The sequence below is a fragment of the Belonocnema kinseyi genome, chromosome 4 (genome assembly GCF_010883055.1).
Source record: "Belonocnema kinseyi isolate 2016_QV_RU_SX_M_011 chromosome 4, B_treatae_v1, whole genome shotgun sequence".
Taxonomy (NCBI): Eukaryota; Metazoa; Arthropoda; class Insecta; order Hymenoptera; family Cynipidae; genus Belonocnema; species Belonocnema kinseyi.
In genome coordinates, this window is record NC_046660.1 from 16,099,604 (window position 1) to 16,171,692 (window position 72,089).

Below are 72,089 nucleotides of genomic sequence, written 5' to 3' on the forward strand. Positions count from 1 at the left end.
ATATTGTTGTAAAACAAACATACAGAAAGTAAGTAATCATTAAAATGTTGATGACACTTTAGATTGATTTATGGTGCGCCACTTCTTTAAAGTTAACGTGGAGCCATGTCGTCATCAGGTAAATCTGTTAAATTTCCTACAACATGAATGTTACCTGAAGGCATATAATGAACGTGAGGAACATCATGTATGTGATGCTCAGTTATAGGAAGAAGTATAGCTCTAAAACCACGTAAAGGCGGTCTTCTTATATGACATTTGTATTCTGTAATTCCATTAGGAGGACGATTCGGATTAGTATTATTTCCAATATTATTGTTACTGTGATTGGGGAGATATCCACGGCCATCTGCAAGACGTGCATAGAAAGTATTGTCTTCATCGATTATTACAAAAACGTGCCCAAATGGTTCATTAGCATCTTCTGGACGAAAATTGTGTGGCACACGACGCAGACTTCCATATACCACATGCTCAGGTGCGTTGACGCCGTTTCTCATGCCCTTTATGACAATTACGTTTCCTGGCGGAATATAAAAATGATCGATAATGGTCACTCCGTGATCCAAAGCACCATCTAAAAAAAAAAGATTTATGAAATGTGTGTTCAATAGTAAAATTTACGCAAAAAATACTAAGGACTCTTTTCCGAGCTTAGCAGGCTATATAAAGGCTACAAATTTCATCTCTTTGTTTTCATAATCAGCCCCCTCAGAGAAATAAAATATTCATTTTTCAGCCACCTTAACAAAATATCAGCTTGCCAAACTCAAGCTTAATCTATAGGAAACCAGAAGAAAAAGGCTGCTATTCTGGGATTACTTAAGCAAGATCAGACTCCATGGAACAAGGTGCATTCCGCTAGCACCTCCGCCCAGGAGTTTGAATATTTTCTTTATGCCAGAACTCTGGGCTTTTCTTTTGCACCAATCTTGATTTTCGACCTATCTTATTTTTCCAAAAACATCGGATTTCGAAGTGGAGGTACTTTCTGCCAGTACCTCCATTGCAGAAAATTAAAATAATTTTAAAAGTCAACAGCGGCAGAATTTTTAGCTTTTCTTGGGCTATCAAAAACCGCACAAATTATTATTTTTCAAACAACCCCTATCTCCTAAAAATTAAACAGCCAAAACTAAGTCTCAACTAGACTAGCCAAAACAAAGTGTCCACTAGAGAAAATTTCAAAAAATAGAAAAATCAACAGCGCCAGAATTTTAGACTCCTTTGGGCTTTCAAAAAACACACAAATTAATTTTAAAAAAGCCTGTCTTCAAAAAATTACCCTTAAGAGAACTAAGGCACCCCGCCTTAATGTAAACATACCCGAATTTCTTGCTATTTTTGGTCTTCTCAAAACTCTCACACATTACTTCCAAAAACCAACCCTAACCCTGAAAATAGTCCCAGAGAAAAGATTTGTAATAAAATGAAAAAATAATAATTCTATTCACCTTAGAAAAACACTGAACCATACACAAAACCCTATAATGATAATTAAAAATATATTTTAAAAAACCCTGTCACATTTAACCAAACCCCATTTGGCTTGCAAAACAGTCTCAAATTAAAATAACTGCCTGAAACAACTTTCAAACACTCTAGGTAATAAATCTATCTCGAATATAAAATTCAACATCACCTGTGAAATACCCACCTTATGAAAGGCTCACCTTCTATCAATTAACACGAACAGAAATATTTCAGATTAAAAATAATTATCAATGGCAATTTTTCAAGAATCCAGTTAATATACCTATTCCCACAGTAATCTTACGAAACTCCTGGAAACTACCTTCATCACATTTAACGAACCAAATCTTACCTTACATCATTTAAAAGGGTAGAAAATATTTTACATTGAATACTATCACTTCACACAGCTCTCTAGGTCTCTAGTAGATATATTGACCCTCACAGTAATATTTTACATCCCCCTTGGAACTGCCTCTGTCATATTTAACAAATCTAATATTAGCTGTCTTTAACTTAAACCATTAAAACAATTAAAAGTTTTAAAAAGTATACTTAGACAATTTTCTAAGATTTTCTTCATATCTAATTCTACAGTAATTTACCACGAACCCTGAGAAATAAGCCTAACACGTTTAACGAAGCAAGTCACAACTGCCCTCAAATAAAATTTTTAAAAATCAATACAAAATAATTACTCCAAGCAGCTCTTAAGATCTCTAGATAATATATTTACAGCTAGAGTAATATTCCGCAGCCCCTAATGGTTGTGGAATATTACTGTGGCTTTGAGTATATTGACTCGATATTTCGAGACTTGCTAGTGGTAATTATTTTAAATTTGTATTATTTTATAGCGTTTGGATTGATATACAGTGAGAGTTGGTTCCTTAAATATGACAGCGGTAGTTCTTGAGATTCAACGAAAATATTACTGTTGAAACAAAACTATCAACCAGAGTCTTGGAAAGTATGTCTGAGGTGACTCTTTTTAATTACAATTTTTAGGGAAGTTTTATCTAAAGAAAGCTGAGACTGGATTCTTTTAATTGTTAGGTGTTCGTTGAATCGATTCGTTAAATGTGATAGAGGTAGTTTCTAGTGTTCTTAAAATATTTCAGTTATGGTGAATAATTCTTCTAAATCCTTGAGATGCTGCATGTGGTTATTCTTTATTTTTAAACTATTTTTTTACTGTTTTAATTGGTGGAAAACGTGACTTGGTTCCCTCAATAGGATAGGGGTAGTTTCTAGGGGTCCTATAATATTACTGTGAGGATGGATATATCTGCTAGAGTCTTTACGACAACTTTACGACGCTAGAAATTTATCGACTAAAAAAATATATAATCAAAACTTTTTAAAAAAATTTTAAGTTATAATTAAAACTAAAATTGTATGAGAGCCGCTGTGTCCATTTTAATATTCGCTTTAATTTTTAATAATAAATTGTATATTATTTTAGACTAAATATAAACTTATATTTTAAATTGATAAATATTTAGACAATCACAATAAGAAACGTTCAATAAGCGAACGTACATCTACAACATTCTGATCACCGTCACTTCTTCCATATGTTGCAGGACTTAATTTTGGAAACGTGACACTTAATCGAAATGTTAATGTAAATAAATTTTAAAACAATGTTATGTGTAAAGATCACATCGAATAATTTTAGACTACCATTACCTAATTTTTGACTAAACTCTGTGATAAAAGTCTAAGGTTATAGTGCAATACTAGAAATGCGTGAACTAATAATATTAAAAGATTGTAATATATTTCCATATATGAAATATATTGAAAAGTTGCCTTATAAACTCTTTTATTTCCATATGTTACAAGATTTCAATTCAGCAACGTGGCACTTAATACATATTTAAATTAGAAACCTTTTTCAAAAACATATTTTCTATTAAACATTCTACAATATATTTCAATAATATGGAATATTTCTTATTTACTAGTAATATTATATAATATTAGGATCACCCACTTGTAAAATTGAGCAGAGCCACGTAGGCAAATAATAGGATGACGATTTTCATTGTTTTAGACACGAGTAGAGATAGCGATACTGATGACTAAGTTTTGCAATGAAAAATTTCTTGAAAGGCGTCTCATTTTATGAAATATTTACAATTGATTAGTGGGGCGCAGAATGTTGGCCCAGCATTTATCATGTTTGATGGACTTATTATTCATAGCATCTTCAGAAATGTTTAAGTTTATTACATTTGGTTTTTCAAGCGAACTAAATTGTGGAGGAAATAAAGTTTCTTTTCTTTTTAATTAAAAAGATCATATCTCTACTGAAAAATTAATTTTTCAATAGAAAGTATGAGTTTTTAACAACAACGAATCAAATTATATCCCAAAAAGAAATAGTTAAGTATTAATCTACAAAAATCGTATAAAAATATTTTTTTGGTATTTATTTAAATTTTTTCCCAGAGAGATATTTTCGCGACAGTCGAAGGAGACGGCAATTTTGACACGGCAGATTTCTTACAATATTCATCTCTATTTCAATAAATTAGGCCGAAGTAAGATTGAATAACCCGACACTTGGGGAACACCAACGGTAAGTGAGAGCGAGTCTCGGCGTGCTCTGGGCAGTGATCCCAAATCTGAAACGAGATGTGGTCCAATACTATGACAGGGCTATGTCCGTGTGGATATAGTAGGAGACGCTGTAAATGACTTAGTTGCGCGCGCAACCCATTTCTCCTCTTCTGAATTTGAATGTATATTAATAATGATAATATTATAATTATGTTATATTATAATAGTCTTATTTATATCTTGATCCGCATTTGAAAGAAATTAAAGAAATTGGCCACTTTGGAATTCATCTCGTTTAGGATAAAAACTCATTTATTTAATTGAAAAATTAATTATTTTGTTGAAAATGTAACTATTTTGTAAAAAAGTCCTCTTTTCTATCAAAAGTTCAACTACTTTTCAAATTTTTATTTTTTTATTTGAAGATTCATCTCTATCGTTGAAAATACATTTTTGAAACTGACAATTAATCAATACCATTTTTGGTTATGAAATCATGTGTTTTGTTAAAAGGTCGACTTTCTTTGTAGAATATAAATTGTTTTATGGAAAATTTATACTTTTTGATTGAAAATTACATTTTTCGGTTGAATTATCAACTATAAATATTTTTTGGTTTAAGTCGTTCTGTTGTAAATGCAACTATATTGTTAAAAATGAAAACCATAATTTTTGGGTGGAAATACTCTTTTTGTTTTTAAAATTAAATAATTTCGTTGAAAGTTCATGTATTTTGTTGGAAATTGACCTTGTTTAGTAGAAATTTAATCTTTTTGGTTGAAAATGTATCATTTTTGGTCAAAAATGCAATTGTTTGGTTAAAATATCTACTGTACATCTCCTTGGCTTTAAAAGTCGAATATTTCACTAACAGTTAAACTACTTTGTAAAAAAAATACGTTTTTTTAACAAGGTTTTTAAATTATGGTTGAAAATTTAACTATTTGGTTAAAAGTTTAATTCTTTCATTGAAAACTCATATTTTTCGCTTAAAAAATTCAACTTTTTGTAGATAATTCTTCTTTTTTACTTTAAAATTAAATAATTTCTTTAAAAATTCATGTATTTTGTTTAGGATTTGTCATTTTTTGTAGATCATCAATTTTCTTGGTCGAAAATTCATCTGATTGGTTGAAAATTTAACAACTTTGTTTAAAATTAATTTTTTCTGTTAAAAGTTATTTATCTTTTTCTGAAAATGTGACTATTATATGATTGATTAAAAATTAATCGTATATATTGGTTAAGTTGGAAAATCGTTTTTTTTTATAGAACATTAATCTTTTTGGTCAAAAATTCACCTTTTCCCTTGAAAATTCAACAATTTTGTTGAAAATTCTTTTTTTTCTTGTTTAATTCAATTTTGTAGCACAGTTTTTATCTGGAAATCGTACTATTCCACTTTCGGTTAAAATTTTATCCTGTACATTGTACATTGTACATTGTACATTGTACATTGTACATTGTAAATAATTTCAAATAATTTCAAGTTATAAATTAATTTTGAATATCATTCTAAATTAAAAGTGTAGCCTATTCCAATTCAAATTTCAGGATGAAATTAAAAAATTCAAAATTTTAAATCTGTAAATGATTTTTTTGAGGTGGAAATCTTTTGAATTTTAAGCTTTTAAAACTGAAGCTTGACAAATTTTTAATTCAGAAATATTTCATTTAAACGCTCAATAATTCATACGTATAAAACACAAACTTTTAACACCTTTTAATTTTACAATTTTTTAAATCAAATTATTTTAAAATATGAAATTACCATTTTAAAATTTTTATGACTTTAACATTTTAGAGATTTCTGGTTAAAAAATACAAATTACGCTATTATTTTTAAGGTTCAAAATTATAATAATTCAAAAAAATTTCACTTCGTAACATTAAAAATTGAACGATTAAATTAATTTTTTAATTAAAAACTTTTTAAAATAAAAGTTACATTGTTTTTATTTTAAGTTGTTCCATATTAATATTTTTGTATTTTTATTTAGAGATAAAAATTTGAGTTTGCCAATTGAAAATCTTAGAAATTGACTTATTATCAGAATTATTGAATTCAACTAAAATGATAAATCTTCAACAAAAAAAGTTTAAATTTTTAAGTAAAAACTGTTGAACTCATCCCAAAAGTTATAAATTTTACACAAGATAACGTTTCAACCAAAAATAGAATAGTACAATTTCCAGATAAAAACTGTGCTAAAAAATTGAATTGAACAAGAAAAAAACGAGTTTTCAACAAAATTGTTAAATTTTTAAGGGAAAAGGTGAATTTTTTACCAAGAAGATTAATGTTCTATAAAAAAAAAGATTTTCCAACCTAACCAATATATACGATTAATTTTTAATCACTCATATAGTAGTTACATTTTCAGATAAAGATAAATAATTATTGTAATAAATAATTATTGTTAAACTTTTGATAGAAACGAGGACCTTTTTGAACGAAATAGTTACATTTCCAACAAAATAATTAATTTTTCAATCAAATAATTGAGTTTTTATCCAAACGAGATGAATTCCAAAATCGCCAATTGCTTTAATTTCTTTCAAATGCGGATCAAGATATAAATAAGACTATTATAATATAACATAATTTTAATATTATCATTAATAATATATGTATATATTTATATAAATATAATAGTATTAATATTTATACAATTTATATTTTATGCTTGAAATAACATAACCTCAAAATGTACGTATATAAAGAGGCGAGCGCAGTATTCAAATCATGAGTATCGCCATCCCAGCATCGAAATCTGAAAATATTAAAATCTCAATTTCTTGATTTTATTTTAAAGCAGATAGAGATATAAATAGAACCGCCGAAGAGTTCCGAGCGGCAATCGTGGACCTTCGAGTTTTCAAATTCAGAAGAGGAGAAATGGGTTGCGCGCGCAACCCAGTCATTTATATCGTCTCCTACTATATTCACACGGACGTAGCCCTGCCATAGTATTGGACCACGTCTCGTTTCAGATCTGGGATCACTAGCTCTGGGCTCTTTCCTCCTTTTGCCTTCTCCTTCCACTCGCTCGTGCGCTGATTGGTTGCAGTTAGCGGGACGGTGGACAGTGTGTTATAGCGGACTTCAGTGCCGACTACTAAGGGTACCAGCGGTCCCCGTAGTCTGTACTATCCTCCTCATGTTACGATTTTGACCAACCAATTCTACTTTATTCGATGGATAATCATTCTTCTTACCATTCGGTAAGACCTACTGGATACAGCCTGGAGCCAAAATTTATCCTGTCATCAGCAATACATCTCCTTTGGTACCAGTAGTCCCAATAGTAATTGTACGGTGCTGGGCTAAAGCGCAACATCACAAGCGTTACAGTGTTGACAGACTACAACGGCAAAAACGTAAACGACAAAAACGACGACAGCCAGAGACCGACGAAAAAACAATTTTTCTAACTCAGGGGCTCTCAAAACGTCGAAAAATCAGTGGAATCCGCGAAAGTAATTTTTCTCATCAATCAAATACTTTCTTATTAGAACGAGAATGTAAAAATTGGAAATTGGTTAACAATTGTAGTCTGTAGGTCAGGGCTCGCCACTTTAAGCCGGTTCTGACTGCCACGACAAATGTATGGGTGCCACCAAGTTTTTGTGGCAGCCAATGGAAGAATAATATCTTCCACACCCGGCGGAAGATATAATGACCGTGAAGGGCTAGGAACCAGTCGAACGACAAGGTTTCTTACGGTCAGTTTGAACCAGTCTCGTGGCTGCCACTGGCAGCCACTGCAGCCAATGACTGCCTTTTGGTGAGCCCTTTTATAGGTGATTTTGAGTAATAAATTTCCGATTTAGTTTACTGTGCGCTGGCAAACAAAATGGGATACGCTCGAAACGCCGTCGGTTTAGTTGACCCCTGGGACATCTTTTTTCAGGTCAAATTTTAATTTTTTAGTAACATATATTAACAGGTAATGCGAAGGTGGGAATCTAAAGTTGGATCGCCGAGAGGAAGGTAAAACACGAATAAAAGAAACGTGATTTAAAAAATATATAGGCTATTTATTGCCACTTACATTGGCAAAAGTTCAACAGCGCGTGGCGAGATACGGGCGATCGTGGGGACAATCGTTTCGGGTTGGAAGGTCAAGATTGGCAGGTCAAGCCGACCACTAAAATGGAGAACGCTAATAACTTAACCCAATCGTAAATTTTATTCCGAATATTCAAGTTTATCTGAATTAGTTGAAACTCAACATTTCTACTTACAATTAGCGACAGAATACGAGTAAAATATTATTTTGAAAATGTCATCTTCACAAGTTTGTAATTTAGGGACAAAAAAAGACATAAGTGAAAAAATATTTTTGCGAGTTTCTGGCGCTAATTACCATTACATTGGTGTAATTGGTTGATTTGCTTAATTCATTATAATTGTTCAAACATGTAAGATTGATTGATTGAGACGCAGATTGATGACCTCAGAGGAAACTTTTTCGGCTATCGAGATTCAAGAAGCGTTTCTCCGAATATTGAGAACTATTGGAAGAACAAAAACTGCTACTGCAATTGTGTCTCTTCTTACCAATACCAGTGGTGATTCAGATAATTTTTTTTATAATTCAGGTCAAAAAGCAGAATGTTGCTCTACAGATGAAGCTTTAGCTTGAGTGGAAGATGCCAAGTTATCTAAGTATCAATACAATGTCATTCAATTTCGGGCTAAAACGCGAAATGTGGATATCTATTCTTCGGATCATGAAGGTGCTTAAGTAAAAAAAGAATGTTATCCATCGCAGGCGCCAGTCCACATAACAGAAACAGAAGCTCGCATCAACCTTTAGTCTCTAATCGATCATTTAATAACACGAGTTTTTAAAGAACCTAATTTAAAACTTCCTCCTATAGAGAAGAGGGTGGAAACTTGTAATTTATATTTACTCATAAAATATAGCTGCGATAAAGCTTCAGATCATGGAACGTCTAATCAGATATTTGCGGACGAAAATCCGTCAGATACGACAGTGTTCCCGACATCGATAGTACCATTATGCCTGAAGGTAAGTGAAAGTTTAACAGTTGTTTGGAGCAATCATCACCCTGACTCTCCTAGACGCTGCATATCAATAGCATTTATATTCGCCAAGGAGACAAAGGAAATAACAAAAAAAGAAATTAAAAAAAATTCCATGTTTTTTAACAAGTTCGCATTTGAAACTGCAAAATTGTACGTCAGTCTTTACTAATGGCATTTTATGCCTTCCACAGTACACAAAATGTGGCTACATGGAGTAACGGTTATGCAGCATTGTTTACTTCGAATCGGACAGTATTCAGAAGAAGCTGCAGAAGCACGTAATAAAGATTTCAAGCGGTTCAGAGAATTCAGCAAACGAAAGTGCTCTCGAGTTTTGACTGATAAGGATTTAATGCACAAGTTTCTTCTACAATGCATTTCTTTCTATAATTTGTTTATGAAATAAACTAATAATATCGAATCACAAGTCTTTATCACTAAACATCACCACTTATATATTTTAAAGATGATTGGGAAGAAAAAACGATACTTTCTTTCTATAAATGTTCAAAATATGCATTTGTTTACAAAATAAGACAAAATTATCAATTTATAAGCCTGTAATACTAAAAATCTTAAATAACACAATCTGAAGGCGACAAGAAAGAAATAAATGGCCTTCTGACCATAAATGTCCAAAATATGCATTTGTTCGTATAATTTGTTCATAAAATAAACAAATAATGTCGAATGACAATTTTTAATGGCTTCCAAGGCTACAGTGATAAAACATAGGACAATTCTATACTATCAGAGCCACTGTGACTCCTTAACATGTAAATAGTAGTCAGACTCAACCCTAAGACTAATCTGAACTTGTATCATTTAATAGTGAGATTCAATTTATTCGTAAATAGAAACGTGAAAAACACAAAGTACAATAGATTCTTAATATTTCTCCTTTATTTTCTAATGAATAACAAACTTAAATGTAAAATATTGTTGTGAAACAAACATACAAAAAGTAAGTAATCATTAAAATGTTGATGACATTTTAGATTGATTTATGGTGCGCCACTTCTTTGAGGTGAACCTGGAGCCATGTGATCATCAGGTAAATTTGTTAAATTTCCTACAAGATGAATGTTACCTGAAGGCATATAATGAACGTGAGGAACATCATGTATGTGATGCTCAGTTATAGGAAGAAGTATAGATCTAAAGCCACGAAAAGGCGGTCTTCTTATATGACATATGTATTCTGTAATTCCATTAGGAGGACGATTCGTATTAGTATTATTTCCAATATTATTGTTACTGTGATTGGGGAGATATCCACGGCCATCTTCAAGACGTGTATCGAAAGTATTGTCTTCATCGATTACTAGAAAAACGTGCCCAAATGGTTTATTGCAATCTTCTCGACGAAAATTGTGTGGCACACGACGCAGACTTCCATAAACCACATGCTCAGGTACGTTGACGCCGTTTCTCATGCCCTTTATGACAATTACGTTTCCTGGTGAAATATAAAAATGATCGATAATGGTCACCCCGTGAACCAAAGCACCATCTAAAAAAAAAAGGATTTATGAAATGTGTATACACTGGACCCATTCATTTTTAATTAGTTTCTTTCCGCAAAATCTTCTTCCCTTTCTTTATAATCCTTCTTATGAATCCTATTTCCTACTCACTTAACTATCATCAGCCTCTATTTTCCCCTTTCTTCAATTTGATTTCCAAGGTTCAATATTAAGATTTACGCGAGAAATACTAAGGACTCTTTTCCGAGCTTAGCAGACTATATAAAGGCTACAAATTTCATCTCTTTGTTTTCATCAGCGTAGGTTATTTTAAGGGTGCACATTAAAAACTCTGGGATAAGTTTTTCTGCAAATAATTTCAATATGGAATTTCATTGAGCTCGGAGCTGAGGTACGAAACTATCGTCGATTGGTCGACCCTGTAATAAGGTGTTGTTTAAAACAAAATGATAAGTGTCCAATAATCTGGATTGGTGACGAAAAAGAGCCCAAAAATATAAAAAATTCTGATATGCTTACGTCTACATTTAGTTTGAGGACATATTTTACTTAAGAGGTAGTTTTTAGAAAATAGTGGTTATTTTAAAAATCTGGGCAAATAGCGAATTTATAAATACAAATCATCAAAACCTAAGATTCAGACATCTTTTCAGTTACATATTGATATGCAAAATTGTATGTTATAACAAGCCAGAAATTGGTCATTGGCTGTAGGATAGGAATTTACGGAATAAAAAAATATATAATCAAAACTTTAGAAAAAATTTTAATTATGATTAAAACTTAAACTGTATGAGAGCCGCTATCTCTATTTTAATATTCGCTTTAATTTGCAATTATAAATTGTATATTATGTTAAACTAAATTTAAGCTTATATTTTGAATTGATAAATATTTAGACAATCAAAATAAGAAACGTTCAATAAGCGAACGTACATCTACAACATTCTGATCACCGTCACTTCTTGCATATGTTGCAGGATTTAAATCTGGAAACGTGGCACTACATCGAAATATTAATGTAAATAAATTTTAAAACAATGTTATGTGTAAAGATCACATCGAATAATTTTAGACTACCATTGCCTAATTTTTGACTAAACTCTGTAATAAAAGTCTAAGGTTATAGTGCAATACTAGAAATGCGTGAAGTAATAATATTAAAAGATTGTAATATATTTCCATATATGAAATATATTGAAAAGTTGCCTTATAAACTCTTTTATTTCCATATGTTACAAGATTTCAATTTAGCAACGTGGCACTTAATACATATTTAAATTAGAAGCCTTTTTCAAAAACATATTTTCTATTAAACATTCTACAATATATTTCAATAATATGGAATATTTCTTATTTACTAGTAATATTATATAATATAAGGATCACCCACTTGTGAAATTGAGCAGACCCACGTAGGAAAATAATAGGATGACGATTTTCATTGTTTTAGACACGAGTAGAGATAACGCTACTGATGACTAAGTTTTGCAATGAAAAATTTCTTGAAAGGCGCCTCATTTTATGAAATATTTACGATTGATTGGTGGGGCGCAGAAAGCTGGTCCAGCAATTGTCATATTTGATAGACTTATTACTCATAGCACCTTCAGAAATGTTTAAGTTTATTACATTCGGTTTTTCAAGCAGACTAAATTGTGAAGGAAATAAAGTTTCTTTTCTTTTTAACCAAATTAATTTAAAAATTGCTAAACAACACTTAAATGTTGAGAAATTGTATGTTTTTTATTATTATTACACCATTAAGCCATTTCCCTTTCGGGGTAGGCGTGACTCACTCGGCAGGGGAAAGGAGTAGTGTGTGGAAGGGATAGAGATTTTTCAGATTGATCCAGAATTCTCGTGCTGTTTAAGTAAATAACACGTTCGTTCCGCAACGCTACTCCGACCCAGGTTGCTGATCAATCTCTCTAGCAATCACCCTAAGCGAAGAACCTCACGAAGTCGTTATGTAAGGTTCCCCACTTGGGTCCATTAATAGCCAAGGTCTTTGTTTCAGGCGTCATTCAGTCTATCTGAAATTTTAATATTTCGTCATAAGAATTGTTTATAACAATGGTTATTATAAACCCCATACGCTCGCGCAGGTCGTCATCTACTCCGTTTGTGTTTAAATGAAGTTTCGTTAAAATGACCTGAAAAACCTCTTCAGTTAGGACATTTCACCATCCTGGTAATTTCGCCATTACTGCGTCAAGATTAGCCTTAGATTCCCTATCGTGTCCCTTGACCGACGTTTCCGACGTATGTACAACTGTATCCGGCGTTTCGCTCAATTCCAGGTTCTCCAGTAAATTGGGGTCTTCTTAATTGTCCTCTAGCATTGCTTCCCCCTTCCCTGAGCCGCCGTAATCCATTGGTCTTTGCTAATAGGAAATTCGTTGACTAGAAAAAAATCTGGAAAAACACGCGAAAAAAGTTATTTACATCACACGAATTTTCTACCCGTCGCGTGGAAATCAGACCTTCACTTTTCTAGGCAATTTTTTTGCTAGGTCGTTCGGAGAGATTAGTGCTGCCCAACTTATCACTTTTGGCCTTTGAGCCTATCTTCTCTTCAAGCTTCGATCCTCGCGGAGTCTCTATTGACTTATCACTTTCTCTTCGAAACACTCGCGACAATCATCCACGTTATTCCCGGATCGAAGTCGAAGCGTGAGCGGCACTTAGAAATCTTAAGGAAATACCTACTTACCTTGTCGCCAACTGGCTGCTGCCGACAAATCCTCAGCTTCCATCTTTTTGTTTGGTTTCTTTCGCAGGGTACTCTGGTCTATTCGCTGTTTACGCTCCGCAAGCTGACTCTGATGTTCGCTGCTCGTTTCGTCACTTGCTATTGTTTTCCATCTGGCCTTATCAACTTCCTGCGAGGCCTACCTTGATTGGTTTGTTTAAACGGACGAGCTCCAATGGGACCTTCCTTCAATTCGCGCCTTCCACGATAAAATCCGTCCTGCCGATTGGTTCTGACCTACGGACCACCGGGTTTGCTATTGGTTGTGTGCACGCTGCTTTTAATATGGCTACCATGGCTTGTGCCAGGTTACCTAGCAACGTCACTCGCGCATATCGGCAACCCCTCTCATGCCAGCACGTGGTTGCTCGTTCACGTAGTCTGGCAGGGGTGTTTGTGTCTGCTGCGGTGGTTTCCAAGAGTGTGGTCGCAGTTATGCTGGTGACCGGTTGGTCCTCGACGTTTACATCTGTCAGATAGTTCGTAATTTTAGTGGTTATGTCGTGCTGTTGAATCCCGGGAATCCGGGTTCTCAGTTCATCTTCGCTGTGGATGTCTCATCTTGGTCCTCTTCTGGTGCCTCTCGCGTCGACCCCCATCCCTCACACTCAAGATTTGATCCTAACATATTTGTTTATTTAAATTTTCCCGGGTTTCCAGCGTTACTTTTCCATCGTTCTATTCGGTACCCTCCCGTTGTTTTCAAAATAGATAACCTTCCTACTATTTAGTTTTCGGGCGTAATTTTATTAACATTAATGCTCAACTCTTTGTAATTTATCAACTCTGTGAAAAAAATTTTTAATTATACAATTAGTGAAACTTTTGTTCATAACAATTACTCAACTTCAATGTTTTAAATTTAAAATATATTAAAACCTTTCAATTTCTTCTCTTCGTAAAAAGTTTTCAATTAAAAGGCTGTACTTTACTTGACTTTAATAATAATTATTTGATTTAAGCGCTTCTAAAAAAATAATTGCACTGTAATGTTAATTGTTTTGATTTCCAATTTCTCTAATTTAATTTCCTTTCAATTTAAAAGGCTTTGCAGTTATAATCCATTTTCTTAAACTGAATAATTTTGAACTAAATAATAATTAAATTTCTAATATACTTCTAATTTAAAATAAAATTCTTGATTAATGAAGTATCTTCGTTCTAAATAGTTATGCTCAAGCTTAAACTATTCTTTATGTTTAGACTTATAAAATGATCTAAATTATATTTAATCTTCAAATTTAGTTTTACAAAATAACTTTTAAATTGCACTAGAATAAAGTACGAATATATTTTTTTTTAAACATATTGACTTAGAAACTCAAAAATTTATCTTTTAACATAAACCAGTAGAGAAATTCATTTAATGTAAATAAGCCTTATCTAGTTTTTAAATTAACCTCGATTCTGTTTGAATTCTGAAATTCGATAAAGTTTGGATTTAAATAATTTTATTTTATTTTTAAATTTATCTTAATTTTATTTATATTTTAAGTTCAGTTAAAAAAAATCATTTTTGAAATTTCACTAAAATTATGAAGTACAAAAAGAATTTTGTTAAAAAATTACTCATTTATTAACTCGAAAATTTATTTTTTCAATTGAAGCGTAGGAGAAATTTATCAATAAAAAAAAAGAATACCCTAAAATATTCCAAATGCTTTAAAATTTCATTCTAAATAATTGAAATCAAGGGTGAACTTCCGATTAAGGTTTACCTTCAAAATCATTCACACTGCGTACACCTATGTATTTTGTTGCGCTGATTACGAATATGATAGTGAAAATTGGCGACTAGGCGATTTTCATGGTGAAACCATGAAAAAACCATAAAAATCATGGTTTTTGGCGTTTATCTCAGGCAATTTGCAAAATTTAAAAAAATGTTTCAAACAAAAGTTGTAGACCCCATCGAAATACATATTTTTTGTTTGAAGCATTTTTTTTACGATTCATCGTCTTCGAGGTATGTACGTCCATTGGTTTCGGCTTGGTGCCTAATCACGCTCTTCACCGCGGGAAGGTTGGAGTACTTTGACGAGCATATTTTTTTTGTTTTGTTAGTATGTAATTTTTTTTAGTTTTCAATATTTTTAACGTTTTTTTTTTGCATTTTTGAAGGCTTTTTGTTTTTTATTGATTTTATCAACATTTTTATCAGTTTTTGCCGGGGTAGCAAATTTTAATGTCCCACATTAATTGCAAGAAAGGATCAGCGTTCATCTTTTTCAGTAGACGCCGCCACAAAAACTCGGAAAGGTGATCCGCTAAATTGTTTTTTCAAAAACCTCAACAACTTTCGACGACCGATCTTACACTCGTCGATTTCCACGATTTCGCCAGCACCCCCAATTTGACATTCATCCTCAAATTTTTGGTCAATAGCAACCATGCAAACCTCTCTACAATAAGAAAAACGATCGCAGACGGTTTCTGAAGATATTTCTTGACCTTCAACAATACTGCTTTCTCGAATGGTTTTCTCAAAGTTTAAATTTACAGCAAAGCTGTATATAATTAGCATGCAAGCTGCTGGAGAAATTCGGCACCTTTCAAACCACGTATACAGTTACATTGTGATTATACAAGCCTTTTTTTTAGCAAGCAATTTTACCACATGACAGCAGATTATCTTTGAGAACGATTTTCTTTTTATGTTTTGAACAGTATCTTTCGCGTGGAATTAATTCAATTTCTCGTAACCACTCAAGGGTCTTTTAACGATTTTGAAAAATTTGGCTCAAATTAAAAATATTATACTTTTGGTCCATACTTTATTGTTTTTAGTCAGCGACGAGCAAAGAACGCTTGTGAAGGCAGACGAATCTGCGAGTATTGCACCCGACTTCGTTAGCTAATTTATTGTGTTTAGGACTAAGTGTCGATTGCGAGACAATGAACCATGCGCACCTAGCGGTATTTAGCTTGAACTGCACAGTGCACAGTTATATTTTATTGAAGAAAACGTATATCCATTTAATTAGAAAAAATATATCTTTCTATGAGAGAAAAATGTGTTTGGAACAAAAAATATATTCTTTCGAGCGAAACATATATACAGTTCACTCAAATATATATTTCTTTCTTTGAAAAGAGAGTTTATGTTTTCACAAATCTCCCCCTTTTCCAAGTTCCGTGGGGGCGGGAAGGTACCCCTGTGACAGGTTATAGAAACAATGTAGGTCACATACCTCCCCCTTTTCCAAGTCCCGTGGGGGCGGAAGGCACTCCTGTTCCTTCCCACCATTCTACGAGCGCATATTCACTCTTCAGCCTTCTAGAATTTTTCATATCATTTAAGTCTATTTTCTTAAAAACTATTAGTCGTAGAGTAAAAATGTATTGCACATAAAATATGTATTTTCAAAAAATCTACAACTTTTATTTAAAGCTCTCATATTCAATTGCTGTAATCAATTGAAAATTCCTTGGCGTCTTTTAAAATTCCTGAAATATTTACAATTCTTACAAATATTTGAAAATCTCTTGAAATTTTTTAAAACACTTGAAAATATTTTGAAATTGTAAAAAACCATGAAATATTTTAAATCCTTTAAAATCTCGTACTAAATTATTAAAATCAATTGAAAATTCCTTGGAATCTAGCAGAATATCCTAAAATGTATAAAATCCTTTAAAATCTCATGTTAAATGACTGTAATCAATTTAAAATTCCTTGGAATTTTTGAAACTTCCTCAAATATTTAAAATCCTTACAAATATTTTGAAATCTTTTGAAATCTCTTAAAATTTTCTAAAGCTTTTGAAAATATCTAAAATATGAAAATATCTTAGAAAGAGTTAAACTTTGACTCGAGTAATTTCTATTAAACCTTTAATTCAATAGTATAACTAATCTACAAACAGTTACATTTTTTATGTGTTAACATTTTTCTTTTTTCTAAATTTCAGTTTGAAATAATTTTATTTAGAGATTCTCCAATTGAAAAACATACATTTAATCTTTCAACGAATTTAATGAATTTATGATTATTAATTTTTCATAAATGAACAGTTCAAAATTTTTAAAAAATTAAATTACGAAAGCTTTGAATTTTTATTGATTCCATTTTCAAAACTCTAGTAGTAGTTTAATGTTGTAAAAAATTTGAAATATTTTTGGGTATTTTAAAATTTTTAAAGAATTTTTAAGAGGTTTCAAAATTTTTTACGGACTTTAAATATTTGAGGATGTTTAAAAAGATTTCACTGAATTTTTAATTCATTTCCATAAATTAAAGGAATTTCAAAGAATTTTCATAATTATAGCAAGGTTTTTTAAAAGAAACTCCAAAGTACATTAAAAGTCTTTAAAAGATTTTTCAAAATATTTTGAAGGTTTCGAAATTTTTGACAATATTTTGAAAGGTTCCAAGGAATTTTCAATTGATTACAGTCATTCAATATGAGATTTTGAAGAATTTGATACATCTTAGGATAGTCCACTAGATTCCAAGCAATTTTCAATTGAAATCAATAGTTTAGTATAAGATTGTAAAGGCTTGAAATATTTTGGGGTAAAAATTAATTTCTTTTAACTACACGGAAAATAAATTTCTTTTGTGCAAATTTCATGTATTTGATTAAAAATGCCTTTTTTTGTATACAAGACAGCCTTTTGGATACAAATTTAAATTTTGTCTAAAAATTTCAATATATTTTCTAAAGCAAATTTAACAAATTTTTTTTCTAATTTGTGCATTTTATTAAAAAATTTTTTTCAGAAAATTAATTGTTTTAGTTGAAAGTTTAACTATTTCTATTGAAAGTTAGTTAACTATTAATTAAAATTATTGTTATATTTGATAATTATAATATTAACATTAATAATATGTATAATAGGAATAATATTCATACTATATACACCTGGCAAACATAACCTCAAAATCGACTCTAGTTCTAGTGTTGGCCTCGCAGTGGGGCTTGTGATGCCACTCATGATATTGACGGCTATGTAGGCGTTTGCGCTGCTGCCACGCTGTGTCCACTCTAATGTATTGGGGGGGGGGGGTACTTATAGATTGTGGCAAAATGTGAGATCAGCGCCACCTAGGGGACGTAGAAAGAACTATTGTCTACAGCAAAGATTTGATTTGGTTCCATTCGTAGTTTGTGTTATCGTTGAAAATCTATTGTGAATCCAAGTTCAGCACGCAAAAAAAATATAATTCTTGTAGCTACAGTGAACCTGAGCAGACCTGAGCAGACTATAGAACTTCTATCGTCTGTTCAAGTTCATTTCGAATTCTGAATTCACACGAGCGCCACCTGGGGGACGTAGCAAGTACTATAATCCGTTCACAACTTTTCTAGGGGAGTAGGCACACCGTAACTGCTGCTTACAACGTTTCCCAGGCAAGACAGGTAGATAACGAAGAGGCAAGGGACTAAGTTGAACATCAAAACTAATACATTACTGTTAATAGAAACGCCAACGATGTCTGCTGAAGATGTTTTGGCTAGCGTAAACCACTTACGGCCAACAACCTCAACGAAAGTATCGTACGAAGTTTGGGACCAAAAGCGAAAATCAATACAACTTCAAGAAGAAGTTTTCTGCGAAGTATCTGCTCATTAAGAAATTCACACTAAAAGATCCTATCGCTATGATGAATGCAGGATAATTTGTGTAGAAAAATAACGACAGTTAAAAGTTAACAGTTGACATTTAGGATTAGCTGCGTCACAGGATCAAACAGCACCAATTGATTTTCTTCCTCGACCTTTTCATGAATCACCACCACCACATCTTTCTAAAGTAGATGTTTTGTCGAGTAATAAATAAAGCCCTTTTTATGAAGCACTGAATTTACTATTTACTACTTATATTAAATGAAACACATCGATTCAAATACATAATATTTATTTCTATTTACAAGATGTACGCCTCAAGTCAGCAGAAGTTGAATTACAAGTGAGGGTTCGATTTTGCACCTTATCTTTGCCCGAATCCCTTTCTTATCGTAGAAGAAGGGGAAAAAGGTAAAAGTTTAGGAAAATCAAGGCTTCGTTTATGGTCACAGAAACCACTCATAATATAAACAATCATAAGACAACTTTTGTAGATTTAAAGACCAACCTAATGAGATAAAGGATCAATACATATCGTGCGACAATCCAGTAGATGGTCTAACACAATCAGAGGCAGGCGCAGAGTTTCAGCAGCAAGAAGGCGATTGTAATTGACGTACTAAATGAACAGAAGAATTATGCTTCTTTATAATATTTTGTCATAGAAAGGTATGCAAAGTGTTAAGGGAGAACAGCATCGATCCTTCTTACTTAAATCCCCAGAGCTAGCCACAAGAATAAACAAGCAAAATCTAGCAAACCAAAAACGCTTAATATCTTGTAATCGATTGCGTTTGGCTGTTTATATAGCTACTTTTGAAATGGAAGCAAACAGCAGCTTCGTATTGATAAACTCCCCTTAAAAGTCTGAACCATGAGGAACTAATTTAAGCTGAAGGCATGACCGCTAGGAAGTATCAGGTACATCTAGGTACATTAATACCGGATTCATTCATTCACTCATCTGGGCGTGTATAACAATGATGTGAATAGCGATAAACCAGAAAAACTATAGGACATTGACAGGATTTTTTATTATGATTTACTCGAATGATATGTCAGGTTGAATATGGAAGTAGGCAATGTAAGGTGTAAATTGGGTCGTTTTACCAAGCATAATAAAAAAAATAAAACCAGAAACCTGATGCGCCATGTTAGTAAACTCATCCACCGTCTGTGCAAAGAGACATTGACACAAGCAATATTGAATGCATCGTTTGAATCAAGTTTAACCAACAGAATTATCTTCTGTATGCAATTTAGGGAACGCCAAAAAAAGATTAATGAAAATTAATTACTGTTTGCTGTTACGTCAAGAAATTTCTTCGAATTTTCAGATTCGTGATGTGCCACTTTCTTGAGGTTGACGTGGGGACAACTCATTGATGAGGTAAATGTGCTAAATCTCCTACAACGTGAACGTTACGGGAAGCCACATAATGAACGTGAGGGACACCATGCGCGTGATCCTCCTCGTCTACAAGACGTGCATGGAAAGTATTGTGTTCATCAATTATTACAAAAACGTTCCCGAATGGTTCATTATCATTTTCGGGAGCAAAATCGTCTGGCACACGACGGAGAGTTCCAATAGCTATTTGGCCCTGTACGTGTACGCCGTTTATCATTTTCTGGATAATAATTACGTTACTTGGAGGAATATAAAAAGGATGGATACTTGTCAGTTCGTGATTAAGGCCATTCGGTGGTTCATCATCCAAAGCACCATCTAAAAAATAGGATTTTTTAAATGCTTATATACTGTCAAAATAACTGTTTGCAAGTGATGGCAATTTCTCACTCATATAACCGACACCCTGACCCATAATACATATAAGTTATCCTATACTTTTCCTGATAAATAATTCCTCTTATACAACCTGTCCCTGTCACGGTGTAAAAACTTACACTTGATTCTCATTTAACTTTTCTATATTTTTCACCCGTCCCTTCTATACGTTTCGTAAATTGGTTCCTTCCCATTTCTTTTTTAATTAAACACCCAATAGTCCTCTTATAAATTTCCTACTTACACCATTCTTTCTTCACGTTCCTTATACTTCACACCTTCTTAAGGTAAGTGAAGTTATCTTACTACTCATTTTCTTTCGTACTTCTTGCAACTTTTCTTTCTTCTTTCGGTATCCCATTTCAATATCACAATATTAAATCTGTCCCTTTTATATCTGCCTAAACCGTTCGATGATAGATGCAAATTCAATACATGAAAATCTCATTGAAAATGGTACTTAAACGGCCTTGCCACCTTATCCACGTACTCCCTTATTACCCCAGTATGTCAGCTATATCACGCGTCGGAAAATTTGCCACCCAAGGGTTAACTTATTTATTTTTAACTTAGAACTTTTGGAAAAACCTTTTGTCCTTTCTTTACAATCCTTTTTATGCTTCCTCTTTCCTATCCAATTCACTACCATGAATATCGACTGCCTTATAGGAATAAGGAATTCATTTCTGAGCCGTTTAAAAAAGATAGCGGTTTGCCAAAGCCAAGCTTAGTCTATAGCGAACCGGATGCAAAAGGCTGTTATTCTGGGATAACTTTATCTATGTTAGGCTTCAGGGAACAGGGTACATTCCGCTAGCACCTTCACTACAGAATTTAAATATTTTCTTTTTCTCATCATTCTGGGCTTTACTTTGGCTTCAATCTTAATTTTCAGACTCTATTACTTTTCTCAAAACTTCGAACTTTAGGAAGATAATACTTTCTGACAGCACCTCCATTACAAAAAAATGTTGAAAAATTAAAACAAAATCAACAGCGCCAGAATTTCAGGCTTTGTAAGCTCTCAAAAATTGCACAAATTATTTTTCAAAAAACGACTCCTGTCTCAAAAAAATTTCTCTTAATAACACCAAACATATTAAGGTCCTAAATGCGGCACGAGATTAGTTGTACCACATTCCGGTAGTTAGCGCGGCAGGCAAGTTTGTGGTTTTGCATTAATATATATTGCTTTTAGTTCAGATGCCTACTTGTAGAGGCGCGACAGGCAGGTACATATTCGGTCGCGCCAAATCATAGTGCATTTAAAATCCACAATGTTGATAATATAATTTAAATAAAAAAGTGAATGAAAAAACGTTGTCATTGATTATAAAAGGTCTTGAAAGAATTCAAAAATTAAATTACTCAACATCTTGACAAAGGCATTTTTTAATTAAGTTATACATCTTTTAGAAATTAGTAGAAAAGTGCATCTGAAGATTCAGTGTATTTTTCTTCAAACTTGAATACACTCAAAAAAATGTCTGGTTAAATCAACCAGAACAGTGGTTAAATAAGCCTTCACTCTTTTGTTCTTTTTCTAAAGCTAATAAAAATTCTAAAATGTAAGCTATAATTGCCTTATAGACCTGGAAAAATGTCTTTTGAAATGTTTTATTTTTTAAATAATTGTTTTAGTGGTATATGTGTCTTTAAGAGCTGTAAAGTCTCAGAAGCATTTTTGAAAGTCAACAAAAGTTACGGCTTGCTTATACAGTTTAGCCAATTAGCTATTTCCGATCCTCCAAGATTTCGTATTTTTAGCCTATCTCAGACCCTATGTTTAGCAACATTAATTTAGTATTTTTTTGTTCTAATATCTGAGCTAATTACATTTTTCAAATCTCAATTATGGAAAATAATATGAATCAATGTTAGAAATTCACAGAACTATTATGTACTTGAATATTCTATTTTTTAAGACCTTGGCTCCGTGCCCATTGTATTTTATTTTAAATAAATATATAGGTTTCCATAAATTTTTAATTAGTTTTGTTCAATTATGTGGCACTTCGCTGTAAGACTTATTTTTTCAAAAATGGGGTACTCCTTCTTAAAGATCTTTATGAAAAACTTAAATTCAATGCCGCTTATTCTATCTTTTAAAACTTGCTTCTGAATGCAATTCATAACACAGTAGACATTTAGACATAATATAAAAATCGCAATTCAACATGAAAAATGAAAACTGTCCACTAGGTACATGAAGTTAAGATAAATATTCCTTTCTGACATTATTAATATTTCCATTTTAATATCGAGACTATCAATTTAAAAAGGAAGATATTTTTAAATTATTTGCTAAAAATCAATACATTCCAATCCAGATATTTTTTTCACTTCTTCGATCATTTGAATAATTTCCCAGATATTTACGATTTTATATTTATACTTTTTAAAATTTTTGACTTAGTATCTAAAAAAATTATCTTTCTACAGAAACTAGACGAGAAATTAATTCAATACAACTAAACCTTATTTAATTTTTAAATTTACCTCAATTTTGTTTGTATTCTGAGATAAGGTAAATTTTATTCAAATTTGTTATTCAACTGTATTTTTTTATATTTGGAATTTGAATAATTTTATTTCATTCTTAAATTTATCTTAATTTCAATTAAATCGTCAGTTTAGTTTTAAAATAATTTGTGAAATTTCACTAAAATTCTAAAGTACAAAAAGAATTTTAAAAAAATTTTTATTTATGAACTTGAAAATTTATCTTTTCAAATCAAGCGTAGGAGAAATTAATCAATTTTAAAAGGAAAATAATAAAAAGAATATTTTCAGGCTCTTTTTAATTTCAATATAATTAGATAATCCAGTAATCACAACACTTATGGTGCACAGAGTCAACTGACCGATTCAGGTATAGCAAAGATTGCTATAGTGGTGGTGAAGGCGAACGCGAGAAAGAGAAAATCACGTTCGGTGGTCATAAGGCGGATGTAGTCGGAGGCCGCGGTTGCCATAGAAACGGCGAAAAGTTATAGAGGGCAGCACCTCGATATGGTCGGAAATAAAGTTATATATATATATATATATGTATACCGGTCGTCACCACCCCTGGCTCATGCCGTACCCAGGACCTAACATCTTTGATAACACGAACATCTACCCCTAACTAAAAATGTAGATATGAAGTGATATTAAACAAAACCAATAAATATATGAATCAAAAGTCAATGATTTTTCGGGTTTCACCAAACGCTGCCAAAGAATTATCAAATGGAATAAAAATCATAGTATTCACCTTCGAAAAACTATAAACTCTATACAATACCCACAGTAATAATCAAAAAATCAATTTAAAAAAACCCTGTTGCATTTAACTAAACCCTCCTCGGTTGCCAAAGCAATCTCAAATTGAAAAAGTACCCCAAAGAAATACTCACCTTAAGGAAGTCTCAACTTCCATCACTCAAAAAAAAAAAATTCAGATTAAATATAATTAACACAGGCAATTTTTTAAGACTCCAGTCAATTTAACTCTTCCCACAGTAGTATACGAATCTCTAGGAACTACCACTATCACATTAAACAAACAAAGTCCAGTTGCCTTCAACTTAAACTGCAAAAAAAATCAATGGGGGGTGGGAAGGCACCCCTGTGACCGGTCACAGAAATAACGTTGGTCAAACCTCTACCCTTAATATTTTTCTTCATAAAATCGATGCATCACTAATTTTCGCAAAAACTATCACTTGCATATAAAAATGTTTGAATGATAAAGTGTAACTTTATAAGCTATCCAAATGTTTTTTTTTTTTATTTAGTGATGTTGTGCGTATTGGCTTAGATGCACGGAAAAAGCCATGATTTTCATGTTTTTTTAAAATGAAAATCGATTATCACTCATTTTCGCAAAAATTAGCACTCTTACAAAATGATATGTGTTGCAAAAAATATGTATTTTGATAAGCTAAAGAATATTGATGTCGATACAAATATATTAACTAGGTTTTTGTAAAGTATTTTTCACGTCACTAGTTTTAATTAAATTTTTTATGTTGGTTTTACTTGAAGAAGGCTGATACTAGATTTGATAAATTTTCAAGAGACGGTTGAATTGATTTTTTAAATGTAATAGGGGTAGTTCCTAGGGGTGTTCAGATATTAATGTGAGAGTGGATATATCTTCTTGATTTTTGGGAGGCTTAATGTTGTTATTATTTTATTTTAAAATATTTGTTACGGTTTTAATTGATGGAGGGTGAGACTTGGATCTTTAAATGTGATAGGGGTGGTTCTCAGGGAATTTCAAATAATACTGTGAGTGTGCATATATCATCCAGATGCCTGGAAAGTTTTACGTTGCTTTTATTTTATTTAAAAATATTTTGCACTGTTTTAATTAATGGAAGATGAGACTTTGTTCCTTAAATGTGATAAGGGTAGTTCCTAGAGGGTGTAAGAATTACGGTGAAGGTGAATATAGCTTACAGTTTCTTGGAAAGCTGTATGTGGTTATTTTTTTATTTAAAAATATTTGTTACTGTTATTATAGGGGTTCTTCTTTTCAATGATCTCGGAAAATAGAAAATAAATAAATACAGACCAATAAAGCCTGAGATTAAGACCTCTGTTAATCTACGTATTAAAAAGCAAATGCATAAATTTTAAAAAGTCAAAAATTGGCCTTTGTCTGAGGGGCTAGGATTTTGCCACATAAAAAAAATTATTATAATTTGTACACAAATTAAAAATTATGATTAAAAATAAAATTGTCGGAAAGTCGCTGTCTGTATTTTAATATTTTTTTAAATTTTTTGATCATAATTTGTATATAATCGTTCTTTAAATTGAGGCTTATAATTTAATTTATTAAATTACATTTATTTAAACACATTCACAAATGCACATTTTTACTTGTACATTTTGTTTTGTTAACTCAAAAGTAATATGTAGATTAGGTTTAATGGAGATTTAAATAAAAAACCCTTTTGAAATAATTGTTAACTTGAAAAATGAATCAAAGTCACGTAGGCAAATAATAGAATGACAATCTTCATCATTTTCGGATACAAGTAGAGATAACACTCGTGTTGACTTTCACAATAAAAAAATTTCTTAAGGGGCTCCTGCTTCTATAGAATATGTACAATCGAGTAGGGGGGCAAAGAATCTTAACTCACAATTTATTATATTTGATAGAATTATTACTCATAGAACTTTCAGAAAAGTTTACGTTTATTACATTTGTTTTTTCAGGCGGACTAAACTGTGAAGATATAAAGTTTTCTTTTGCAATAGAATATTGTTATTTTTCATAACCTTATTGGAGCTGATATCAAATGCTAAGAACTTTTGTCAACAAAGAAACAGAAACGTTTAAAGAAATTTCTGTATTAAAAAATAATAATAATTTTGTACGAACAGTTACATTTTCAAATCAAAAAGACGAATTTCCAACTAGAAGAATTGATTTTTAAACCAAGAAACGTTAATTTCCAACCGAAGTAGATCATTTTTCTAACAAGTAATTGCATTTTTTAAAGACAAAATTTTTACTCCTACAGAAGGAGATTACTTTGAAAATCGGAAACACAATTTTTGAACAAAATAGTTGAATTTTTAACTACGAAATGTGAATTTTCAACAAATTGTTACTTTCTTTCAAATCGTAGAATTTTTTATGAAAAAGATAAACTTTTAACAAAGAAAATTAATTGTTTCAGAAATTAACTAATTATGAAGAAAAGAAATGAAATTTTCAACTGAAAAGGATCAATTTTTAACCCATATCATAATAGTAAGACTTAAGTAAATTTACAAGAAAAAAGTAATAATAATTATCCGAAAAATAATTAAATTTCTATCAAAGTAAATTATTCAATAAAGTACATTAATTTTCAACTGAAAACATAATTTGTATATCAAACAGAAAATAGGTACATTTTCTGTTAAAACCTAAAGTTTCCACCAAAAAAGATAAAATTTCGCTAAAATAGTTAGTTCTTTAACTAAAGCAGATTAATTTTCAACCAAATAACTGAAGAATACGAGTCTTCCCGAATAAAAATGCTTCGACTTGAGTTCGACTTGAATTGCCCCCAATCAAGACATGCTGAAGTCGAACAGGTCGACTTGAGCATGTCTCCGTTTTCAGATGGAGCCAGAATTCAATTTATGTCTTGGAGACAAGTTTCTATGTCTTGAAGACCTAAAATAATCTCTTGAGTCAAATTTTTATGACACCAACACTAGCGTTTTATAACTTCGAGTATACACCTGTCCTAACAAAAAGGGTCATTCTGACTGTCATAAAAGCTAATCTTTGTTAATAAATAAATAATCTCGCATATGTGTATAAAATATATATTTAATCAACTCATTTACTAATTTTCATTTGTATTATACTTGTTTGACGATGATGCCGAAAATGTTGTTTTCTAACGGCTTAGGAGATCCTTCTGGAAAGTTACCATTTTTATTTATTTTAACAACATTTTTAAGGGTTATACTTGCTCCGACTCATCGATTCTGAATTTTTAAATTAAAAATGACTAGTTTATTAATTAAAAATTTTGTATCCATCAATTTTAATCTCATTTATGAGCCTTAAATGATTCGACCACCTGAGCCAAGACAAGGCTTGACTTGAGACAAGTAAACGGCTTTTTAACTGTCGTGGCCATAAAATTAATACGAAGGCCAGGCATCGATGTCTTGGAATCGAATTCAAGACATAACCAAGTCGAACTCAAGACGAAGCATTTTACTCTGGTGTGAATGGCAAGCAACAAGATATAATTTGTTCCCTTCGATATGTCTACCGGTAGGTCTGTTTATAATTGAAATTGATATTGTTTACCTGTTTATAATTGAAAGTAGGCTTTAATAAACCTATGTCAAATTTCTTGAAAAACTTCAAACTCTTATACTTGCTCCTGGCTCATGATCACGGACCGCTTCTACCTGGGCCCCCATTACGACTCAGCAATAGGAATAATACAAAGTAGTAAATATTGTAAAATTGTAAATCTTGTACTATACTTCATGTAAAAAACAATAATAATAATATTTATGTAAAAGCCTTTATCAAATTCTGTAATGCTGCTTAAAATGAGTTTTAATGTTATATAGACTGAATAAATACAATGGAAAAATAACAACTTTACAAAAATAAATAAAATTCACCTACACGTTTGCTCTAATATTGATTACCTAAATGAACATTTTTTCTGTAATTTACTGACATTGAATATTATTCAAATAGATATTTTTCAAGGTATCTGCAAAAATCTGGATTTGAAATAATATGTTGAACTCCTAAAAATACACCCACCGGCCATAAATGCTGAGAAATGCATTCAGGCAACTTTTTAACACTGTATCTATTTTCGCGTTTACAATCTTTTACTGAAATGTACTGAAAATTAATAACAAATCACTTTCGGAATTTTTTTGATACAGTCTCTATTTTCACGTCTAAATTCTTTAACTGAAATTTTCTGAAATATATTATAATATTAAATAGACATTTCTTAAGGTCTCCGAAGAAATATGGATTTTCATTAATTAGCCGTAGCCCTTAAAATACACTCAATAGACATAATTGCTGAGAAATGCATTTCGACAACTTTTTGATACTGTATCTATTTTCACGTCTAAAATTTTTCAACAGAAATTCACTGAAATTTATTGTGATATTAAACAGACCTTTTTTGAGGTTTCTGCAAAAATCTTGATTTGAATTCATTAGCCTCAGCCCTTAAAATGTGCGGTATCTATTTTCAGGTCCGAAATTTTTAACTGAAATTTACTGAAATTTATTATGATATTAAATAGACCTATATTGATGTTTCTGCAGAAATCTAGATTTAAGTCCATTAAATTCATTGTAAGAACTAAAACAACATACATATTAAAATAAAAAAATTTGTTTGCTGTTTTCCGTTTACCCTTTGAATATTTTCATTGCAAATTCAATAAGGCTTTTTATAAACAGACGTGTGGACTCTCAGCGAAACCTCTAATCTCTTCTTCATCGGCTAATATTGCAATGGAAACTATTAAGAAAGAAATGTAAACAACTTAATACTATCAAATTATTTTTTACTACAGATATATAGACGATATTTTTATTTCTTTCCCAAAAATAAAGTAGATGATATCCTCTAAAAATTTAATCAAGCAAATGAAAAATTGAAATTTGATATGAAATTGGAAAAAGAAAACAAAATCAACTTTCTAGCTATAATACTCGCAATAGATAATAATGAAATTATAATTAATTGGTGTAGAAAACTTATATAGTCAGGGTCATTGGTGTTATTTTTGGTCTAGTCAATACAGCGATAAAATTGTCAAATAAAATATTTTATAATGAAAATTCAAACACTGTAAAAAATACTTAATTAAAAAATGGGTGTTTTATACATTTTTTAAAATTTAATATAGCTGAACGTTATAAAACTAAGATCTATAAGATCAGTTGCAGGATCTGTGAGATGAATTACGTGGAACAAACTGGCATAGTGAAAGTAATGAGAGAAAGAGGGAATTCATGGAAATGCTTTATATTAAAAAACAAAAAAAGTTATCTATCAATTTGAAAACCAATTTGGATGGGTTGAACAAAAGTTTTGCTAATATGATTAATTACATATAACGCAGTTGTTTCATAAATTCTGTTTTTCTTTTACTTTCTCTATTGGTACTGTACGAGTACCGAAACGTTGGTAATGCAAATTTATATATGTTTTTTATTTTTATTTTATTGTAATTTGATGACAATAAAAATAAAAAAGACGAAAGAAAGAAAAAGAGAAGGAAGGGGATGTGGTTGGCTGCCTTTCCATTTTTCTTTCCTCAAACGATAAAAAATATTAACTTTAGAAATGATTGATACAAAAAGGCAAATTAATTATATAAATTATGAAACTGATATCCCAAATTTAACTTAACCTGAAAAACTGGTATAACGTTTTAACCGAAAAAGGCACATGCTCGTCTCTACCTATTTAAAAAAAATGTAATCAAGTGCATAATTCATCGAAGAGATTCACATTTCTTGGTAACTGCTATGATAGAGCGATCAATATTGTTATGAAGTAAGGGAGAAGATCATTATTCAATCCAAGACAGTCAGCCAGAGCGTCCGGATCTTAGAATGTTCTTCGAGCGGTATTATCGTAATTAGTGTTGCCACCTCCACCAGCTTTGAGAAGATCAACTCTAAAACTCAATTTTTTCCAAATTTTGGACTGGAACAGACTTTACTGTTTTCAAAACATTTCCTTGTTTTGCGCGCTTCTCATCTGCCATTTTTTAAAAGGTGGTATGTATGAAATATGAAGACAGCGTTCAAAAAATCGTATCCAAGCTTATTAAGGAGATACTTCAGTATTAGGTACAAATAGTCATTTTTACTTGTTTGAGATATTATTAAACAGTGGTGACTATTAGTCACATATGAGGCAAGTTTACATTGAAGTAGTCCTATTCACGAAATGCAACACCTTACCGTCAATCAATGTCAAATACATAAAAAATTGTTCACATATATTGACGTCTTCTATTGATACTTCTGAAGACTTTAGATCTTTTATTTGAAAATTGAATATCTTCTTCTGATGCTTAATGAGGTTTTCTGATCATTTAGGGAACTGAATTTCTACAGGTGTACATGAGTGGTCTAAACTACCATAAACCCCCTAGAAACAGACTTAAATTGCGTCTGCATCTGTATTACTTGAGTTCTTGATACCGTGGATAATTGCATCTTTTTTCATTTCACAAATCCTTTTTACGGTATGATTAAGCAGAGCTTGAAGTGATACCTTAGCTGCTCTTGAGTGAACTTCAACTCTGATAGCTATGTACATATAGATTCACTCAGTTTTTTTTCTTATTGAAAAACTTAACCTTCCTCTGTAACCAGATTCACAATAAAAGGCTTTTGTTCCTGCATAAAATCATTAACAACCTTTTAGGGTCGTTTTCATTTTGAGCACTGATTGCAGTACCATCACGTCTTTCTGTTCACTCAGACATTTAGTCAAATGAAAGTGACCGACGAGCAAAACTTGCTGTACTTCGCAAGTTCGTTTCTTTGTTTTCTACTTTCATATCTAAGTCAGCCATTTTTAAGTCAGAATCTAACGAACTGAAAAGTTCTTTTTTCAAGTATATCTCTTTCTTTTTTTTCGACTGCTTGAAATTTTGCGTCGTATTTCTTTCTGAAACTTGAGATAGCCAGATTTAAGCAAAATAAGCGAAACAAGCTCCTAGCAAACAAGTGAAGAGCGACTCCGTGCGCAATTGATCAGTTTCCATAAAAAAGTGCTATTTAAAATGTGATCAAATCATTAACAATTTTTTAATCTCTTAAAATCTTTAAATTATTAAAAATATTTTCACATTTCTAAAATCGAAAGAAAACATAAGAAATTTTTGTAACTCACTTGAAAGACAGATTGTCGATAAAATAGATTAATTTTTTTGTTTAAGAATCACTTTGGAAACGAAATAATCGATAATAGTATTACAAATTTATTCGACATTATTTTTTATAACGAATAATATCACTTATCTGTCATTTTTCGCTTGTGCACATCCCTGCCCATCAAATCCAAAAAATTATTAGAATAGGAAAGTTGTTTACTAATTAATAGAAGCATAAGAAAAAATTAAGATTTGTTTATAATTTGCATAAAAATAAAATATCACACAATTACATTGCAAAAATCCCTCCCACAGCTTAGTTGCTAATTAAAAAAAAAGAAATAAAAAAAAGAGAGAATCTAAGATCAATTAGGAATTGCGTTCTACAAGTTATCGTTACTATTATATTATTTGATTTCTTTCGAAGCAGAAAGTGATAAGTAATCGAAATATATATATAATAAAAAAACCAAATTACGTTTTTGAGAGAAAAATCTATTAAAAAATTTTTGTTTAATCTATCGTTCTCACTTTAAAAATGTTCCTTTGTTTTTGAATTGCTCTCAAATCGTAAATTATAGTCTGCAGCCGTAAAAATCGTTAAAATTCTGTTAGCATTTTGAGTGATATGGAGTTTTGAAAAAACTTGAGTCTGAAAATTAAAAATCTTGTAATTCACCATTTGGAATATCCAAAAAAAAATAAAAACCTTACCAGTATTAGCAAAAAAGAAAAGAAAAATTGATAAACATACTAATTTGGGATTAAAATTTTTTATTTTAACTTTCCTCTGACTACATATTACAAAGAATACTATATTTTGGCTCATCTTTTTTTCATTGAATTAATGATACACATTCTGCAGAGAATCATCACTTGAAAAAACTCTCTTAAACCAACGTGGAAAGATTGGATAAGTTTTGCCTACATGACATTCTTTCATTTCAACTTCAGTCATATAGACAATTTCGCCGCTTATCATATTTATTCGGATTCTCGAGTACCTAAATTTATTTTCCCTATGTAACTTATATGTTCCACGGAGAAGCTCAGTATACTCCAGTATTGCATAAACGTCTCCAGTGGATGTTGATAATACAATATGTTCTCGAGTTGGCACGGGCATATATTTACCAGGTCCTAGCATTAAGAGAATTCCTTTAGTGTCAGGGAAGATGTATCTTCTAAACTCGAATTGCCGGTTCGGATTTCTCTGTGGAATGAGCCGAATATAGCCCAGTTTTGAAACTGGAAATCCAAGCACTTCCTGAGAAGGAGGCCTGCCCGGAGGAGAGCTACGCCTGGCATTAGGAGGAAGCTCCTGAGGAGAAGTCTTGTCAGGTGAATGTTCGCTGACATACGAAGAAGAACCAGGAGCACGCTCGCCATTGGAATTGTACTTGAACTGTAGCGAATCATAATTTGACAAAGCTTGAATAAAATTGCTTGGGAAGATTGGCCGATTTCTGCCCACTGGGCAATCCTTAATTTCTTCTGGGGTCAGGTAATCAACTGTGCCGCTTATCATGTTTATTTTTATTCTTGGATAACGTCTTTGTGACTTGACTAATCCAGACAAACTCCCGCTATTCGTTAGTATTGCATAAACGTCTCCATGGGATGTTGATAATACAATATGTTCTTCAGGTTTCACGTGAGTAACATTGTTTCCATCTGCTCTCCAGTGAATTTGCTTTCCAGAGGGAAAAATGTAATTTCGAAATTCGTATCTAATGCTCTGGTTTGTGTAGGGAATGAGCCGCATATATCCAAGTTCTCGAAGTGAACATCCAAGTATTTTAGTATAAGGAGGCCTGCTAGCCAGGGACCTGATAACAGGAGATCTGGACCTGTCACGAAAAGGACGTTCCTCTGTAGAAGTACGGTCGGGCGTACGTTGTCTGTCAGAAGAAGAAGGGCCAGGATTACGTTCACTATGAGGATTCACATCGGAGGGTGAACTGGTTTCTGCAAAAAGCAAAAGAGGGTTTATTTCTATATTTGATTCTCATTAGGGAGGGCATTAGCTTTGTGTATGATTTGACTCACTTGCCTCCTGTTTCTTTCAAATGTCGGCGTTTAAAGACCTCCCGAACCCGAAAAATAAGTTTTTATGAATTTTTCTGTATGTGTGCATATCTCTGTAGATTTTTAGTTTGTTTGCACAAGAACTTTCGAAAGAATTGACAGATTTAGTTGGCCTTTCACATACTCTTAAAGTGTCTTAAACTGAATGTTAGGTTCTTAGCCAGACATTTTTGATAGAAATTCAAAAAGTGAGCACATTTCGAAAACTTTTAAGACAAATTTTTTTTAGGTTTTAAGATTCTATGTACGGATGTTAGTAGTACTCTAAAAGTTAAAAATTTATGCTGATGACTTTTTTTGATAAAATAAAATTACTAGAGTTATGGTATTTGAAAAATTCCGTAGATAAACTTCAAATGAATATTTTAAACCAAACAATGCACGATATAGAAAAATTGAGAATAAAAACAAAGTTTACATCTGGATCAAAAATTCTAATTTTGAGTGCACGGAAGATAATTAAAAATGAAAGATTCCACATTGCGGTCAAATGATGAAAGATACGAAAAAAGATGAATGCAAAAGAATTGTAAACAAAAAAATCTGCATAGTTCTCGGGAAAATTTTAATCGCGCGCAGCTTGCTTCGCGCTCGATGACGTTTTTATCTCACGCTTCGCGCTCGATTATGTATTCACCTCGCTCCTCGCGTTCGGTCTTTACATTTTTACATATCCTTGCGCAATACCTTTCTAATTAAGACTGAAAACACACACCAATGTAATTTCGTGATTGTGAATTCTCTTTTGTTAAAAGAGCTTAGCTCGAGAGTTTGAGCGCACCTACGGCGCGCGACTAATGGATGTCGCACTTCGCGCTCGGTCTTTGCATTTCTCCCGCATTCGTGCACAGACCTTTTAAAATCAAAGGTCAACGGACCGAAAATATTAATTTTTTGATCATGAACTCTCTTTTGTTAAAGCTCTTTAGGCTTTAACGAACAATCTTGTCTTTTACGATTAAAGAAAACCTATTGTGCATCTGCATATGGTCTAACACATGAACCTAAATAGGATCTTATACATGATCCTTTGTCTTCTTGTCTTTTTTGTTCTTTTTTTCAAAAATTTAATTTTTTTATTTTTAATCTTATTTTTTACGATTTAAAGAAAATCTACTCGCCCTTTCGAAAAATGATTAACAATAAATTTATAGATATTTTCCGGCGACAACTTTTGTCTGTTATATATAGTACGTAGTTATGTCGTTTTTTCAAAAAACTTAAATATTTTCATTTTAAATGTTATTTTTTACGAATAAAGAACTTTTATTTAGAACCTACTTTACAGCCTTCAGCCCCTACGAAAGTAGAAGATACGGCTTCAAAGTAGGTCCTAAATTTCGACTCAGGTAGTGTCTTTTTTTCTTTCTTAGAATGATTTATGTATTTTAATTCGGATTGAGTGAAAAACTGATAAAAAAATGATTTAATTACTCTCAATTAGTAATTTATTCATATTTTGAGTTTTACCGCATTTACGCATTTACAACACATGACCCTTAAATGACATGTAAATGACGGTCAGAACGTTGTCAGTCTCATCACTAATCACCGGTAGTTAAATTACTTCGAAATTAGTTTGTAAAATTGTTTTTAGAATTTACATATGGAGTTCCGTAGAACGGCTTCCAGTAGAATATTGTAACGTGGGATTATGAAAAGCTTAATACGGCATTATGCACGAAGGAAAATGAGGTCATTATTTTTTAATGTAAATTTTTACTACGAGTCGTAGGAATGAATTTTAGGTGCCGCTTTTCAAGTGCGTATATATGTAATGGCTACGTGTATCTATGACGTCATAATTTTTCACGTCATCTCAACTGGTACTAAAAGTAGACCACTGGTGGTATTCCGAAATCGTTTTTTTTTTTCATTCAAAATAATAGCATGAGGTTTTGCTATTCATAAATAGGACGCGAACTAAAATTACACGGTAAAACAGTGAATCTCTGGTTTTCATAGTTTAAATTTAAAAAACGGCTACTGTATAATAAGTTGATAGAAAGGGAGTCTTTAAGTTCGTTCTACAGGCCTAATAAGTAGCTGTAGCTTTGCGTACATTTATAAGAAGTATTATAGATATATTATAGTATTTACCAATAGAATTAAAGATGACCGCCAAAGTGAGAACGAAAGTATAGGATATATTCATTTTCGTAATGTGCAGAAAAAACTGATTATTACAACAGTGAATAATGTTATTAACAACTGTATCTAAGAAATATTCCATTCTATTATCAAAGTACAAATATATAGATAAGGATACATACATGCAGGCTGGAAGGTTGGTAATATAATTTTTATTTTTTTATATTTTTATTCTCAATGTTCTTTTGTTTCAATTTGATAACAATAAAAATAACAAAGACGAAATATTTTTCAGAGTACAATAGGAGGATTTTTGATAAATAGGATTTTAATCTTTGATTTTAATTTAATTTTAATTTCTTGAATATTAACCAAATATCATTTAATTTAGACACATCCATATTTAATAAAAATACCTGAAACAAATAATTAATTGATTATAGCACCTCACGGTACGTGTTAGACTTGCTTTAATCAGGAAATTGCTTCCGGTATTCTGTTGTATTGTGGAATGCGTTGCTTCTTCCTTTTTTCTTGTAGTAAATATTGTTTGTGACTTCTATCTTCAGTGAGAAGACAATAAAAGTAAAATATCAACTTTATACATGATTCTGCTACATCATTGAGCACTTTTAGTTTTCTATTTGCAGTCGCACCTTGCTGATATTCTACATCAGTTTTACAAAGTTTCGCGTCTTTGTTGAGAAAGGATGTGTTAATTTGAAAGCACATGAAAAAGCATTTAAATTTTTTTGATATTCAAAAATTTCTTTTATGGCACTAGTTCATCATCAAAAAAGGTTAACGCTGCTGTTTGTGGAGTCAAACACCACAAATCGTATTTTATTTTGCTTAATGGGATTTCCAAAACTTTCGTATCTTCTTTGGTATAGAGCTGAAGATCATTTATCAATTTCAAATTTTGAACTGGCATTTTGTTTGCTCGTGGAGATTGAACCCAATACTTGATATAAATGAAAACCAGGAAAACGCATATCTGCCTACAAGCAGATTCTTTTTCTGCAAACATAAAGTGTTCCTTCTGGAGAAGGAACATTTTCAGGCAGTAAATGGCTGTTGAATACCTTGCTTGATGAATGGCACCTCAACGAGGAAAAAAATTCCACACTTTGCAACGCTTCCCAAAAATATTATTTCCAGATCAAGGATCTCCATGCAGTCCTCTCGGCAATAATCGCCATTTAGTCTCACCACGAGAAAGACCAGGACACCTTCTTCCTCATTTTAATGAGCATTTTTTACACGTGGTTCGTTAATTGCAGGTTTAATAATTCTGGCAGTCTATGCGTTCGATATCTAATCGTTTCTTTCGATTTTTTTGTCTTAAAAAACTCATTGAAATACAATACACATGCGGTGATGCGAGCTATTCGAGGCCGAGAGCAAATGCTTGAAACTCTAGGATTCTTTTTTGAGAACATGATCATGATGTTTTTGTTCCAGTTTAAGTTCATACTTTGACAGGACTCTAATTTTTCCGAAAGCCATTTTAGTCCCTTCCACTAGAAAATTGTATCGCGAAATGCGGGAACTGCAATTTTGCGAGACGAAGAATCAGTAGGGTTATCTTTCATTTTAACATGCAGCCATGGAGCATTAGAAACAGCAGTTTGAATTTGTGAGATTGCGTTAGCAATTAGTAGACGAAGTGGAAGGTTTCTCTTGAAGCCATCTATAGCACGTACCAGTTCTAAATCTGTCCAACAATAAACAGGATCTACGGTCAATTGTAAGATATAAATCAAATACAGTGAAATTCTTCAATAGCCCTCCCTTCTATAGCCCTTCCGAGAATTTACGCTACGCCGCATGTAGGTGTAATAGGTGCTGCGAGGGTTGCGCGGGATCTGCGTCTGTTAATCAGACAAGCAGTCAGGCGTGAACAAACAAAAGCGGATCAGGCTATAATGAGTTAGTTGCCACGTGCAGCTCAATGCGCGGAATACTCACCGTTTAGATCGGAGAAACCTTCGTCTTAGCGATAAGTAAACTAACTTTCATTTCAATAGTTATCAGTAATACGCGCAAATATACAACACCAGCGCATGCATATTTCGATGCATCGCTGAATCCATGCGCCCTAGGCGCGCTCAAACTTGCCAAAAAATGAAACATGCGTTTCATTTTCTATAGTTGGGGCGCCTATGGTAAAAACTTTTCCGTAATTGATGGTATGTAATTCGTAGACTTTCAACTTCGATTTAAAGTTTTCTCGCCAAAAGATATACTGACATGTACGATCCTCAGACGTTACGAGGATTTGACGGAACATTTGTTTAATACCAGCAGTTAAGATGTATTTGTACGTTCACGCCTTTTTATGTAAATTTTCGAAACGACTAGAGCAAGGCGCCCTATTTAGGAGGTTCACTGTATTTGGAAGATTACCTGACTAGAGAACAAAAGAAACCATATGAAATACCGATTCGACTAATTCACGGCTCAGAACTTCAACCAAAACAGACGTCCGTTCCCGAATATTCAGATATTGAATATATTTAGTAGCTATCTTAGTTACGTTTTTCAATTCAACAAAAATTCTAAAAGTTAGAGCTTTTCCAAATTTCAAAAAAAAAATATATATATTTTTGAGTTTCAGAAATTGTCGCCAAATTTTCTATTACATAGCAAAAAGACTTGCACATTATTCTGATGACATTTTTTAATTCAAAAAAATAAAAAAAGTTACATGCTTTTCAACATTTTGAAAACTTAAAAAAATGGGAAAAAATTTTTTGTATAGGTTAGAAAATATTAATCCAAATTTCTACTAGATACAAAATATGTATATATTGAAACTATTTTCATAAAGTTTCTTGATTAGACAAAAGTTCAAAAATTGCTTTTAGTAGATTTGGACAAGATTTACAAATTATCTTTATAAAGTTTTTCAAACTGACACAAAGTCAGTTAAAGTGTCAGTTACAATTTATGGCTGTAAATCCTCAGAACTATAAATCACAGTTTTCGATTTCAGTTTTATTATTTATGATATTTGAAAAAATATAGTTAAAGTGTACGCATTAAAAGCACGAAAACCAGCGCTAGGGCGTACCCGCGCGTACCAGGCGCGCTGAAACTTAACGCGAAGCGTCGAGGGCGCAGCGCGCAATGAGAATGCACCCACCCAGCGAGTATATTTTTAGGGAAAAAACGCGTTTTGTGCTTGCGGCCTACATGTACTAAATTTCTATATGTACGTATACATATAAAGCGAGTCCTTTTCACCTTTTTCAGTTAAAGAAAAATGTTCGAAACCAAAAATAACGAAATAATATGAAAACCGGAAATCATGTAATGAAAATTCTATGGTTCAGGAAGCTCGGCTGTGCGTTTGATTATAAAAATTGTTGCAAAATACACATTATTATACGTTTGCATCTTCAGACAGCTCCTTTTTACGTTACGAAGTAACTTTACCACTCAAGGTTTTTCGCAATTAACCTTCGAGCGGGTGCGCTGTCGTAAAATTTACGACAATTGTCCAAATACTCCTCACCTACATGAACCACTTATTGTTATACGCTAAGCTTCCACCTATACCAAGATTTATCATAAATTTAGAAAATAAAATAGCGGATTCAATACGTCGGATGAGTACGCACAATAAATTAGAGGTTGTTTTTGGGGGTTGTGGAAATTTACTGTAGGGTTGGAAACATAATATGGTGGTTTGTAAAGGTGGCGTTTGTGACTATATTCTTATTTGAAAATTTTACGGCTGTTTTACATAATGAAATTTTGGAATTGTTTCGTAAAAAGTGACAGGGGCGAATTTAAAGGGGTTCTCGAATATTATTGATGGTTTGGAAACTATACATATAGTCCTTTAAAGGTGACTTGTTCAACTATTTTCAATTAAACAATGTTATGGCTGTTTTATATGGACACACTTTGGAATTGTTTCGTTAAGTGTTAGGGTTGAATTTGAAGGGTTGCTTAATCTTATTGATAGGTTTAGAACATAACCTGGGGGCTTAGGAAGGTTAACTAGGGCTCATGTTTTCAGTATACAAATTTTGTAGCTTTTCACAGGGAAATTACAGGGCGCGCCCGCTTAAAGGTTAAATAATGCTATGAGAATTTTTTTAATGCAAGTTTAAAAAACACTGTCAGACATCAACATTGATTAATAAAACATTTTTTTCCATTGTTCATCATTTTTACCCTTTTCTGAAATACGCTACGCATATTTCTTGAACATTAAAAATATTTAATTTTGTAATCACAATAGCAGTTATCATTTATTTTTCTAAACTATTGTATTTTGCTTTTTTGTTATTGTTTTTCATTTGGGAGTCTTGATCAAATGATATTCCAAAGCTCGGCACGGTTCAAGCCTCTATCCTTGCCTAACATCCGCGTGTGCATCCCTTCCCTCCATCTGCGCGCTCGCTTGTTCCGTTTTTTTACGGAGAATCAGTATGTTGCATTTTTTCTCGGAAGAAATTTTGTTCCGTTTTTTCTCGAAAGATCTGTTTGTTCCTTTTTACTTTGAAAAATTTATGTTCCAATTTCACTCCCAAAATTTTATATGTCCCGTAATTCTATTTTTCCTTACAGTTATTTCCTTCTTAAATCCGTGAATCCAAATATATTAATTGGAAGAAATTGATAGACTATTGATAACTACAACATTAATTACTATACATATTTTTAGGTCCTTCAAACCGGATTCGGGAGTGTGAAGAAAAAATAACTTTAAAAGTGGAAAACATTGACTTTAAAAACGAGATAGAAAAGTTCGGTAGTGCAAAACTGTCAAGAAAACCAGTATGGCGTCGACAGTCTTTACATTTGAATTTCAAGTCCGGTGTTCACTTAACTGATTTGTACCTGAATTATTGGTGTGCAAAATTGTTCTCACATTTTGTACGCCAAAGGATTATTGTTCAATTGAGTGTTTAACAATTAAGCGGATTATTTTCTCATCAGTTAAACTCAAATTGTTTAAATAATTTCTAGCTCATTATTTATAGTATCTCGGCATAAAGACCATAGTATATTTTTCTGAAAGTCAATTTCTGCAAATTGAAGAAGCTTATCTTGCAGCTCTCGATTATTTAAATTCAAAGTTGCATACTTTTGTGTGAAGTGTTGCGGTAGAAGCTAGACAAGCGAAGCGAGGAAACGTTAATCAGCAAAATTATACTATTCCCAAATTACCTAAAATTACGTTGCCTGAATTTAAAGGCAATTATGTTGACCTGGAAAATTTTTGTTATCTGATTGAGGCGTTTATTGTTAATAATATTTCTTTATCTAATGTGTCACGTTTACCATATCTAAAATATTTGTTACCACGTGACGCTAGTCATGTCATTAAACATCTGACAGTGACGCGATGCGAATTACACTACTGCTTGGGAGACTATTAAAATTCGCTACGATAATAAACGCGCTCTAATCAATGCTCATTTGCAAGGAATCGCGACTATGCCGAATGTCTCTAACAATTCTGTGGTGGAATTAAGGGTGTTATGTGATTCTATAAATAAAGCGATAACATGCTTAAAAAATGTAAATTGAACAACTCAGCATTAAGATGATGCTATGGTGTTTTGGACAGTGCGTAAATTAGATATGTCATCTCTAAAGGAATGGGAGATGCACTTGGGATCTGAAAGTGACAATCCTACTTTCAAAAATTAGATGATTTTTTAGCAGTACGCATTCGGACTTTAGAAGCGATTCAATTATCAAAATGTAATCTACCAGAAAAGGGTAAAAATACCAAAGGTCAATCAGTTAAAGGTCACAATGCCTCTACAAATTCAAAATGCTTAATGTGTAAGGAAAGTCATCACTTATTTGATTGTGAACAATTTAGAGAATTATCTATTGATCAAAGCAAGGAACTCGTGTTACGTCATCACTGTTGTTTCATCATACGAATCCCATCTCGAATCCCATCATACGAAGCCCATCATACGAATCTCAATGACGTTAAAATTTATTCTTTGAATCATAAACGCGATCTGTCACGCTCTGCTTTGCTCGCAACCGCCGTAGGAAACATACGAGCTGATAATGGCCGGGTTCATGCCTGTAGAGTTCTCCTTGATCAGGACTCGGGATGCTGTTTTACTCTGAAAGAATAGTGAAAATTCTGAATCCGAAGTATCAAAGAGATAATGCTTTAGTTTTACGGTTTAGGAGGTGAGGTGATAGATGCCGCGAAAACGTTAGTTTAAGTATTACTTTTACCAAAGAGAGGTGTGATCGAACCTGTATTTATAAAAGCTGTAGTATTATTGCATTTAACGTCTTACATTCCACCTGTAAGACCGGGGGGAGGAGCTGAAAAGGAATTAAAAGAACTTTCCTTAGCAGACTCTGATCCATTTGGCTCAGAAGCCATATATATGATTCTGGGAGCGAATATATATTTGGATAATGTCTCTTACTAGGGCTTAAACAGGGTACGCTAGGCTCTCTTACAGCGCAGGATATTATTTTCGGATCAATCTTCTCTGGGCCGGTTCTTAGGTCGAATAGCAGCTGGTCTTTACCAGTAACAGGGCATCAAATTATAACCGAGGAAGTCCTTCATGACGATTTGATTAGGTTCTGGGAGATGGAGGAACCAGCATCCAGATCCCTTTTTATCGATTTTTAACCGAATATGAACAGTTAGGTCATATGGAACGCTTTCAGCAGTTTTCTGAAGTTGAATCTCCTCAAACAGTTTATTTGCCCCATCATCCTATACTTGAGGATGATACTTCTACTACTTGTTTAAGAGTAGTATTCCATACTGCTTGCGCTCCTTACATCGCTAACAGGCTCATTGAACAATTAGCCAATGCTGAAGGGTTTAATTTTGCTGCAGCCAAATCTATGCTCGAAAATAATGTTTATGTGGATGACGTTCTTTTTGGCGCTGACGAAATGGATGCAGCTCGTAAATTAAGAATACAAGTCATTCGCCTTTTCGAAAAGGGGTGTTTTCATCTAAGAAAATGGGCAAGTAATAATGAATTATTATTATTAGCAGATTGTCTCTCAAGAACTCATGAGTTTCTAATGGATGAGGATATCAAACTGAAAGTTTTGGGTTTGAAATGTGATTCCGCATGCGATGTTTTTCGGTTTGGAGTTAAGCCCCGACCTGTTGATTTTCCGACGAAACGTTAAATTCTCTCAGTTATCGCAAAGCAGTATGCTCCAATGGGTTGGTTATCTCCAGTTGTAACAGTCGCTCAGCATTTAATGCCACAGCTATGGATTCAAAAACTGCAGTGGGATTAGCCTTTATCCACTGATTCGGAAGATTATTGGTGCAAGTATTATAAGGGTGTTACCCAAATTCAAGCAACCCAGATACCACGATGGACCGGACAAGGTGCTGACAATCTAGGTTACGAGCTGCATGGATTTTCTGACGCTTCGATCAGAGCTTATGCTACAGTCGCATATCCCTGTATTATTCAGGAGCATGAAAATGCACAAGTAACTTTACTGACTGCTAAAGCGAGAGTGGCTCCTATCCCTTCTGTGACCATACATAGTCTTGAATTGTGTGATGCTCAATTATTAGCTAAGACCCTACATTTTCTAATTTCAACTATGGGGTTTGAAAGTATCCCACTTTACTGGCACACTAATGCCTCTGTAGCGTTAGCTTGGTTAACCAAGCATCCATCGACTTGGCATACATTCGTATCTAATCGAGTGGCTCAGATACATGAGCTTATTCCAAACGCTAAGTGGAGATATGTTCCCACTAAGGAGAATCCCGCTGTTTGCGCTTCCAGGGGTCTCTTCTCAGACGAATTAAAGGATCGTCCCTTATGGTGGCATGGTTCACAATGGCTGATTAAACATTCTGATTGTTGGCCAGAATCAAGGCCCGCTTTGTCTCAAGATATGGACCTTAAGTTTAGTAAGAAAGCTACTCATCATATCGCGTATTATCGTCGATTTTTCGCAGCTTTCATGATTAAGGTGGGTAGATTACCGAAGTCTACGTTCCAACATGAGACATTGGCTCTCTCGTTAGATGAGATTCAGCAAGCTTTCTTGTATTAGATCCGTAAAATTCAAAAGGAGACCTTCGAACCTGAGTTGTCCGCACTTCAACATGACAACCAGATAACACAGAGCTCGTCTTAAAAATCATTTTACCCATTTTTAGAAGCATGTGGTGTACTGCGTTGGAGGGGGACGTTTAGATAATGCCGCAATTAGTTACGATAAAAAGAATTCTATTATATTGGTGTTATGAGCTTGCACGCTTGTCAAGAGATTGATTTATGTCTGTTTTTCATGCATGCGTCAGCGAGCTACTCTTTCTCAACAGCTGATGGGTAGTCTTTTGAATTTTCGGACCACTCCACGTCGTCCCTTTACACATACTGGGGTTGACTATGCTGGTCCTTTCAACGTACGCGTATCACCGGGGAGTGGGCAAAAGAGTTATACGAGTTAGGTAGCTTTATTCGTCTGCTGCGTGACTCGAGCCATGCATTTGGAACTTGTTTCAAATTACTCCTGTGAATCTTTTATAGCAGCTTACCACGCTTTGCAAATCGTCGTGGATTACCAGCTCACATGTACAATGACAATGGTACCATATTTCAGGGAGCTGAAAGAGAATTGCGGAATTGCCTTTTAAATCTACGTAAAGATATAAACTTGCAGAACCAACTCGCCAGCCAAGGAAGTACTTGGCATTTCATTCCGCCTTCTGGACACCATTTCGGGGAAATGCAATCTCAATAAAACTTAAAAACCCGAATAACATGGTGTCTATAATGCCATTGCACTTGCTTCACACTCAGAGTTAATTCTAAACTATACTTCTAATTATACCGCTTTACTTAGTATTAAAGGAGTTTTATATCATTATTCGCATTCAAAATTATTTTTAATGGAGGGCGGTGAAACTGAATTTCAGCTGCAACTCAAGATCAATTTTCATGGTCGTCGGGAGCCTAATCAACAAGAAGTGTTAATTAACTCTTCATACAGTGATTTTCCAACATCGCCTGTGAAATTTTTCTTGTTTATACTCTTGATGCTCATGCAAACGAAGATCTCACCTAAGTGAAACTTTGTGAAAAGTGAAACTCGTCGATCATATAACAATAAAATTAATCTTTATATCTTATTCCCAAATTAAAGCTATTTTTCCTTATAGTTATTTCCCTCCTGAATCCGTGAATTCTAAGATATTAATTTGATGAAATTTATAGACGCCTAATAATTACAACATTAATTATTATACATACCAAAATATTACAAATATATCATTTTACGTATTATTGTGAATTTTTAGCAGTTTCTGTCATTTTTCAATACAAATAATTATTAATGGACATTTTAAATTTCCCTCATGACTTTTTTCTCAAGTTGATATTCTATGCTACTTTTTGTTAAATAATCACATAAGTTTGGTAAATTTCTTATAATTTTCAACAAGTTCTTTTTTGTTAATAAAATTTTTATTTAATAAAGCAGTTTTCTTTTAAAAACTCTGGAAGAGTCTCGGTGGCCTATGCGGTGAACACTAGCCTAGCAAGGGAGTTGTTCATCTCCGGAGAGTCGTGGGACCGGTACCTCTAGAGAAAAAGGCGTTTTCTCTAAGTACTTAAGGCTGTTGCTCTTGGTGGTTCGGAACCCACCTTAAACTGTAGGTCCCCCTTCCACCACCAAGTAAGTGTGTGCAGGGTGTGTAAAGGAATAGAGAAGGTGTAAGAAAATGTAAACCCTTAGGGGACACATTAGAATCTTCCATTCCAATTATTTTTTTAAGAAAATATTTTAAATATCGTATTTTATTGATTAAACATAATACTGCATGACTTTGAAGAGTACTAATTCTGCTTAAAGCTTAATGTAATCGTTTATAAATTAATTATTGTTTTTTTTCTTAATTTCGTTTGATCTGAGTATGGATGGTTAACAAATAAAAATTGTTTATTCAGTAAAATGCCCTTTATAAAACATTTACTACTCGAAATCCTGTAATATTATGTTTTTTCGGAAAACGCAGAGTAAAAATATTTTTTTTAAGTAAGTGTTCAAACAATTAAAAGACGGTTAACATGTTCTTTCTAAGCATTATAGAGTCAGAAAAATAATTTAATGTATTCTATTTTATATTATTTTTCATGCTCATCGGATAAAACTGCTTGAGCAAATAATGATTCCACAAGCAAATAGAAATTTGTTAAACATTAGACAAATTTGTCGCAGAGTTATCGTAATTATTCATTGAAAAATAAAATAAAGCACCAATTTGAGATAAAAGTAGACATATTTGGCTTTATTTTTATGAATTTTAAAAATAAAATAATAAATTGTTTAAATAATTACGTGACGTTTTTAAAAAATTTTAATAGTCCAAGTCATGACTCAATATTAATTTTATTCAGAAAATAGGTTATTTAAAAAATATTTGGAAATGAATAATTATTCAAATGAGTTGAATTTCTTTAAATAGTTAAAAATTGTTTGAAAAGTTGTGCAGAATATTGTAATTGTCTATCAGTAATTATTTGTATGAAGTAAGATGACAGAAATTGCTGTTCCTTCCTTTAAATTCTTGAATTTTTTTATTTCTTAATACTCTTATGTTAAATATTGCGAACTCGATTAAAATAAATATGTTTTGCTGTTTTAATTTATTATACGTTAAATAAAAAACTTTTGTTCTGAAAATTGTTCATTTACACTTGAAACTCTTCATGAAATAGCTTTGACGCTATTTAAACTTATAGACCCCGCTTGAAACTTTCGACTCCTAGAGAATGAAACATTGAAGCCTAATTTGAAGCGGTAAAACCTCTCTGCCGCTACTTTGTATCTTCAGAGCCTACATTTTCATAACTCAAGAGCCTACTTTGACGCTGTTTAAACTCAACTTCAATAATGACCCTACACTGAGTCTTTTGAGCCTACAATGTTCAAACTTCATGAAAATAAAGTAAAAATTATTTTTTTCTCAGGGTTATTTAACTCATTAGCCATATTAATGACTGAATGCACACTTAAATAACAACAATATTCAATTCGAGATTAAACCTAATTGTTATTATATATTTATTTATAAATCAATAATTCTTCTTTGCAATGCTCAATCACAGAAAAATATTTTCCCTCAATTGAAATTGCTGAAAGATTGTATGAGAATGATATTCATCATGAAAAATTACTAGATATTGTCGATTAATAAAATATTTTCTATCGCTAACAAAAAATATCGCGTATGAAATGAAAAATTTGAAAAATATATTGAAATTTATATTAAAAAATTATACTTATATTTACAGATTGTCAATAATTTTTTCTTACAGTATTGCGTTTAATTTATTTAAAACCTAATATTGTGCAGAAAATCATTTTTTTCAAAGAACTGTACCACTTTTCCAGTGGTTTGGCCATTTTTGTTACTAAATGATATTAACTGAGAGTTTCTTGAACATTTTTCAAGAGAAATATTACTCTTCAAGTGTCTACCACTTGACTGCGGAGAAAACAGCATTTCTTTTTGGTATAAATGTTAACTGTTCCAATTTTTTTAAATTATTTATTCATTAATAGAAACAGTCAAATGGATGAAAAATAATTCACTACTCATTTCGAATTTTGAGACGACGAGACAATTGGGTATAAAACCAGTACTGTTCCCAGTGGGCATAACATTTGGCGACGTCTTTGCGACATCTTTACGACATCTTGACGACAATTTTACGACATCATATGTCCATGGCGTTACAGTTTCTTTAGGATATCGTAAAGACATCGTTAGATCATACGACATATTTACGATATCGTAAAGACGCCTTAACGACATGGACATAGGATGTCGTCAAATTGTCGTAAAGATCTCGTAAGGATGTCGTAAAAGCGTCACCTAATTTAGTGCTCACTGGGATTATTGTTAATATAAACTTGTTTCCTGATGAATATTAGATTAAATCTTAAACTCAATATAAAATACTTCTAAAAAACAGAACCAACAATGTAATAAAAAGGAATCAATTTTGTTATGAAGCATTTTGCTCTCACGATCATTTGACTCTCAAGATCATAATGATCTGTTCATTCGAAGAAATTTGATTTTATTTTTTTGTTAATTCGCAGAGTAACCAAATTAGCCGCCAATTTCTGGTACTAGCATTATAAAGAAATAACCTAAAAATGGTAAATAACCGCACGCAAGACGCAACTACACTTAACAAGTGATATTTTCTAATATGAGATTTCGTTATTCTTTTTTTTAATTTCAAGTACACCGCACGATTAAAAACCACAAAAATCTTGCATATAAGCTAAAGTACTCTAAGAAAGCCAGCCATCTTGGTTTGAGTTTATACATGATCCCGAATCAGATCATTATGATCTCCAAAGTCGATCATTTCCTCCGGCAAATTAAAATGCACTTGAGTTCGATATCATTTTTGTTGCATATCAAAATGGTATTGATTTCGGTATCATTTCGAACAGTTTTATTTGCTGTGAATGTATATTTAACTCTTCAAAAATGGTTTCAAATATCAAACGACACAGAAAGTAAAAGAAAAGTAATTATTCAATTAATTGTCTTGAATTAAAAAAGATTTTGGATTTTGAACAATTGGACATGTGCTAATGATTTTTATATAAGACATCCTAACGCGTTCCGTTAGTATGTTTAAAAAAAACTGCAAATATTCTTGATATTTATATTACTGATATAATTTTATTTTTCCTGATAAATAACAAAAGTTATTTATATTCATGCATAATGATGTGAGATTATAGAGCACATGCTTTGATGCCATAAGTCCTACAGTAGTAGTTTGAGCTTTTAAGAGGGTCTAATTTATCTTAAATACAGACGAAACTTTGACGCTTAACGTGAAAAAACGGTCGATTTTGGACACTTTAGCGTTAAAGTAGTGGTCTAAATAACATTGAAATCGCTTCTTATTTAGAACCTACTTTACAGCCTCCAGCCCCTACGAAAGTAGGAGATAAGGCTTCAAAGTAAGGCCTAAATTTCGACTCAGCTAGTCTCTTTTTTCTTTCTTAGAATGATTTATGTATTTTAATTCGGATTGAGTGCAAAACTGATAAAAAAATTATTTAATTACTCTCAATTAGTAATTTATTCATATTTTGAGTTTTACCGCATTTACGCATTTACAACACATGACCCTTAAATGACATGTAAATGACGGTCAGAACGTTGTCAGTCTCATCACTAATCACCGGTAGTTAAATTACTTCGAAACTAGTTTGTAAAATTGTTCTTAGAATTTACATATGGAGTTCCGTAGAAGGCTTTCAGTAGAATATTGTAACGTGGGATTATGAAAATCTCAATACGGCATTATGCACGAAGGAAAATGAGGTCATTATTTTTTATTGTAAATTTTTACTACGAGTCGTAGGAATGAATTTTAGGTGCCGCTTTTCAAGTGCGTATATATGTAATGGCTACGTGTATCTATGACGTCATAAATTTTCACGTCGTCTCAACTGGTACTAAAATTAGACCACTGGTGGTATTCCTAGATCGTTTTTTTTTGCATTCAAAATAATAGGATGAGGTTTTGCTATTCATAAATAGGATGCGAACAAAAATTACACGGTAAAACAGTGAATCTCTGGTTTGTATGGTTTAAATAAAAAAAACGGCTACTGTATAATAAGTCGATAGAAAGGGAGACTTTAAGTTCGTTGTACAGGCCTAATAAGTAGCTGTATCTATGCATACATTTATAAGAAGTATTATAGATATATTATAGTATTTACCAATACAATTAAAGATGACCGCCAAAGTGAGAACGAAAGTATAGGATATATTCATTTTCGTAATGTGCAGAAAAAACTGATTAATACAACAGTGAATAATGTTATTAACAACTGTAGCTAAGAAATATTCCATTCTATTATCAAAGTACAAATATATAGATATCACATATGTGTGAGATAACGACATATTCATTGTCGAGATCTTCCTTTGAGATAATTATATCATCGTACATTTTTCATAACCATTATTATAATGACGAAATTCTCATCTCAAATGCAAGGCATTGGTTATATGTGAAGATTTAGTGACATCGACTTCATCAAAATTTGACATTTTCGGATTCACGAATTGAGAAGCAATGACTTTTAATACGGTTTCAGAGAACAATAGGAGCATTTTTTGTTAAATAGGATTTTAAACTTTGGATTTAATTTGATTTAAATTTCATAAATTTTAACCATTATTATTTAATTAAGACACATCGTTGACCACTTTTAGTTTTCTATTTGCAGTCGCACCTTTCTGATATTCTACATCAGTTTTTCAAAAATTTGCGTCTTTGCTGAGAAAGGATGTGTTAATTTGAAAGCACATGAAAAAACATTTAAATTTCTTTGATATTAAATTTTTTCTTTTCTGGCACTAGTCCATCATCAAAAAAGGCTAACGCTGCTGTTTGTGGAGTCAAACACCATAAGTCGTTTTTTATTTTGCTTAATGTAGTTTCGAAAACTTTCGTATCTCTTTGGTATAGAGTTGAAGAACTTTTATTCATTACAGATTGGGACGCAATTCAGTGGGCTAGAATTGCGTCCCAAATGCACTCAAATGCGCCATCGATTGAAATTTTTGCGCCACAAAACTGTAGGAGTTATATGAGGTTTTACGCGGGGGGAGGGTAGCTTAACGCTATCTCCCCATTTAAAAAATGAAAATTTAAATCACATGGTCTTGAAGATCTTCAAATGCGCTCATACACGCCACTTACGAATTTAAAAAAAAAAACACACATTTAACCCCCTTATTACCACTTGTTACGATTCACTGTTCCACAAAGTATCAAAATAACTCAAATTGCAGTATAAAAATTAATAATGACCTTTTTGGATAGGATTTCAAATGCGCTCATATGCGCCACTTTCGAAATTAATAATAAACCATAATCAACTTCCCCATTTCCAATTGTTATCGATCCACCACCCGATGATATCTTCAAATAACTTAAATTGCAAAATAAAACTTTCTAATGATTTTTTCGTATAGGACTTTAAATGCGCTTATATGCGCCACTTTCGAAATTGACAAAAAACCATAATGAATCCGCTCACTTGTTACGATCCACTATTCGATGGTATCTCCAAATAAATTTAATTTCAGTACAAAAATTTAAAATTGTCTCTACGTATAGGATATTAAATGCGCTCAAATGCCCCACCACTGAAAAAGTTTTGCGCTAGTTAATTAATAAAGATATCAGAATTTGAAGGGCTGGCTGTGTAACGTAGGTGTTTGCCGAAATGGTTATTTCGCAATTTAAGTTATTTAGGGGGTTTATTATGGTTTTTTGTCAATTTTGAAAGTGGCGAAAATAAGAGCATTTGAAATCCTATCCGAAGAGGTCATTGCAAATTTTATTTATAAGAATTGGAAATGAGGGGTTTGATTGTAGTGTTTGTCAATTTCGAAAGAGGAGGATATGAGCCCATTTAAATTACTATCCGAAGATGTCATTATTAATTTTCATACTGCAGTTTAAGTTATTTGGAGACATCATCGAATTGTGGATCGCAACAAGTGGTAATAAGGAGGCTGAATGTTTTTTTTTTAATTTTGTAAGTGGCGCACATGAGCGCATTAGAAATCCTATCCGAAAAGATGATTATAAATTTTTATACTACAAGTCAAGTTAATTGAAGATATCATTGAATAGTGAATCGTAACAAATTGAAATGAGGGGGTTGATTATGGTTTTTTGCCAATTTTGAAAGTGGCGCATATGAGCCCATTTGATGTTATGAAAGATAGGTATAGTGAACTTCAAAAAATGTTATTAGTTCAGAAAAATCAAGCCAGCTCCGCCCCGCGCCCCTCCATTTCGATCGCTGATAACTCGGTTATCAATGTGGCGCAAAATTTGTTCTTTATGGCGCATTTGAAGATCTTGAAGATCATATGATTTTAATTTTGATTTTTCAAATGGGGGGGGGGGGGGCAGCGTTACACTGCCCCCTCCCGCATAACACCTCATGTTTTCATTTAAATTATTTTTAGAACCCCGATTTCTACAGTAATCGGCCTGTTTGCCGAACCATTATCGGGTTCTGTGCGCGTTTTTTCGTGGTTTGCTGGTGTCATTGTTTTCCCCATGAACATCTAGAGGATAAGCCTGGATACTCTGAGTCATCGCCCCAAATCCTACACTGTTAAAAATTTTCAAGAATTTTCAGTTACTGTAACTGAAAATTTCTAGAGGTTGAAAAATTTTTGTTGGTTTATTATTTTAATATTAAACATAAAGTCTACATTTGTCCTAAGAATATGAATAGAAAGAAAATATAACTGAAGTTAAGAGTAATCACTTCTTATGTATCTATGTTATATGCAGACTCATATTACATACATAATCAAAGCCCATCTTTTATCACTGGAATATATTTATATTTAATATATTGAGTATATTATATAACATATTTATTTACATATTAGAAACTTTGTTTGTATATAGTCTCACTTCAATTTTTATTTTTAAGACTTGTCTATGAGAATAGTTGCATTTGCTACACAAAAATATGGATTTTCAATAAAACAGTTGCATTTTTAACAAAGAAGAAAGAATACTTTAATACAAAATTCTTGAATTTCAAACCATATCCTTACATTTATATAGAAGAAAGATGCAATTTATAATAAAGTAGATGAATTTGTTGAATTGAAAGGAAAATTTTTGAAAAGTAGTTGTGTTTTCAACCAAAACAAGATTTTTGTTTGACTTGTTAGCATTGAAATATAAGATTTAAAAAAATAAGTCAATTTTTTATGAAACTAGTTAAATTTTCAACACAAAAATTCAATATTTAACCAGAAAGGATATGTCATGAACAAAATTGATAAATTTTCAAAAGAAATGATAAAGATTATAACTAAAAAGATAATATTGTGGAGAAAGGCACTAAATAAAAAAGTAAATACAAGTCAAATAAATCACTAACAAGGCCAGGTTTATACAACAATACCAGGGTTACTGCAAAACTTTAGCCACGTTAGTTTTCACTCACCAGGTTTTTTCAGCGTGTGATGTTCCGAAAAAGTATGTTCAAGAATAAAATGCTTGCCTCACGTAAAAAATTACAACGTAACAATCAAATGTCTAAGGTTCAACAATTAGGATAAAATTTTATTTCTTTCTTGAGTAAAAAATTCTTTTTACCAAAATTCGTTTTTGGTTTTAAAATTTTCTGTTTTCATCAATTTTATTTTTTTGTAATTAAATATAAACCATGGCACGTTTTTCTTGACGTAATATGTTCATAACTTAATTTTTTTTTAATTGAATTATTTTGTGGAAAAGTCATGTTTTATGGTAGAAAAGACATTTCTCATTTCAAATAATTAATAAATTCAAATATTTTTAATTTTTATTTGAAATACTGTTTTATTCCGTTTATAAAAGAAATACTAGTAATGTAATTTGAAGGCAATAAGGAAGGAAAACTTTTACTTTAAGTCTCTAAATGACCAAACTATCCATTTACTTATCAAATTTATTTAAATTATAAGCAAAAAATATCAAAAGAGAACTCATTACCACAGTAGATTTTGATTAACAATTTTTTACACTAAACATTGCCACGCATGAAATTTAAAAACGAATAAAAAGAATACCTACTACCTTCTGTCTGTAAACGACCAAACTCTGCATTTTTTTATAAATTTTGTTTATTAAATGAGCAAATAATATCGGATGACCAGCCTTTATTACTAACTATTTTCATAGTTTTTTCGATGACTTGAATGATTTTATCAAATTCGTAAGAAGGACGACAAAATAATCACGCGCATGTTGGTTTGCTGGTACTTATGAAGAATAAATAAAATCATTCTTCACAGAAAAGACTCAGTTTTACAGAAACAGTATTGAAAAGAAGATAAATATAATAATCAATATTTAACCTAACCTAAAAATCAAGCATTCGAAAAGCTACTACCAAGAGGTAGTTTTATGGAACTGTATTGTTACCAACACAGATGAATTAAAATAGGATGTAAAATATATACAATTCTTACTTCCAATTATTTACTACACTTATAACTGGCTATAAATTAAAAGACGTGAACGTGTCGACACTGCTGACATTCACTGATTCACCGGCGAGAGAACAAGAGACCTGTCAAAAGACGGGCGAATACCAATGGCGCGCCAGATGGCGCGTCACGCAATGTCGCGCAAATTTAAATTTGTATTTACGAAAAATAATTTCAGAAAATAATTATTCACATTATTATTCGGTATATTGATATTTTCTTGTCTACTCACAAAATTTCAAGTGATATCACTGAAACCGATGATAAATCTACGATAATATTATAATAATTTTCCTTCTTTTATTTTCAAAAATATTACATTTGACATTTTTATAATAATGAAAGGTTTTAAATATATTTTTTTAACTGAAAATTACATTTGAACGGATTTGCACTTGACAGACATCACATAAGGTTTAACAAGAGTGCACATTTGGCACTTCAATTTGGGATCTTGTATCCGCTTCATGTCAGGGACGTCAAGTTACCGTAAGTATGGTATATAGTAATTTAGACTGCTTGACGTGTGCCGTGATTTTTTTTTTAAATACGGCAAATAAAATCATGAAGAAAAAAAAATACAATAGTTTCTTAAAATTCTTCTTTTATTTTTTAATGAATAACAAACTTTAACATAAAATATTCTTGTGAAACAAATATGCAGAAAGTAAGTGATCATAAAAATGTTGATGACGTTTCAGATTGATTCATGGTGCTCCACTTCTTTGAGGTTGACGTGGAGCCAAGTCATCATTAGGTAAATGTGATAAAACTCCTACAGCATGAATGCCATTTGGCGGCATATAATGAACGTGAGGGACATCATGAATGTGATCCTCCTCATTTCTAGAATGGAGTCTAGCTCCCAAACCACGATGAGGTGATCTTCTTATATAACAGTTGTATTCTGGAACTCCATTAGGAGGATTATTCGCATCATTATTATTTCCACTATTGGTATTATTACTACGGAAATATGCACGGCCGTCTGTAAGACGTGAATAAAAAGTATTGTATTCATTGATTATTACAAAAACGTGCCCAAATTCACTAGCATGCTGTGGAACATAATTATGTGGCGCACGTTGCAGCCTTCCATAAACCACATCCTCAACCGAATTTGCGTTGTTTCTTATGCTATTAATAACAATAAAGTTGTCTGGTGGAATATAAAAAGGATGGATACTTGTCAGCTCTTCATTAAGACCATGCGGATGACCATGATCCAAAGCACCATCTAAAAAAAAAAGGATTAATGAAATGTGTAAATATCAAGCACTTCTTTCCGAGCTTTTCAAGTAAAAATGCTTCGACTTGAGTTCCACTTGAATTGCCCCCAATCAAGGTATGCTGATGTCGAAAGTTCGACTGGAGCATGTCTTAGTGTTCTTCGGTGCTGTCAATTTCTATCTATTACATTTTTCTTGCCTTGATAAGGGTGCAGTAAGATTACTGAATCTTTGGTATGTAATATTTATTTTTTTCATTTTTCATTTTGAATGCTATTTTATTGTTATTTGATAGTAATAAAAATAAAAAAGGCCTGAGAAAGAAAAAAAGAAGGAAAGGGATGTGGTTGACTGCCTTCTGATTTTTCATTCTTCTTTTTTATTTTTGTCCAAACCTTTGAATGCTTGTTTTTTTAACAGGATTTTGCAACAATTTTACCATTGGACGTGAAATAAGATTTTTAGTTTGGATTTTAATATAATTCAAATTTCTTAAATTTTGAATTGGCTGACTTGGATTCGAGGTCGTTTCTAAAATATTATGTTTTTTAAGCAGATGAAAGTTAAACATGGTCCTGAGCTACACAGAAAGATTTAATTCTGACGTGATATCAGTGAAAAATTGACAGGCAGTATTATTTTAAAAAATTTTTTTATTGGATGTAGAAGAAATTATGTTTTACCTAAAAAACTATTTTTTCTGGATATCAAATATCGAGAGTTCTTCTATCACAGTAATTTTTGTGTTAAAAAATTTTAACTTTTATGAATGTTTAGGATCAAAATTTAAATATACATAGGATTTTTAAAAAAGGAGATAAAGATCATTGGTTTGTAAATTTGACTTGTTAAACAGCTCTGTTGTTAAAAATTGTTTCCATATCAGTAGTATTGATTGTAAAATTTCTAAAGGTTTCATGATGATGAAAGAGTTTCTTAAAAACAATCCTGATATAGTTTTGGATGAACGCTGTCAAAGGCAGCATTACTGTTTGTATGAAGAAATTGGATTATGTTGGAAATATGGAGAATTTGTTTTCTAATCATGATAATTTTGAATTATTACATGATGATCTGTTCAAAAGGTTGAACAGAGACGCTTTCAAGATGCTTCACAATTGAAAAAAGAAAGGATTTCTGAGAAAGGATATAAGATGGACTGATATCAATACTGAATACACAGTTCTTGCAAGAAGCAATGGTCTGAGAAAAATTCACAAAGATGGCTAGCCCTTCAGAATAGATATTTTAAGTATTAATACTCTTAATAAATTTTTAGAACAAAATGTGAATTTGTTTCTCAAGGATTCTATTACAAACTTTAAATATAATGGAAGAAATAGCTGGGAATTTCAGAAATGTATTATTCAAAAAACAGTTCCGGATCACCATGTAATGATTTCTTTCGATGTTATTGCAATGTTTCGTAGTATAGCCCTTGAATAAGTTAAACTGGAAATTTTAAATAAATGGTATATTATTAAAACTCGTACTCGATCATATCAAAAAAAATTAATCGAAGGGATAATTTTTATTATCAACTAAACTTTTTTTAAATTGAATGGATCTTTTTATAGACAGAGGTCTGGTACTCCCAAAGGTTTCGTAATTTCTCTTATTTTAGCAGAAATATTTATAAAAGATTGGGAGGTTTTTGCTTTTGGGAAATTGGATTTTGTGTTGCCTTCGTATTTTAGGTTTGTTCCGATTTCTTATTATGTGTTCCTCTAGCAAAGTTGCAGATGATCATTGATACTTTTAACAGTTTTAATCCAAAACTTTAATTTACTTTTGAAATAGAACAGAATAATATCATGAGTTTTTTGGACATAGAAGTAATTAAGGGTTGGGATGGTAATATTAATACCAGTTTCAAAACAAAATTGTAGTAATCAACAACTTAGTTGACAGAGCTCTAGGTTTGTCCCATTTTTCATTTCACACTAGAAATTTGAATATTGTTAGGAATATCCTTTTTCTAAATCATTATCAAATAAAGTTAATTGAGAGACATCTAATCAAAAACAAACAGAGTAATATTTTGCACACAGATAGTCAGAAAGATTTGTAGGAATAAAGTTCGCTCAATACTTTTGTTGTTCTATTTTTTGGTCAAATTTGTAAACCTATTATACTTATGTAATGAGAGATGCAAACTCCTGTTAAAAAAAACCAATAATCCAAGGATAAAATTTGGACCAAACTAAAAATAAATATAATTGCATTACCAACGTTTCGGTACTCATACGTTACCCTTACCAAGGCTACAAACATTTAAATGGTAGAAATTGACAGCACCCATAAACGGGTGCTCTCTCTTTGTTACCTGAGAATGGAATGAAGGTCAGTAGTCAATTTTTACTATTTAAATTTTCCTTGCCTTGGTAAGGGTACCGAAATGTACGAGTACCGAAACGTTATTAATGCAAGTTTATTTATTTTTATTTTGAATGTTATTTTATAGTAATTTGATGATAATAAAAATAAAAAAGGTAAAAGAAAGGAAAAGAGAATGAAGGGGATGTGGTTGGCTGCCCTCTCATTTTTTCTCTTTTTTATGTTTGCCCAACCTTTTTTTTTTTGTTGATTACAATAGGATTTTTTGTTTTTGTTCATTCGCTGTGGTCCAAATTTGGTCGTTGGATCCTTTTTTTCTTTATAACACGAGTTTCCATTAATTTGATTACTGGACGATAAATAGGATTTTTAATTTAGATTTTAATCTAATTTAAATTTCGTAAATTTTGAATTTTATTTTTCCAGAATTTTGAGCTTTTTTGGCACTAATTTTGATATTAAAGCTCTCTTGTTTTCCTATAAAAACTTCCTAGGGTAATTCTTAGAGTTCTTAAAATATTGCTCTGAGGATGGATATATCTTCTAGATTCTTGGAAAGATGTATCTGGTTATTATTTTATTTTTAAATACTCTCCACTATTTTAATTGTTGGAATGTGTGATTTGGTTCCATAAATATGATAGGGCTAGACCCTAGGGGTTCTATAATATTATTGTGAGGGTGGAAATATTTTCTAGATTTTTGAAAAACTGTATGTTGTAATTTTTTATTTTAAACTATTTTTTACTTTTTTCATTTATGGAAGGTTGACACATGGTTCCGTGAATGTGATAAGGGCAGTTCCTAGGTGTCCTAGAATATTACTCTGAGGGTGGATGTATCTTCTACGTTCTTGGAAAGCTGTATCTGCTTATTATTTTACTTTTAAATACTCCTTAAGGCCATGTGATGAGTATGACCGCTTATAAGGTCAGCCCTAAGGTCAATATTTTTTTACAAATATTAAAAAATAAAAGTTTAAATAACGCGGAATTTTTTTCGGGAAATGTTAATAAATATTAAAGGATCGTTTGTGGCCTTGCAAAGAGTTGGAGGAAGAAAAAGGTTTATTTATGCAAATAATAATTATCGATGGACAAATTTAGGTTTTACAGCAGAAGTTTGACTTCAACTTTCTCTGGCGGTAATCATGCAATCTGTTTTACCCACAGACTCCTAGAAGTTCGAAGTTGTCTACTCGCTGCGCTAGTGCTGCTTTGACACAGCTGATACCAGACTGATGCGTATGTCAAACCAAATATGTTTATTTGTATTTCAAGTGCAAACTTTGGTTTTTGCATTATTTGTGCATATTGTTCGTGAGCGATTTTTGTTGTTTCGCCCCATTTTGATAAATATAAACCTCATAACTAGCCCATTGACAACATTACAAATTGCTTGCAGGGTTTAACGACAGCACGGTCGGTATTTCTTCAAAATAGTAACTTTAAAAAAAACTGTTTTCAATATTCAAATTATTTAGGACCAGAAACACATTTTTGCATTCCATCTATTTATTGTGCAACATTTGTCACATGATATCTCATTCCGTGTGGACGTAAGTTGGGAAAGAAAACTTCCACTGGTATTTTCAAAAAAAAAAAAATTTTCTCTAAATTTTTACCAAAACAAAGCAGAGACATGTACTTTATTACTTCCTATTTCATTTCCCAAACTTTCAGAGCGATACCTCATTTCGTTTAGACGTAAGTTGGTAAAAAAAAATTGAAGGCCAGGTTTGGTCACATGACCCTCTCGTCACATGGCCTTAACTACTTTAATTGTTGGAAGGTACGGCTTGGTTTCCTAACTGTGATAAGGTTAGTACCTAGGGGTTCTAAAATATGACTGTGAGGGTGGATATATCTGCTAGATTCTTAGAAAGCTGTATGTAGTTATTATATAATTTAAAAAATATTTTTTACTTTTTTGTTTAATGGACGGTGAGACTCGTTTCCTTAAATATGATGAGGGTAATTGCTAGGGGTTGTGCAAAATTTCTGTGGCCATAGATGTATTAATAATTTCAGACTACCTATTACCTCATTTTTGATTAAAATCTGTAATAAAAGTATAATTTTACAGTGCAAAACTAGAAATGTGTAAAGTACTATTATTTAAAATTGTTAATATTTTTTCATATCTGAAATAAACTGAAAAATTTCGTTATCGAATTTTTTAAATTCCATATGTTACAAGAATGAAATTTGGCAACGTGGCATCAAATAGAACTTTCAATTAAAAGCCTTTTTCAAAGAAATGTTTTTCATTACAAATTTTATATTATATTTCGATGAAATGCAATTTTTTTAAGTATTAATATTATATAATAATAGGGACACTTACTTGCAAAATTAAGTAGAGCCACGTAGGCAAATAATAGGATAACGATCTTCATTTTTTTAGACGCGAGTAGAGATAATGATATCGATAACTAATTTTTGCAATGAATAATTTCTTGAGAGGCGTCTCTTTTAATAAAATATTTACAACTGATTGGAGGGGCACAGAATGTTGATCCAGCATTTATCATATTTGATAGACTTATTACTCATAGCACCTTCAGAAATGTTTAAGTTTATTACATTTGGTTTTTTAAGTGGACTCAATTGTGAGGGCAATAAAGTTTCTTTTCGTAATAAAATATTATTCACTTTATTAAAATTATTTGAAATAAAGAAAAATTCAAAGAACTTAGGCCACCAATAAAGAGAAAGTTTTAACCAAATTGTTGCATTTTTAAGACAAATAGATAAATTTCGTACGAAAATGTTGAATTATTGTCAAAAAAGATCATCTTTATCCAAAATGATTAATTGTATACTGAAAAAATGAATTTAAAAAATCGTTTAAGTTCTAGGCCAAAAATAACTAATTTCACTTGAAAGAATTTCTTTTTCATAAAAAAAGATTTTAGATTTGTAATCACGAAAGATTCCTTACTCAAACTTTACCCTAAAAAATAATAGTCACATTTTTAGTTAAAAAAGTGAATTTTCAACAACAATGAAGCTATAACAATTATTAGGAAAATAGTTAAAGTTTCTATAAAAGAGATGCTTTTTCACGAAACATGTATTTTTAACCAATTTACTAGGAGGGCATATTCTCTACAAACTAGTTCCATTTTCAATAAAAAGCAATAATTTGCAACAAAATTACGTAAATTTTCAATTAAAAAGAATTTTAAAATACGCAATATGCTTGCATGCTTAATAAATAAATTTTTTAATTTACTAAAGGAATATGAAAAAGGATAAATCAATTTAAGAACTGTTTAACAGCATTCAAATTTTAAGAAATTGTAGATAGATTAATGTTTATTTTTCAGTCTGCTTCCGCAGATAACACCTAATACTTATCTACTATTCACAATATTTACAGTTTTCTTGCACCTATTTACTCTCCTATTCACAATCTTTCCTTTTACATTCCTCTTCACCCATTCTCCTCTTCTTCACCATCTTATCCAACAACCCTGCTCCCATGCTACAGCCTTTTTGTCCAACCTATAACGCAACAATACCTCCATGCTTATCCCCCACTTTTCCACCTCTTAACACTCCTTAAACCTGTGCTCATCTTTTGCATCCCCTTTCCCGCACAATTCACACATTCCCTTCTCTCTAGAAAGCCAGAATCTATTTAAATCCTCTATATAACCACATCACAGTCTCGTTATATGTTTCTGACTTCCTTGCTCTGCTTTCTCACAAAAAGATTGCTTTCTCTCCCTTAGTATAATCTACACGTAGATCCAACTAAACCTTGACTCTCTTATTCTCTCCTTTCCTTCTACCTTCTCTTTCTCCATGCCATTCTTTTGAACCAACTCATATACCTTCCTTCCTTGTGCATCCTTCTCACTACATCAATCTGCAATCCATTCGTTCTAAAACACCTTTCCCTTGCCACCTCCATCTACGCACCACTACGCCTGTTCTCCTTTTCCCACCAACACTCCCTAACCAGGTTACTCCCCCTCCCTTCCAAAAAATTTCATCTCATTTTTACACGGTCGAGTCCCTGTTATAATCCCTGAAATCGCTTTTCCTGTCTCGCTACTGCCAAAATAGTTTGGCTTATTCCTTGCCAACCCCATTGTTTGATCTAAATAACTTTCCTGTATAACATTCACCTCATCACTTTCTTTCCACCGCCACGCTTTACTTCGAAAAATAAGACACTTATCACTAGTGAATCAATCAATTTCATTCTCCTTACAAAATTATCTGCGAAGAACCTCTTTCACAGCCCCCAACCCTGCCTCATCACCATATTTGCCCTTCTCACTCTTCCTTTTATATGACCATCCACTCCCTTATTCCTCCGAAACAGAAATCCCAGCTATCCAAACTCTTTCACCTTCTGTGCCGCATTTCCCTTCCACTTCTACTTACCTCCCTTATCTCTCCCAGTTCCTTTCCTGAACGCCACAACCTTCTATTTGTCCGTATTAAACTATAACCTATTTTTGCCCAAGCATCTTTTCAACCTTTTCATCATTTCCTTTAAAGCCTCTTCGCTCTTTGCTAGCAGCACTATGCCATCTTCATATGCGTGTGACCATATCCTGACTCCTCCTACCTTAAATCCTGCTACCACTCCGGCCGCTAGCTTACTTTCCATACCAGCGATTAAAATTAATATTTTGTAAAGCTTTATCATCTAGTATACAATAAATTGTAGCAAATTTTAAACATTTTGAACAAAATATACCAATAAATATATGTAGTATATAGGTTTTGAAACTTGGCAATAGAGTGAATATTTTATTTTTTTATTTTAATTATTAATAATTACGAATTAAAAACAAAAATTGCGCGCCCTATAAAAAAATGATTCACAAAAAATTTCAGATCTTTTTTACGCATAATTCTTATAGAATTTTTCGCATCTGCCTTTTTCGCATCTTGCATATATTTATCGCAAAATTTGAATTTTTTATTTTTTATCGCGTTTCGTAGGGTCAACATTTTAATTTTTGATATTCAAGAACATTCAAAAACTCGTTATGATAATCTTGTCTGATTTTCAAAAAACAAAATTTTTCTTCTCTTGAAGTTGTTTCACGCTGTGCTATGTTTGGCTTAAAATTTCAATTTTCGTTTATTATTATTTTTTTAATTCTCTAAGGTCTATAACATATATAAGTTCCACTTTATGAAAAGCCATTAAACATAAATTGTTTGACTTCACGAGCAGTAGAAATAGCCCTTAAAATAATTTTTAATCTTGAAAGAAGGGTATCACAAAGTTTTTGAATGCTCCAGCTTTTTTTAATTTTTAACCAAAATAGTTAGATAATGAAACGGTTCTTTATTTTTAGTCCTCAAAAAAGTTTGCCTAAAGCTTAATAGAAACTGATCACTGTTCGAATGTCATCATGTCTGCAGACTACATGCATACATAGGTGGGCGGACGGAGAACCTTCGTAAACATTTTTTTTGTTCTGACTTAGGTTGTAAGGATTTTTTTGGATCGTCAGAAATATTGTTCAGATGAATTAAGAGAGTTAAATGACCTTATTTTAAAAATTGTACTCGGTAAAGAACCGTGAAAATCAACGGTGAACAGGTCTTGAGGACCATTAATTCTTGCTAGATTATATTTGCCTTATATTTCAGCATCATCTGCTTTTACTCTTTGACATAGATTACAATTCATTACAGATTATTTTAAATCATGGAGCATAAATTTTCGGTAATAAATTATCTCATCTAGTTTGAAGTCCTATGCACTCCTGGGTGACCCTACTTTGCATGCGCATGAACAATAACTTTGATGGTCAAGATTTCAGGAACAACAATTTGTCAAACACTCAAATATTTATCATTATAAAAAAGTACTCCCTTGTCTATCTCAAAATATTCGTTATTTTTATTGATGCTTAGTTTCTCTTTAATTTGTGTAATATAAGGATCTTGAAACTGCAAACTAATAATGTTCTTAAAATCATTACGGACATCCCTATTCAAATCTAACGCACCAATACTCGTCTTCTCTATACGTATAGGTGAATCTATAACCAATGTATCTAGTGTAAAAAACTAACTGACGGTGGGACGCTCTAATTAATCACAGGTATCGTAGAGAGCATACATAAGTACAATACAACCTGATTCCTTGGTTTCAGGTCAGCCTTGAACAAGTGAACTGCAATGTTCACGAAACGTCGAAAAAAATTTCAGTTAGTTTTTTACACGAGTGAAACCCGAAATATCTTTTTGTCATTATCTATGATCATATCATCAAATAACTCATTAGCAAAAGTCGTTATAATTCGGGACGCACAGCCAAAGTACACATCAAAGTTACCGGTATTTGTCATATCCGAAACATAATCATCTTTGATGATACCGTCCTTCACATCACTTGCGCGGGCTAAATCAAATTCCAATTCTGGACTTTGTTTAAAATTCTGATCAAAAAAAGAATTGATCAATATATTATTTTAAAATAAAACACCAGTTGATAAATGAGAAATCGCCTCATTCGTTGCGTGATTTTCTATTTGTTATACCTCCTTAAGAGTACAGCTTGATACGATTTTCGTAGGATTCACATTGTTTTTATACAAAATTTTAATCTTATTAGAAAGACATTCAAGTGGATCACGTGAAGAAATATTTTTAATTTCAATAATATCTGGGTAATTTCAACAATATTATCAGGAATTTTTTTAATGATTTTTTTGTGATGCAAATTATCCCTTAATTGTAGCACAGATTTCTCATCTAACATTATTTGTTTCTTAATTGTAGTATGTTTATTTCCTATCGCGGTAACCAAAACGACATTACGAAACGGTAAATCATTTATTTTCCCCTGCTGCGATAAATAATTATAGTATGATTCATAGACACACGTTCTTTGACCCCACCAGCGAATAAAAGATTAAAATAAAACATTTGAGGAAAAAATATTGCGGAAGTCTATAAATATTTGTTTTCATAGTAGATTAAGGGTTAAATGTTATATTGCTAGTAAGATCCTTGAATGCATCATACGGGTCTTGGCGCGTCATCAAACCTAAGGATAAAGCATCTATTATGACCCGAATATTTCGCAATGTAATAAGGGCCAATGCTTCTCTCACCCAAATGGGCATTTGTTGAACAAAACTATCATTTATCCCAGGTCGCTCCATTTAGGGTATGAAATACTAGGCCACACTCGATCCCTTGCTCAGACAGTATACAAGAGTTTGCACATCTAACGCAGTTTGCGCTACGTTCAAACACGTAGGAAAACCCGCATACTACTGCACCTACGACAAAAGATTGACAGAATAAAACATGTCTAATATAAAACAAAAGCTGAATTTTGTAAATCTCCCGCCAAATTAATATTAATTGAACCTATTAAATGGGCTAGTGCCATTAAATTTATGTGATGTTCTGAATCAGTTGGATCAATTAACTCTACCGGACCAAGTTTGAACAGTCTTTTTTATAAAAGATAGATATTTTACAGAATTTTATTTAACTTTTACTCGGGTAAACCCGATTATACATCGTAGCCACGGACTAAGTCAAGTTACTGACGAGATTAGAATGTTATAAGTTAATTTAAATAATTTAATACGATGCTTGAAGCCTCATGCGATGATGTTGTAGGTATACAAATACGAGCGATCAAGAGCGTTGGAGGTGACAACATCCACCTCTGGATGCTTTCTTAAAGCTACCCTTTACCACTCCACGCGTTTTTAGTCGCTCGCTTCCTGATGTTTGAGACAGTTCCTTACAATGCGACAGGTGTTTAATAAAACCGCTTTCTGAGCTGCTGCCTGCTGACTCCTAAATTTTCAAGATATTCAGTACATCTTGCGTGCACATTTCCTGTAGCCGAAATCACAATGGCAAGTTTATTTAGAAACGTAAGGTAACGCTAAAGTACATAGGGTTGTAATTTCCAAAATTTAGCATTGGTATGGTACCCCACATGTACTGAAATTTTATCATACAAGTGCAGTAGCCAGTAACTCTTCTGTATCATAAGTGCGGCTGTGTATCTCAACACCTGTTGAAGCAATTTGCAATTTGCAATTTGAAATTGTTTACAATAAACTATTCAAACAAATTGCTTGAGAAATTATTATTTTGGAAAACTGACTGCAGCAGTCGATTCTACTGAAAAAATTAAGAAGTGACTATATGCCAAGACTCAAGCAGAAACTCAAGCAGCTAGCTTGCAAGTACTTGTACGGAAATCATCACATTAGAAATTGTAAATTGGTTTAGGAAGATAGAATTATTTAAGATTGCCGTGTCCTCCTTTGTATCTTTTGCAAACAGGCACAGAACATTAGGCGCAGTACCATTCAGTTCTTGTCAAACATTCTGATATTCCACATTTTTTAGTACTTCTATATTTCATAATATGGTCTTCTGGTGAACAGTCACTGTTTCTCTTTCGTTTGAGAGGACGCGTTGAGGATAACTTGTCAATATAATATTCGCAAACTTCCTGAACGATATCTTTGGAACATTTTTTCGCATCTGGATGAAGCTTATTGTAAATGTCTGTAGCATTGGCTAATGATGCCTGTATGAGTCGTATAAAGAGATAATATGTCCACTTCTTGCTAAAGTTATCAGAGGTGTATCAATCAATAAATTGAAATTTTGCTTCCTCGCATACGCCAATGACTTGGCTGTTCTTGCTGACTTCCTTGCAATAATAAAAAGGATTTTTAAAGGATTATAAGAATCTTGTAAGGTAAACAATTTGTAGGTCAATTTATATAGGACCAAAATTGTAATCTTTCAGAAGGGAGCACGTGATCATCATATGGAACATTGTTCCTTTAGTCGCGACCTCTTTTTTCATACTTATTAGCGAAGCAAGTCATGGAAATAAAGATCAAAAAGAAAAAAAGGCATGATAATTATTTCAAAACGTTTCGGTCACTGTTTGGACCCTCATCAGTCAAAGAAGCAACATTTATTGAGTCTGTAAAAAACGTAACAATAATGTAGAGTATATGATATAAAAAAACAGGAAATCAATGATCGGATTACAAATTTGTAAAAAAAGTGAACTAAAAGTAAGTTGAAAAATCGAAGTTTAAAGACAGAGTTATAAATTCCACAGAAATACAATAAATAATGACGTAGACACATATAAACAATAAAAACAAAAAAATAAGAAAATAAATAAATCAGGCCAAAAGCCCGAAATTACGTTGGACGCGAACAAGACTGACTGAACAAACTGAAAACGAGTTACGAAAATTCAAACAAGCAAAACAGAATATGATAAAAGAGTCGGTCAAATAGAATGAAACTTCATCAACACCAAAATTAGAATCTTGTAAGAGGTTCTCAAACGTCACAAAAATTATTTTTATGTCGGAGATTAACAATGTTTCGTAATTTGTTGATAAAAAAGTTTTTAATTATTTCTCTCGGAGCTCTATTGTTCTTAATTGATAAAATCTCAAAATGATCTAAATCAAAATTATGGCCAGTGGCAATATAATTTTTTAGTAAGAGCAGTATGAGAAACTGAATTGGGATAGGTCTACAAGACAGAATAGGTCTACCAGTTTGCCCATGTATGGGCAAACTGTGAAATCAACGAAAGATATTTATTTATTTTTATTGGACTTAAAAGTACTTTTAGTCTTATGTAATCGGAAAGTTTTTTCTTCGAACAGTTTTGATTTAAATAGCTTGGGAAATCATTATCTTTTCAAGTATCTCTAATTAAATTATTATTTTTGATTCTAAATTCTGGATCTGAAATTCTAAGCATTCTGTAAAAAAGGCCTGTGACCAAACAAATTTGGTTCTCTTTCGATGCCAAAAAATTTTTTAAAAAACATCTTAAAAAACATCTGATAACAAGAATGTCTAAAAAACATAATTCGTTTAATCTTTTCTTTTAGCCACTTCTCTTTTGAACTCTTCTTATCCTATTCGCCAAGAAATTGGTTTGGTCATTTTATAATTGATTTCACAGATTGCCTTTATATAAAAGGTTCATCGGAAAATTCGAACAAGTTCTAAAGAAACAGAAAATCATTAACATTTAAAAACTAATAGCTTCTCAAAATGTTGTGATAATCTGGCAGACCCACTTCCAAAAAATAAAATTTTCGGAGTTGTTTATAAATAAAATTGCACTGCCAATGGCGAAAATTATTATTTAGATAATTTTGAGATTTTATCAATGGAAAATAATAGAACTCGTAAAGTAATCATTGGAAAGTTTTTTATGAACAAATTACAAATTACTGTTAATCACCGATATCAAAATAATTTATTTCCTGATGTTTACAAATATCTCACAAGATTTTAATTGTCGTGCTGAAAAAGTATCATTCTATTTAATCCACTCTTTCATAATATTCTGTTTTGCTTGTTTAAAGTTTCGTAACTCGTTTTCAATTGGTTCAGTCAGTCGTTTTCACGTCAAACGTGATTTCGGGCTTTTGCGTTATTTATTTATTTTCATAGTTTTTTTTTTTAATATTCATGTGTGTCTACGTCATCTTTTATTGTGTTTCTGTTAAATTATTTAATTTGTTTTAATACTTTGATTTTTTAACTCATAGCAGGTATGTTTGCTTGTTATTCACATTGGCCTTTCGTCTTTTCACTGACATAATCATTATCTCTTATAATATTGATTTAAAATTTAAGCCCTCCTTTTATGAGACAACACTTCTTATATTTACAAATTTTTTCTAAATCTTTCAACTGATCATTAATTTTGTAATTTCTAATTAATACATCATAAATAACATCCACATCATATGTATGATGCTTCCAAAAAGTACTGAAGGATATATAATTAGAATAGGAATGGGTACCTCTTGACTTTTAAATCGATAGTTCTATTTTCAATTAATTTATACAATTTTTAATTCGTTTTTATATTAAAATAACTCGCCTAAAATTTTTTTGCAAAAAATGTATTATTTATTATATGTCATTTATTACTAAAATATCAAACGGATCAAAAATATGAATTTTCGACAAAATAGATCCAATATCAAATAATAAAAAAATCGATTTTTAACCAAAAGTTGAAAGTTTCAGTTCTCAGTTAGAAAGATCATTTAAAAAATATATATTATCAAATAGTTCACCTTGCCACAAAATAGATAAATTTTCAATTAGAAGAACGAAACATCATTTAAAACAACAATTTTTAATAAATGGGATCAACTTTAAGCCAAGAAACAGGGGAAAAATCAGGCAATAAAGTATTTTAAATAAAATTATTGTGGGTATCATATTAAGTACAATATGAAACGAATTTTAAACTGAAATGTAAATTTTCATAAAAAATGCATTCTGAATCAAGCGGTTCAACTTTCTACTAAGTATAGTTATTTTTTGATCAAAAAGTTGAATTTTCAACCAAGAATATTAATTTTCTACTAAAAAAGAATAAGGTGGCTTAATTTTTAATTCAGCCTAGATAAATTTTTAGCCAAAAAAATTGAATCTTCAACACAAAATATTGTTTTTTAAGAGAGTGGTTAGGTATTCAATGAAGTAGTGGAATTTTCGATCAAAACATGTGAATTTGGAAAAAATTGAATAGTAAAATTGTCATTGAAAAAATTAGATTTAAAATAAAAAAACATAATGTGCAACTAACACAATAATTTTCTTGACTAAAAGATGAATTTTGAACTCAACTAATGAAGCTTCAATACAATAACTTGACTTTTAATAAAATAATTTTATCTTTAACAAAGTATAGTGAAATTTTCTACCAGATTTAGAACAAAAAATTATTCAAATAATAAAAAAATATTTTTTACCACTGAACAATTTATTAGAGGAAAGTATACTTCGTGACAAAAATTTTCATTATTCAATTATTGGATTTCGATTAACCGTTCGCGAGTAATCCATTTTTGAAAAAAAATGATAAAGAAATGTGGTTGATAATAACTTTTTAAAAAAATACATTTTTGGCAAAAATGTTTTAAGTTAAAGAAACCTAAAAAAAGTAAAAATAATAAGATCGTTCTTTACGCCATTTAGGAATACGCTGCTTTTTGTTTTTAAACAAAAATATTTTTAAGGCAGGTTAACACAATGAGTGAAATTTCAGTTCATCCATTGAGAAAACAAATAAAAGTATATATGAATTATTTTATTCGTATCAGTTATTTTTTAAATATTATTGTTTATGCTTTTAATGCTGGGAAATAAAAACAAAGAAAGTGAATGTTCTTTTTACCCCTTTATGCAAAGGTAAAAATAAATTTGTGAGTTTGACCTAATTTTGAGGTTCAAGAAATTGCAACCTCGTTGTTGTGAACAAAGTTTAATTTGTTAAGCAATCTGTTTTTTAACATACCGATTTCCTGAATCATGATATTTAATACAATAAATAAATAATTGGGAATATTTCCTTAAAAAAATAAACAGTTCTTATATTAAATTGTGCGCCTTTTCTTGGGTTACTTGCTTATTTTTTTGTTTCTTTTTTATTGTTTTTTAACAATTTTTCGAAATTTGTTTTATCTTTTAAAGAATTTAACTTGTTCCCCTGTTTTGAATAAACTTTTTTTTTTGCTTTTGTCTCGTTTTTTTGCCTAAACATGAACTGAATTAACAGAAACCAGTAAAAAAATCCTTTTTTTTTTTGTTTGAGCCTAATTCTTTTTGAATGTTAAGCCAAAGGTAAATTTTCTACGGGAAAGTTGGATTTTCCTACAAGTGGATAACTTTTTAACAAAATTGGTGATTTTTCAAAAGAAGACTTTTATTTATATCCAGGAAAGATGCAATTTCTACTAAAATAGTTGAATTTTTAAATTAAACAAAAAAAAACTTTTTTTTAGCATAGTTGAATTTTCTTCCCAAAAATATTTCTGGTAATTTTTCATTACCAAAGCATGATTTTTAAGCTAAAAATAATTTTTCTGCGAAAATAGTTAAATTTTCAATTAAAAATTGAATTTTCGACAAAAAATAATGGAGTTTTAACAAAATTCTTCAATTTTCAAACAAATAATAATTTTAAACTAAACAAATAGTCAACTAAACAATTTTCCAAAAAGTCAAAAGTGCAAAAATCTTGTGCACATTCATGTTTTATTGCAGGATTCCCAGTTCACGGCTTATATTTTTTTATCATTTGTTTTTTATTACAAAACTATGTCAGTGTTGGAAATAATGAAAATATAAAGGGGTGTGGATCGGTTTCCCTTGAAATTTTAATATTGTTAAAATGAATATAACCGTAAGGTGTACTTCAAAGTTTAAACATTTGCCTAGATTATTAGGTAAAGGGAATTGTTATAATTTGATCATTAAGTTTTGAAGTAAATGATTGATGAATTATTATTATAAATATGGATAATTAGTTAGTTTATTTGTTATATTTTCAAATAAAAATTTTAATTTGTAAATACAATGTCATTTTTGAATTAAAAAATAAATTTTGATCATTATTTGAAATATTGAAATATTAAAAAACTTTGTTAACAGTATCATGGAACGGTAAAAATCAGGAATATTGTATAAAATGTTGTCACAGGCTTAAGATGGTTACTGCCCAACTAATCTAAATTAAAGCTAATATTTTAATTTGACAATTAGGAAATCAAAATAAGGAACATTTAATAAGAGCACGTAGCTCTAGAACATTCTGATGGTCGTCACTTCTTCCATATCACATCGAATAATTTCAGATTACCATTGCCTAATTTTTTACAAAAATCTGTAATAAAAGTCTAAGTTTCTAGTGCAAAACTATAAATGTTTAAAATAATATAGTTTAAAAATTGTAATACATTTCCATACCTAAAATGAACTGAAAAGTTGCGTTATCAACTTTTCTTAATACCATATGTTACAATATTTAAATTTGCCAACGTGGCATTAAATAGAGGCTTAACTTTAAGCCTTTTTCAAATACATATTTTTCATTGCAAATTTTTCATTATATTTCGATAATATGCAAGATTTCTTATTTAGTCATACATATTCGCTAAAGTTGAGGGAATAAATGAAAGGATAACTTTAAAATATTTTCGATATCAGTTTTTGAATTTTCACTGTGCTAAAATGAATAATTATCAAAAAACGGTTTTTGCCCATAAAATAGGACTTTGAGGGAGTATAATAAATTTCGCATTTGACATGTTTTTATAAAGGCACTTAAACAAATGAGTTTTTGTCCTGAAAAATTTGAAAAAGTCCTACATTTTTTCCACAAACGGGTAGGTTTTCGAGTATTTTTCTTTACATTTAGTATTTCACCTATGCCTGAGGTTATAAAAGTACCCAGTGGGCACAAAGTTTGTCGACATCTTTACAACATCGTTACGACAGCTTTACGACAACTTTACGACATCCTATGTCCATGTCGTTAAGGTGTGTTTGCGATATCGTAAATAAGTCGTATGATCTGAAGATGCATTTACGATATCGCAAAGACACCGAAACGACATGGACACAGGATGTCGTAAAGATGTCGTAAAGATGTCGTAATGATGTCGCCAAATTTTGTGCCCACTGGGTACCATAGACCATAAGTCCAAGGAAAATTATACCTCGTGTAGTGTTACCAGTCACACTAGTAAGCCTAATATGTTTTATGGTATATGGAACCCTGTAATAAGTGTTGAATTTATAGTTTGTTATTATTGTATGATTTTTAGGAGACAAGGGTTATTTAAAAATAATTAATTTTCGCTGCTATTTAGGGCTCAAAAAAGCTCAAAATTATAGCTCGGTTGAGTTTTTAAATTTCTGTCAAGTTTTCTCTTGTGGAGTTGATCGCAGCCAGCATCTCCACCCAAAAGTACCGTTTAAAAAATAATAGAGTCCAATAATCTGGATTAGTGCCAAAGAAGAGACCGAAAATGCATGAAATTCTGAAGTGCTCACGTATACACTTACCATAAGTACATATTTAATTTAAGTGATATTTTTTAGAAGATAGTGGTTGTTTTTTTAAAATCTCGGCAAATAGCAAATTTATAAATACTGATTAATATGCTGAAGTGTACATTTCAAAAAGCCAGAAATTGGTCATTGGCTGTAGGCTAGGGTTTTACCGAATAAAAAAAATATAATCAAAATTTTAAAACAAATTTAAAATTATTATTAAAACTAAAATTGTGTGAGATTATTATTATAAATTATTATAAATTATATATCATGGTACTCTAAATTGAAGCTTATATTTTGAATAAATAAA